General features: G+C 39.2%; 1 protein-coding gene and 2 long non-coding RNA genes across 3 annotated transcripts; 2 read left to right on the forward strand and 1 right to left on the reverse strand.

Moving 5' to 3' along the window:
• The first annotated feature begins 3226 nt into the window (after positions 1–3226).
• LOC120425450 (uncharacterized) lies at positions 3227–4486 on the forward strand. The gene is made up of 2 exons (XR_005606523.2): positions 3227–3792; positions 3868–4486. It is a non-coding gene; the product is annotated as an uncharacterized LOC120425450 (long non-coding RNA).
• A 270-nt stretch (positions 4487–4756) lies between these two features.
• LOC120425449 (zinc finger protein Noc-like) lies at positions 4757–6917 on the reverse strand. Its single transcript, XM_039589981.2, has 2 exons — positions 6462–6917; positions 4757–6360 (listed from the first exon to the last, which is right to left on the reverse strand). Exons 1-2 carry the CDS (start codon positions 6546–6548, stop codon positions 4984–4986), a joined length of 1464 nt encoding a protein of 487 aa, XP_039445915.1. The 5' UTR covers positions 6549–6917; the 3' UTR covers positions 4757–4983.
• A 37517-nt stretch (positions 6918–44434) lies between these two features.
• On the forward strand, positions 44435–45022 carry LOC120425441 (uncharacterized). The gene is made up of 3 exons (XR_005606521.2): positions 44435–44566; positions 44625–44743; positions 44801–45022. It is a non-coding gene; the product is annotated as an uncharacterized LOC120425441 (long non-coding RNA).
• Positions 45023–72089: the final 27067 nt, after the last annotated feature.

The following is a 72089-nucleotide window of genomic DNA, read 5'->3' on the forward strand; positions in this document are numbered from 1 at the left end:
TTAAATTATATCGAAAACTTTTGACGTAAAATATTTCTTTGATAGTTGTTTTATTTGATAGTCAATTTAAAACAAAGTTTGATTTACTTTCATTCTAGCGTTTACTGCTAGCGTTTTAGCAGGAGCGTCCATCAACTTCTAAACAATCGTATGGTGATAAATAACGTAATACAACAATAGTTTAAATAAATTTTCCAAATCCCTCAGTAATTATGTACTTTTCGAGCAATTTTGAAAATATATAATAAAGTTGATTTTTCGAGCTACATTTTTTTCCCAAAACCGTAACTAAAACTTTAGACAGCCAGAATTTGTTCTAGGAAAGAGATATTTAGGCAAAGTTTTCTTAAGATGTCCCCTGCACAACTCTTTGAACAGAATCAAGATTCATTGAGAAGAACCTGAGAATATGAAAAATCACTTTGCCCCAATCTCACCGTCACTGACGGTACGTTAAATAAATTAATAACTTCCTTAACTTCCTTCTTACATTGATAACTTCCTTCCTTAAAAATTAATAAACTTCCTCTAGTTTTGTAGAACCAGAACCATCCCGAGTAACATTTTTAAGTCCTTAAAATTTGTGGGGTTCTACGTACCCTCCAAAAACCTAAAATATGGTTATAGGCCTTCTTCAAAACTTTTAAAACCAGCAATAAATGCTTAGTTTTAGTAAAAGTATCCATAATTTATCATCAAACTGTATCATGAACTCAAAAGGATTGAACACTCATTTAAGACATTTATGCGAACATGGGTTGGAAAGTAGTTTTATCTCGAGAAACGGTAACCAGATCTAGAAATTTTATGACTAATGAGAAAATCTTTTTTAACGTAGGGTACAGTAGTCATCAATGAGACACGGGGAACAATGATAAAATGGCTCTCACAAGACGTAGTTTCAACCAATCAGGCTCATATTTGGGGGAAAGGTGTGTCTACTAGATACGTCGTCTGCCATAACAGTGACTTTGGTTATGGACGCTCCCTTGCAAAGTTATTCATACATGTTTGATTCTGGGGTGTAAAAGTGAATTATGACGAAAAATTACATTTTCGCTCATAGGCTGCCATTAACACAACAACTAATGTTTTCTTCTAAATTTCTTTCGTCATTTTACAGGGCATGAGTTGGGCTACAATGTCCTTTTATTAGGTTTGACCAAAATTTAGAATATACCCAGAATCCAGGGCTGTATCATTGTTCCCCACTCTTTTCAGCCCATGGGTAACAATGAGACACTTTGATTTTTTTTCAGTAAACTTTTCAAAATCTTTCAAAAATCCTTCAAAACATAAATTGGAAGTGATTTTTTGCATTTTTTTTTTTGAGTTTGAACTTCGTTTAACCAGAAATATAAAGTAATTTGGTAAAATATATGGGTAATTCTCCGCCAACTCACACAGCAGTTGCCCCGACCCCTCTTCGATTTGCGTGAAACTTTGTCCTAAGGGGTAACTTTTGTCCCTGATCACGAATCCGAGGTCCGTTTTTTGATATCTCGTGACGGAGGGGCGGTACGACCCCTTCCATTTTTGAACATGTGAAAAAAGAGGTGTTTTTCAATAATTTGCAGCCTGAAACGGTGATGAGATAGAAATTTGGTGTCAAAGGGACTTTTGTGTAAAATTAGACGCCCGATTTGATGGCGTACTCAGAATTCCGAATAAACGTATTTTTTATCGAAAAAAACACTAAAAAAGTTTTAAAAAATACTCGACTGTAAAAAATTTTGGAACATGTCATTTTATGGGAAATTTAATGTACTTTTCGAATCTACATTGTCCCAGAAGGGTCATTTTTTCATTTAGAACAAAATTTTTCATTTTAAAATTTCGTGTTTTTTCTAACTTTGCAGGGTTATTTTTTAGAGTGTAACAATGTTCCACAAAGTTGTAGAGCAGACAATTGCAAAAATTTTGATATATAGACATAAGGGGTTTGCTTATAACCATCACGAGTTATCGCGATTTTACGAAAAAAAGTTTTGAAAAAGTTGGTCGTCATCGATCATGGCCATTCATGGTCACCCGCGACAGACACGGACGACGAAACAAAGAGAAACGCAAAAATTAACTTTTTCAAAACTTTTTTTCGTAAAATCGCGATAACTCGTGATGTTTATAAGCAAACCCCTTATGTCTATACATCAAAATTTTTGTAATTGTCTGCTCTACAACTTTGTAGAACATTGTTACACTCTAAAAAATAACCCTGCAAAGTTAGAAAAAACACGAAATTTTAAAATGAAAAATTTTGTTCTAAATGAAAAAATGACCCTTCTGGGACAATGTAGATTCGAAAAGTACATTAAATTTCCCATAAAATGACATGTTCCAAAAATTTTTACAGTCGAGTAACGGAAAATGGGAGAATTTTTAAAACTTTTTTAGTGTTTTTTTCAATGAAAAATACGTTTTTTCGGAATTCTGAGTACGCCATCAAATCGGGCGTCTAATTTTACATAAAAGTCCCTTTGACACCAAATTTCTATCTCATCACCGTTTCAGGCTGCAAATTGTTGAAAAACACCTCTTTTTTCGCATGTTCAAAAATGGAAGGGGTCGTACCGCCCCTCCGTCACGAGATATCAAAAAACGGACCTCGGATTCGTGATCAGGGACAAAAGTTACCCCTTAGGACAAAGTTTCACGCAAATCGAAGAGGGGTCGGGGCAACTTTTCCCGATTTCGTGTGAGTTGGTAGAGAATTACCCATATGGATTTTACAAAATTTAAATACTTTTTAGTATAACTTTTGTCAATTGAAGTTTTAAGTTGACAAAATTGCTTGAAAATGTTCGACGCAAGTCGCCTGAAATGAAACAAAATATAAAAAAAACATGTTGTTTTACTAGAAAAGAATTGATTTTCGTAGAGTGTCTCATTGTTCCCCAGCTGTCTCATTGTTCCTGCCAAGTACGTCTACAGTGAGACATTTGAATTACTCTGGCTGTAGACGTCAGATCGATCTCATATTTTGGGCAATGTTAGAACACATTAAAAGAAATAAAATGCAACAAAAAACTAATTGAAACATGCTGATGAAAAAATACAAAAATCGTTGAAACTTAAAAACCAAAAGTGTCTCATACCTTACCCTATATACAAGAAAACAATTGTTCGAGACCATCATTCTCTCGGACCATCATTCTCTCGGACTAGCGCTGCCAGTTTTGGGTGAAAGACTAACATTATGAGGATTGAACATAATTTTTTAAAATCTTCATTCTATGCGCATAAGAACAAACTGAATCGTGAAGAACATCGTTGACGGAGGCATAATTTAATTTCAAAGTGGAAGCGAATGCAAACTGACGAGGAATCGCACACTAATTCGATAATCGATGTGCTATTATTCAAATCGCTTAATCAGGAGATTACAGAGCTATCCACTTATAAACTGCATCCTGGCATCGCCGAAGAAAGTGGTGGTCGTCCAAAGTGTCAGCAGTGCGGATTGGTATGGAAGAGCATGGAGTCGGCGGCAGCGGCGTCCGAGGCTCAGGCCGGGTTGGGATAACCGAGCAAAGCAAAACCGACGGAGAAGCGAAAAATAACGACTGTATAATCGAAGATAATTACACATAAATTTCAGTTTCGCCTGACGTTTCCCTCGTCGTGCGGGTGATTAATGTTTTTGAAGAGTAACTTAGCTGGCTGTGTGCGCGCCGCGGGAATCATCCAAGCAGGCGTGCGCGTGTGTGTGTGCGTGTGTGTGTGCGTGTGATTCGGCGCACCAGCAGTGCATGTGGTCGTCGGAGCCAACTTGGTTTGCGTTTGGGAGACAGGGTGAGGGCAGGTGCCGCCAAAGGTTGTGCGCTCTCTGTGGCAAGGAAAATTTATTATTTCTTGTGTCTCATTCAGATATTGCCGGAGCAACCAGGCAGGCAACCTCAATAACGACAAACGGCGACACGTCGCACACCACACTCTGTGGGCTTTGGGCGCGAGATTTATGCGAACAGTGGCGGAAGAAGACAGCACGAGGGAGCAAACCCAACGCGCCCAGGCCTGCTACGAACGACTGAACGGAGGGTGGGTGAGGAGACAAAGTGGAAAACAAATGTGCGAAGCGGAAACGCCAACAGAGAACAGAGAGCGGAATTTACACCGACAACATGACAAACAACGTCGGAAAGCAACGACGCCATTCTCTTGGCACGGGTGCTAATTGAAAGACTCGGTAATTAACTAATAAATAAAGGAAAAACGGGAATAAATTTACACTGCACTTTTTCTTCATCTTTGTTATAAAATCATTTATTTCTGCTTTCTTCATTTCGTACACTTAATGATAATTAATAGTTTCCTTCTGCGGCTTGCTACGTTAATTTATATTCCCATTTTGCTTCTAGAATTTAAACTGCATGGTACAGATTTTTTCTGTAGTTTGAATATTTGAAATTTCCTATCTTTTGAACCTTCACATCTTTTCTGTTGAGAATAATTTGTAATTTTTAACAAGCATAAACAAAAAATATAATTAATTTTAAAATAGATACCATGACGCTTTGTCTAACCAATAAATAGTCATTTAATTCACCAGAAACTCATATCAAAAACTAACTATTTCGTAGCAAAAACACAAGTCTAAGAAGCAGCACAAAATGCCGACGGCTACCGGGCCTCGGCGAACTACACTTCGCCTTAGGTTCAACATCTCTGCTATATGTTACAAATGTTGCTTAGAAATCTGTGCCTAAAACTGGTTCAAAGCTTTACGCTCCCCGTCGCCATTTTTATTTGGTACAACTTCTCTGTCTATTGATTTATGAGTATCTTGTTGAAGGGGGGCAATCAATTCTTGGAACCAGTTTTGAAGGCAAGGATTGGTATACACGCTGTTTTGATAACTTCGTCTAGCGACACTCTTTTTCGTCGATTATTCTTCTTCTGCAGTAAGAATAAATGTAATATCACAGATTTATAGAAAATAACACCGGGCCAAATGCAAAACACCTTGACTGGAGTGAGTCCAATTTACTGATGAACGGCTGCTCCCATTCGTTGGCTGTACAGGGCAGCGGCATACGGTGAGTAGTACTGTCCGAAGGCGGCCGGATTGAAGGCAGCTCCGTACGGTGATCCGGGCATGGCTCCCGGCATCGCACCCGGTTTCGCGTACGGATGGTATCTGGCAGCGGATAGAGGGCTCAGTGGAGGGTTCGGATAGCCTCGGTGAAGTGAAGATGGTGGAAAAATGCCACTCAATGGCATCAGCTGCTGCTGCAGGGCCAGTGCCGCCGGGTCGGACAGGTTGGCGGTGTGGGTACGAAGATGGGACAGCAGCTCGTCGGTGGTGTTGAAACGTTTACCGCAGTAGGAGTCACCGATGACCCAGTTGCACATGTACGGACGACCCGGCTGAGTCGCTGCTGGAGGGTACGGATAACCAGGGGGCATCGAGCCCATGGCCATCGCCAGGCTGTACTTTTGATGATCACACTGAGTACATCCCGCTGGGCACTGGCCCCCCATCATCATCTGGTGGTTGTGAGCGGAAAACTGGCATCCCGTGCAGTACGGATCCTTGCAAATGGGCACCAGCGTTTCTCCTCCGGAAGGTGTCTTAACTCGAGTGTAACTGAGGTAAGGATTAGCACCGACTGCCGCGGCTGCCGCCGCTCCCGGGTACGCCGCAGCAAGCATAGCAGCATGATGATGACTGAAGGCCCCGGCAAAGGGAGGTCGGAAGGCCGGATTTGTGTGGTCGATTCCGGACGGCGATGGCAGTCCAGTCAATGGATTAATCCCGTAAGCACCCGGTTTGTATCCGGATAAATCCTTTCCACCCTGCATCATGTCTATGCCAGAGCGCACAACCGGACTCGCCGAAGTTTTGTCACGATCGTTCGGTGAGCTGGTTCTTCTGCTGCTTCCATCCGGAGTAGATTTTCCGTTCTCACTTGCTTCCCCACTCTTCATGTGAACACTTCCGGCACGGTTCGGGGACTCAGCACTTCCCCGCGACAGCGTACGGGCTTCTTTCTTAACTTCGTTATTATTGACATGATTCACACTATTGTTGTTCATAACATCACTTCCACAGCTCATCTTGGACGACGGGCGCTCTTCATTCTTCACCTTTGTGGTAAGCACATTCATTTCGTAAGGCTTGAACGCCAGCTTGATTTCCGGCGATGCATCCGATTTTTCTGTCTTCACCGACGGCGACCGCGAATTCGGCTGATTTACTCCGTTATCCATCGATACAGACGAGGAAGCCGACGAGGTTGAAGATTTCTTGTTCTTCTCCGACGGCGACACCAACGATTTAACCGTAATATTTCCGGAATCTGCTCCGATTTGGCTGCACGTTTGTGCCAAGAGTGCCAGTGGACTCTTTTTGGCGTCCAACTGTAATTGAGAGAATGAATAGTTTTTTTTTATTAATTTTTGTTCCAAATAATGTCGAAATAATAGCTTAGAGGACAAAAAGAGCAAAGCAAGAAACCTACCGTTGTCGGCAGCGGCGACAGATAGTCCGGCTGAAGGTACTGGTTGTTTCCTACTTGTAACATTGCTGCTCCTTCCAGTATCACCATTTGGCAACGTAATCCAGCTTTAGTTAAATCCACTTCCGAACCGTTTCGATTTGTGTTTCTATCACTGCACTCGTTATCCACGATTATTTTATTATCCTTCAATTGCAAACCACAAACACTCTCCCACACACCAGCAATGTTTTCTCCCACTGTAATCCTCAGCTGACAAACTGCATCTATTCACCAGCGAACTCTCCTCATGCAGTGTGATATTGTTGTTGCTTTCCACAAAACCGACAAAGGAATACAACTGCTGCTACTACTACTGCTTCTCTCAACTCTCCACACTCAACAGTAACAACTTTACGATCCGGGAGCTCCGAACAAGAGCTGTTGACGGCACGAAAGACAAACTCAAACTGAAAACTGGATATCGTGAAACGATTTATGGCCACGGCGAGCGAGTGAGTCTACATTTTCATCATGGTTCCCTTTTGCTCGGAGCTCGCAGCTTTCGACCAATCGGAACGCTAGAAAGCATGCGCCCCTCTTTACGCACACCATCAACGCTCGGGCACTCTCTCTCTCTTGTGCGTCTCGTTCGCTCCTTGGTCGGTCCTCTCGCTCTGCTGCGCTGGTGGTAGTGGTTTCTTTTGATTTCTTACGTCGTTTGCCCATTAAATTCACACTTTATGGTGTTGAGCAAACTCGTTATGTTGACTCACGAAATTGAGCATAAGAGCATTACGAGTGAGCAAATTCGTAAAAGAGCAGTTTTCTCAGGAAATTTAATGCTCATCGGTCGGGAGGATAGCGTGCGAGCAAACAAATACTTGTGCAGTGTTGGGATGAGAGCAAGAGAGGGAAGCACTGTTGCGAGATTTTCGTTTTTATTGCTGGCGTTATATACTTAATGAGTTATTTTGATCTCATAATTTAAAGAACCATTCAAATGAAACAATTGTTCAAAATCTTAAATCTTGAAATGTTTGTATGTTTTAATTTAAACATTTAGCCAATAATTGCACAAAAGTGTTATGTATCATCTCAAAATTTGAAAAGTTTTGTAGTTCATCGGTACAATATAAATTTTGTAGTTTAAAATAAATGGAAATGTTGCATTAATTATTCAAATATCGGGTATGACAATCATACATCAATATTTTTCAAAAGAATGGCCTGTTAAAATTTATTAAAGAAATGAATAAATGAAAAAAAAATATTTTTATGATTAATCAACTTTTTGAACTTGCTGAAGTTTAATCTAATAGACCATAGCTAAGTTTACTAAAGCATAAAGATACGTGGATAAGTTTTCGGTTTGGGTTAAGAAATTCAGCAACATTATATGTTGGTTGAAATCACTGAATCTATAAACATTAAATCTGGCAACCCTGAGCCTGCGGAAAGTAGTTGTCCACATTTCCATCTCACGACGTGTTTGTCTTGTTTTTCTCTCAACGCATCGTTTATTCTCCGCGCGCTCGGTAGAGTGGTGATTATGTTTGTCTTCTCAGTCTACTGTCCCGACCAGGCCTGTTCGCGCCACCCAAGATGATGCGTTGAAGGAGATGCCGCGGCGCGGCTCAACCAACACGTCAACCGATGATGATGTTGATGTTGATGGCAGCGCTCAAATCGTTCTTTTCAGTTTCTTTTGATATGACGCGACCGCTACCATAATATTCCTCTCCCGTGAACAAACACACACACTCACAGACACAGGCCACTTCTGAGGTAAATATTGGGCCAAGACGAACCAGGTCGTTGTCGGCATGGCTCAGCGGTTGACTTAACACACCATTTCAAGTCTCTCCTCTCACTCTATCAAAGACGACTTGGCGTTTGTGTTAGTCGGCAGAGCTGATATTAACGGGTGGTGGCGGAATGTTAGTAAAGATCATAACTCAGACACCTCGTTTTGTCGTTTTCTGTAACTTTACCAACGACGACGACTACTTGTGTTGAGCTTTTTCATCTGCTTGCCCTTCGAACCTTCCTCCGGCCCTCCTCAGGCTCTTTTCAAACGAAGATAAATGAGCGATTGAAGATTCAACAGCAGGGAAGGGAAAAAAATCAAGAAAAATCAACAAATTTCAAATGCCTTGTGCGACTGTTAGTAATGACTGTCGGCGATGGAAGACGAAAGAAAAACATATTTTAAGCCAGGCAAAACATTTCAAATTTTGACACTGCGATAATAAATAAGTGAAATACTCAGGGCAGCAGGGACGAGTCTGAAAGGAAAAAAAAAAGATTTTCTTGGCATGTTTTCGTTTTGCTTGCTTTGTCACAGTTTTCCACACCGTATTTTTGTTTGTCTAAATTATGAGCCATTAATTTAAGGTCTGAAGTAACAAAGCGAATCCTGATGCGTGCGGCTGCAAAAAAGTGCCGAAGCAGAAGTTTTTATATTTTTTTATGACCGGTAGGACAGCAAAAAATAAAGAGCATTTTTTCAACATACCTCACAGGTTTGAAGTTCCTGTCTTTGTGTACACAATGCTGGAATTATTAAAGCATCATTAAACATATGAAGATAAACATAAACTTTGAAAAATGTTATCAAAATATGTTTAAAACGTCCTGTCAAAATGAAGATAAAAATCTCCATATTAATAGTACCTGTTTGCCCTAAAATGATATTGGCTACTTCATAAATTCTCCAAGGGGGATTATCGAAACCGGTTCCGGAATTACTAGGGCCTCCATGATATATCAGAAGACAATTTTTAAATTGTATCGTTATATTTAAGAATTTTGATAGCCACATTGATGGGCTTTGCTCTAGTATGATATTTCTGAATCGCTCGGGCAAAATTGTAAATTGACGATTATTGCCCTGTTATGATATTGGCAACTTCATAGGTTTCTCGGAGATATCCGGCCATTGTTTTCGAAGTGGCGAGTTTCCAAGAATTGACCTTTTGATTGCAATGGTTTAATGACAAAATAAAAAAGGTACGTTGTTTATCAACCACCCAGTTTTTATGGATGACCCCCAAAAATGTTCAGATTTTCACGAAACATGTGAAAACATCTTCAAAATGTGTATAACAATTAATTAAATGGAATTAAAGATTTTTTCAAACCAAAAATTATAAAAAATTGAAAAGTGAAAAATCCACGAACGTAGCAAAGTTTTGTGCACAACATGGTTATGAAAATGGATTAAAAAAATAAATGATCTATAATTTCCTATGTTTATAAACTTAAATATACTTGAACCAAAAAACGCAAAACGTTACCCTACCACCTGAGCAGGGGTAAATAACACGGGAATACCAAATTTTTGTATTACTTTGCCAAATAACAGCGACCAAAATGTGCCATTGGTTGCCCAGTAATAGATGGTAAAATACCATGGAATCATACCAAAATTTTGCATGTGGAAGGGCACAACCGTACCAAACCACGTTTTTCCAATGTTTAAATAATACCATAAAATAAAATAACCATTTCAATACCATGTTGAGGTCTTTTTAATTTTTGAACATTGCTTGAATACCAAAAGTTGGTTTTGCCATGGTTTTATTTTAAGGTATTCCCGCTCCCTTGAAAAATCAGATTTTGGTATTCCTGTGGTCTTCCATACACATGATTCTGATATGATTTCATGGTATTCACCATCTATTACTGGGGAACCAAGGGCACATTTTGGTCGCTGGTATGTGTACAAGTAATGCCAAAATTTGGTATTTTCATGCTATTTTTAGTGCAGCAGTTGCAATTCGTGAAAAATCGGAAATGATATCACAATGCTCCATATGCAACAGCAAAATCTACTCACCTGATGATTCCATGCTGTTCTCAGTGATATTCTTCGCCACATCGAAAACATTTGTCATTGATGAACGGCTTATCCTTGAAGTTCTTGAAGCTTCTTAAAAATAACAAGATTAAAAATAATAGTAATTAAAATGAAACTGAATTAAAATTTACCAAAATTTAATAATCTTTCGATTGACTCGTGAATCAAAGTATTTGGTTATACCGTCTCTGAGAAATATCAACGATTTGTAAAATCAAGTTTTAAATCTTCGGTTTTCAATGAAAACATTCGCTTTGAGACATCATTTTAGCGCAAAAGTAATAACCTTTGCAAAATTGGTCCAAATTTGCCCATAGTTTCGAAGACATTTGATAAAACACTATAATACCAAAATAATACGAAAATGTGGTGTTCGACCATTGACAAATTCTGCAATTTTGAAATATCAAAACAATAGGGGAGAGTGGGGAGACTTGATCCCCGGGGACACTTGATCCCAAGCCTGTATCTCGTCAGCATGTGGGTAAAACAATTAGCTTTGATCTAGAAAGTTGTGCGAAATTGACTAAAACTCATTGTAGAAAACAAAGAAAAAAATTAAAAAATGTTTGGATTGAGTTACACACATTTTTCTAAGAAGTGCTGCTAAAAACTTCCAACAGATCTTTTTTCTTTGTTTTGATATGTATAGAAAACACTCAAAAAATATTCAAAAAAATATTTTTTATACATGAATTGTTTGATAAACATATCAACTCCAAAACCCTTACGCATTTGACGTTAAATTTATCGTCATACTATTTTTACAATCAATTGTTTAAAAAAGTGCGTTAAGGGAGACTTGATCCCTGCATTTTTACAGTCACTGGAATCAGCCTCAAGATTAAATAATTTGGCTGGGTTTTCGTACATAGTTTCCTTTAGTATAGTTGTACATAACTAACTGCAGTTTGAACCATTTTTCAAAAGTTTTGTAAACAAAAATTACCAGCTTTTGTAAACATGCTCAATTTTGGTCTAAAAAAGAAAATTTTAAGTTTTTAAATATATTACATGCTAAACTTGTTATATTTTGAACACAAACGTACAGGTTTAATGTGAAATTGCTGTATCTTATAGAAAATTAAAAGTTTGGATGAATTAGAAACATTTTGCTTAAGATTTTTTCAAAATGTTGAAAGGGGGATCAAATTACCCCCAACATTTTGAAAATGCCGGTTTAAAATATTTTTTTAAAAGGCTTGGCATTATTCGAAGAGTTTATCTGATGAAATACCCTTATCAGCTAAACATAGTTGAATGTTTAAGCTTTCAATTCATGCAAAAAGATCATAGTTTTGTGAGAAATTGACAGAGTTATGTGTGATACAAAAAAAGGGGATCAAGTCTCCCCACTCTCCCCTACCTTAAATTGGTATGATACCACATTTTGCTCTTGCATAATCCTTAAGACAAATTTTAAAGGGTTCAGAAATACCAAAATTAAGATTGATACCAGAGAAAGGTATTATTACGCATTTCCCTTGTCATTTACTTATGCTCGGGCTGCGTAATAAACTGAATTTTATAATCCGCATGATATAAACAAGTCTCAAGCCATTATTCTTAGTTTGGGATTTCGATGCTGTCGTTCTAACGCGTTCTTACCAGAAACCCCTTTGCCCTTTGTCGCACCTTTTTCAATTTTCAGGCTGTGTCAAGATAGCATGACAAAACTGAAATTTCTATCATATGAAAAGTGACAAAAATGCACGTCAGTTTTTATTAACATTCCAATGCTCAAGGCTCCAAAAAAGTTGGAACGGTAACTTCAACTTGCTGGTTTTCGGGCAAAACTCAACTTATCAAAACGATTCTGTTTTCCAGTGATTTGTTAGGATGTCTGGATGATCCTAGAACTTTGCAGAACTCACTTTGATCAAATCTGTATTTTTTGCGATCAAAACCATCGTTCCAACTTTTTTTTATCGCGTGTAAAAAAAATCGCCGTAATTGATGGAATGATGTTTTCGGTCGCAGAAATTACAGATCTGTTCAAAACAAGTTCTGCGAAATTTTAGGATGATCTAGACATTCTTACAAATCACTGGAAACAAGAATCGTCCCGATTGGTTGAGTAATGCCCGAGAACCAGCGAGTTAAAGTTACCGTTCCACCTTTTTTGGGAGGCTTGAGCGTCCGTGTAAATTGGACATGCGTTGGGCGTTTCATTGTTAAATATCTCAGGATTGAAATCGAATTTTGAGGATCTTTGAAGGTCAAAAGGGTGGGCATTGTGAGCTGAACAAAATGGCGTTCTTAACTCAATTTGGACAAAAATACACGTGCGACAAGTTAACACAACCGCAACGATTCGATCCTTTTTGGAATACCGCCATTTGAACGAATTAGCAAAGATTCGCTGCAAACTGTAGTATCTTTATTTCGTTTTCTTAGGAACATATCTTGGAAACCTTGGGAGCGAGTTGTGGCGCTATAACCACGGCAAATAGTGTCCAGGGCATTCGTTGAAATACAATGTCCCATCCCAGAGGGTCCCGGAGTACCAAACCTTCTTAGCATGGTGCTCCCAACGAATACAACCAAATCTCGGTGCGTATGGTGGTGTGTCCCCACGCTTCTCCCTCCCCTGTCGATTCAGAATTGTGTTGTTGTTCGAACACTCAGTGCTCAAACTCAACCCAATTACGAGTCATCTCTGCGATACGGCTTTACGCAGTAGGCCTAGCCGCTTTAACGCTTGTGATGTTTCAATGCATTTCAATGCAATGGCGCACTACAAATGTTAATAAATGACAAGAAGAGTGCTAGGCGTCATCTAACCTAAGGCACTCTCCAGGATCCCTTCGAAAGATTGGCTGCGCTAGGGTCTGATTAGATTAGATTAGATTAGAACATTTCTTGGAAACCTTGGATATTTTGAAGAAAAAAAATCATATTTCAAACCAATTCTCAACAGAGCTGCAAATTTTTAAATTCCGGATGTTTTTTTTTTCTTAAACATTTTCATTTATATTCATGCAATGGGATTAAACACAAATTCAAATTGATGATCGACCTACAACAGACTGCCGAGAGTAAAAAGGCCTTAGATTTGTAAGCCCTGAGTCCATTTCCACTGACCCATGATACAATATATTGGATTATGATTTTTGTATTCTTAATGAGACGTTATACCGGCAACTATAAAGGCTGTGCATTTTAGAGTCAAGGTCTCAGAATCAATTAACTTGATTGCATTTTTTAGCGTGATTTTCAAAAATAAGCCTAGAAATCCACATCCCTGAGTCAATTATTAATTTTGAGCAAAGCTATGTACCCTTTTCATCCAGCGATCACTCAAACTGCGCAACCACCATTTGAAGCCAAAACGATTTCGGCTCGACGAGAAATCTTATCGCCACGTTTGATTTATTGAGGGCATGTTCTAGCTTAATTTGTACGCGCGAACCACTCTCGTTCGCTCGTTCATTCGAGTCTCCAGAAATCTACCACTTGGCCATGGTCCGTTGATTTCGAGTGCCGATAACAGGCCGCTGCCGTCGCCGCCGAGACGAACGGTTGAGGAGCTCGTTATTTTTTCCTGCCTCCGCCTCATGACAAGTTGCCTATTCGTTTATATCAATGATCATCACTGTATGTTTGCCCGAGACTCGTCTCTTGTTCATCGCTTGTACAAACAACGACTCAACAACTCCTCCTGACAGACAGGCCGCAGCTACTGCAGACGACGATGACGGTGGCCGGCGGCAAGAGTGGCAAGTGGCAAGTGTGGCCCGGGCCCGGCCCGCCAACGACGGACGGTAACACAGAAGCCTCTTCTCTTCGGTTCTCTGCTACTAGAAGTAATTCTACAAGACAATCATCACATTATCAACTCCTCATCTGACGACTCTGTAGACAGACACTTTGCTGGATGGCTGTTAGAGGTACTCCTCGCGCGTATATTCTAGCGATTTAAAAGGAGAACTACGCCCACCTTGACTCGATGACCTGGCCGCCGTGTGTCCTTTGATTTGGTATGCCGGAGTCACCGACGGCGGAAGGGGCCTGCCTGCCACAGCCACCAATTTAGTCTGACATGCCAAGCAGCCAACACCACCACCCCCCATCATCATCAGGTCAAAAGAGGTGGGAAATGAAAAAGGCGCTCAAAGGGAAAATCAAGTGAGAGCTTGAAGAGCACTGCGTGCGGGAGGAGGGAAAACAACGATTCTGACAGCTGAATGATGGGTTGGGCCAAGTCTCGTGTCTATCAAATCGAAGGGCATCCGGCGCCGTTGGCATAGCGAGTGCGAAGCGGTCATTATTTTCGTTTTATTTTCGATAAACATTCACAAGTTCGTGTGTTCTTAACTTTATAATTTCGAGGTTGCTCGTATTTATTCATTTAATCAATTTTCATAAGTTGATTTAAATTTGTGGAATGGAATCGAATAATTTAAACCTAATGTAAGAGAAAAGCATGTATTTTCATTGGACACTTATCAGCACTTCTAAAAGCGTTTTCAACTAAACTCAAAGGGAGCAAGCAAGTTTAAACAAGCTCAGAAAAAAAAACAATTATGTATGCAAAAAATGAGATCGTCTTTATAACCGATATACCGATGTATAGAGTGTTTTTTTTTATTGGTAACACATACTTCTACGAACATTCGGTTGGTATCTTGACATCTAGAGTTTTTTTTAAAAAAAAGGCCCTATAAACTATTGTCTTTCATATAGTTAAAGTACCTATTCAAAAAACTCTAGACATTAAAAATATTTGTTTCTTTGGAAAAAAAAACAATCTGTATCCAAAAATTAATCCAACTCCACACTTCTGACCACAAACGAAAACATCAACCACCCACTGTGCGCTCGTTATCGTTTTGCCTCAATCATCATTTTTAATATGATTTTTCGAGGATAACAACGTAATTAAATCAGACAAGGGGATAATTATTTCTCGCTTGATCAAAAATGTATTTCCCACTTTCAGTCTCGACGTGCTGCGTGCTGTGGATGGTAAGCAGGGGAAATGCCGTCGACGGTGGCGTTGAGAAGAAGAACCAGAAGACGACGACGACGGCGGCGGCGGGCAGAGTTCAGACAAAGTCCGTCGGGACACCGGGATTTGGCTGTTGGCTGTCTGGGCCGGATAAGAGGCACTCTCAGAGCCGTTTTCTTTTAATTACATGCTCTTCCACTTGAGAAACACCACCCACCAAAAGAGCGCTGGAAAGGGATTTGGCGTTGAAGAGGCTCCACTCAACAGTGGTGGGTTGCTTCGACTAAATTGATCTACCGCCATGATTTCACGGCGTGTCTATCACAACATTATTATGTTTTAATCACGAGAACGCCTAGTTTTGTGCAGTTTGGTGGTGTCATCAATCAGTAAGTGATGAATCAATAAGAAAATTGTTGGATTAGATAAAACATTCAATCGCTTCAAGATTTTCAATTGGTGTTCATCAAAACTTCTATGGTTAATTCTCCGCCAACTCACAAGAAATCGAAAAAAGTTGCCCCGATGCCTCTTCGATTTTCGTGAAACTTTGCTCCAAGGGGTGATAATGATAACGAATCCGAGTTCCAGATATCTCATGACGGTGGCGAGGTACATTTTTTTCGATTTCTACAATGATTTCTAGCTTTAAAGAAATAGAAATTTGGTGTCAAAGGGACATTTTTTTTTTCATTTTAATATTACTTGTTTTTTTTTTGTAACATTGTAGGTTTAGTTTTTAGAAAAAATTAGAAAAATTAAAGGGGGTCTAACCGCCCACCATCAAGAAACTTCGAAAGAGATGTCTCGGATTCGTAATCAGGGATCAACATTACCCCTTAGAGCAAAGTTTCACCCTTATTTAATATATATTTACACAAAGATCCATGTTGGTAGAATTTCAAAAAATACCTAAGCTGGGAAGTTGGACTTGGAGTCGGATCACAAAAAAAGTGAAATAAAGCCATTGCAAATAGAACTGTCTAGACTCAAAGGTTAATTCTAAGTTCAAGTTCGAAAGTCAGCAAAGAAATCTGTGATGATTGGTTCACAGAAATCTTATTTTCATTTTCCCATTTTTACATCAAATAAAATTGAATTCAGTGACCATCAGTGGTTTCAAGTGATTCCCTATTCCATTACCGACTGAATATTCTCAAATTTAAAATTCATCTTGGATTACTTATTACCAGAATTATTGGTCGCTTTGGAGCATCATTGACGTCGTGAAAATTAATGCATAATGCCCAACATTCAAAAAAATGTTTCTTTTGTAAAATCGTCTGGGGAACACGATGGTGAAGTTTAATTCAAAATCTAATCGCATGTATATTGAGAAAATTGCGTGTAAAGTTTTCAGTTGCGCAAAGTGCATCAAAGTTTGATTGCAATCGAAAACCTGATGACACCATTCAAAACAGCGTCCAATTTCCTTTAAAAATAACTGTTAAGTTTTGCTCTATCAGTGCCAAAAAAGAAGGGATGCTCCACCAAATTTGAGCTTGATCAAAGAAAGTGCATTTCGAGTGGTGTGCATTCATTTTAAATGATTTTTCTTGGTTCTATTTATGATTTTAGTAACATAATCATATGGTCTAATAAATTAATTAGTATAAAATAATTTTCATAGTGTAAAAGTGGTTGAAAATAAACGATATTTTATTCATATTTAATCCTCCTATGCCCTCAGCAGCTCACGTGCTTCATAAATTTGTAGCTTCAAACAGAAATTTCTCGAATACTTTTAAACAAATTCTTCTCGAACAACCCTTTTTGAAAAAAAATCTTATATCAATTCAATTTTCTTCCGATTTGGTCAAGGTTCAAGGTAAACAAAAATATTAAACAAATCTCAATTTTTATCTTGGCCGGAAGAGGATATAACATAAAAATACGTTGAAAGAAGGTTGTCGAAAATAAAATAGTTAATATTCATTCCATAATAGCGTAATTTTTGTTGCCCAACATGTAAGCAAACGATATTCCTAGTTGTGAATGCTTCCAAAATTGTGTATAATTTCAAAACATTGCAGTTCCAAAAAGGTAGGAAAATGTATACCTTCGCTTGTTTTTCGGGAATTCCCGGGAAATTTACAAATTTCCCGGGAAACGGGAAATATTTTTTTCCGGGAAATTTTTTCCCGGGACGGGAAATTGGACGCTCTAAACCATACTCATGCTCATGCTCAAACTGCAAATTCAGAAAACATTTTTGGCGATGAAAAGAAGGCCGTTACATCATTCGAGAATGACAGAAAATTAAGTAATAAATTAACGGATTTGCATAGAATTAAATTGTGATTCGTATCCGAAATGGGTAATTCTCTACCAACTCACACGAAATCGGGAAAAGTTGCCCCGACCCTCTTCGATTTGCGTGAAACTTTGTCCTAAGGGGTAACTTTTGTCCCTGATCACGAATCCGAGGTCCATTTTTTGATATCTTGTGTCGGAGGAGCGGTACGACCCCTTCCATTTTTGAACATGCGAAAAAAGAGGTGTTTTTCAATAATTTGCAGCCTGAAACGGAAATGAGATAGAAATTTGGTGTCAAAGGGACTTTTATGTAAAATTAGACGCCCAATTTGATGGCGTACTCAGAATTCCGAAAAAACGTATTTTTCATCGAAAAAAACACTAAAAAAGTTTTAAAAATTCTCCCATTTCCCGTTACTTGACTGTAAAATTTTTTGGAACATGTCATTTTATGGGAAATTTAAAGTGCTTTTCGAATCTACATTGACGCAGAAGAGTCATTTTTTCATTTAAAACAAAATTCTTCATTTTAAAATTTTGTGTTTTTTCTAACTTTGCAGGGTTATTTTTTAGAGTGTAACAATGTTTTGAAAAAGTTACTTTTTGCGTTTCTCTTTGTTTCGTCGTCCGTGTCTGTCGCGGGTGGCTATGAACGGCCATGATCAACGACGACCAACTTTTTCAAAACTTTTTTTCGTAAAATCGCGATAACTCTTGATGTTTATATGCAAACTCCTTATGTCTATATATCAAAATTTTTGTAATTGTTTGCTCTACAACTTTGTAGAACATTGTTACACTCTAAGAAATAACCCTGCAAAGTTAGAAAAAACACGAAATTTTAAAATGAAGAATTTTGTTTTAAATGAAAAAATGACTCTTCTGGGTCAATGTAAATTCAAAAAGTATATTAAATTTCCCATAAAATGACATATTCCAAAAAACTTTACAGTCGAGTAACGGAAAATGGGAGAATTTTTGAAACTTTTTTGGTGTTTTTTTCGATGAAAAATACGTTTTTTTCGGAATTCTGAGTAAGACATCAAATCGGGCGTCTAATTTTACATAAAAGTCCCTTTGACACCAAATTTCTATCTCATCACCGTTTCAGGCTGCAAAATATTGAAAAACACCTCTTTTTCGCATGTTCAAAAATGGAAGGGATCGTACCGCCCCTCCGTCACGAGATATCAAAAACGGACCTCGGATTCGTGATCAGGGACAAAAGTTACCCCTTAGGACAAAGTTTCACGCAAATCGAAGAGGGGTCGGGGCAACTGCTGTGTGAGTTGGCGGAGAATTACCCAAATATTTTTCAGGACTGTAGATCATTACCCTGTAGTAGTGCTCATAGCTATTTTCAAATAAAATTCTTTGAGATTCTCAGAAATTCAATAAAATTTTGGTAAATTACTTAAAATTACTCATATAATTAGGATTTCATTTTAAATAAAAGCTTCAAAAATAGTCAAAGTCCCACAAAGTGAATGGCATCGCAGATTCATCCCCAGACAACATTCAACAATTCATTCCCAGCACTATCACGAAAAACGCTTAGGGAGCGTTCTTTTATTACGTAACGCAGTAGGGGGGGAGGGGGGGTCAGAGGCCGTGTTACGCTCCATACAAATTTTTTAAAATTTGTATGGAAATTTTGTTACGAGGGGGGGGGAGGGGGTCTATAAGTCCGATTTTTCGCGTTACGTAATAAAAGAACGCTCCCTTAACAACATGCAAGCAAACCAAGCGAGAAACCACTTAACATAATATTTTATTTTACTGTCGCTTCTGGGGTAATTATTTTCTAAATTAATGTCCGCCAGAGTGTCTTACCATCAGCGGGAGAGATAGATAGGATAGAAATAAATTCACGCACGAGAACCAGAGCTAGAACCAGTACCAGAACCAAGAGGATCGTTTGCGACAACACGTTAGCGGGCACAAATAGCCGAGGGAACGAGAGTGCAATTGAAATTGTCTTTTCGGCAGAAAAACATTATCATTTAGGAAAATTAAACCCAGGGAGGCCATCGCGAGCAGCGCCAGACCGGGCCAGGACACTCGACGCAGAGCCAAGGAACGACGACCCTGGCCACAGAAAAGGAGATGATGACGACACACACACAATGGCGTCGGGAAGCACGCTGCTTTATGGCTTTTCGCGCGCTCACTCTTTCTCTCTCTCTCTCTGCTGTTTCCTGCCACAGTTTTCCAGTAGGGGAAAGAAAGAGAGAGTCAGAGTAAGTGAATTTAAATTTATGACACTGGAGGAAAAAGGACATTGCGCAATAAATAAAGTGGTTATAAAGTGGCAATAAACAACGGCGAATGAAAATGGATTGCTCGCCAGTCTCAGGCCCGTTTTATGAAAGATTTATTTTTATTTTCATTCTAACTTTTGCGGGAAGAATTATGAATCACGTGTGAGCGGCTTTTGGCGTCGTTCTAATGACTGGTGATTGATTGCTTCCTACTGCAAGGCCGAGGCTAGGTTGGAGTTGGTGTAATGAGCTGTTTTAATCTTGGTTAATTGATTAAAAGCTTTCAGGCCAAAACCACCTTAAAATTGACCGAAAAACAACGCTCGAATCAGTTGTATCTTTAAAATGATAAGACATATGGCCTATCTACAATCAGCCTCTTATGACCCTTCTAACATAGTCAATATGATGTTCCCAAAACATCGTAGCAAACTGGTCCCATGATTGATTGACATACTACAACCTGGACGATTGCTTCTGAAGAAACCAAAGTAAAGTTGATTGTAGATACGCCATTAGAACAGTGGTCACTGTGGAAACTTCATGTAAATTGTAAAAAATGTAAAATTTCGTGACCAGTTTTTGAAAATTTTGACGTTTAGATTACTACAAAAAAAGTTTTCATAAATGATTTTTTAATTTATCAGTTTAACCAAAGAGTAGTGGTTTAACCAGGTCTGGAAAAATATGGCAAGCCACTTTTTCCAAAGTAATTAGCAAAATTATGTCCAAAAATGGTGTATTTTCACTTTTTATAGATTTTAACTTCACAAATTTTAAAATTTAGATTTATTAAACTTAGTCTGGGAGAAAAACAATACTTTTTTTCAAATCGTTACTAAAAAAACTAATTCAATCCACCTATGTGGTTGGTGCCTTCCTCATTTTTCACCAACTATTGGTGATTTGATGGGGTTTGATACAAATTTCATCCAGTTTTTCTTGAAATTCACCATAAAAAAGTACACAATATCACTTAAGTGGTCATATCTCGAGACAGGGTGGCCAGATCTTCAATGTTTTGGACTCGTTGGAAAGGTCTTTGGATTATCTAGATGGGTTGAATGATGGATCCGGATATATTTTTAATACATTTAAGTGAGATCCAGCCTAAAAAAAAGGTGCAGTGGTAATGCTACAGGCATAACCATCATGACGAAGAACTTCGGACACAAAAGTGAATGATTTTTTTTTATAGTTTTATTATTTGCGTTTCTTGGCCACAAAATCAATCACGAAACGGTTATTTCTTAAGATCTATTTATTTCTGCTCTAAGATCTTATGGTATTTTGACGTTGGATAACGTCTAAAGTTTTGAAACGCTTCACAGCTAATCGTAATGTCAAGATTTTCGTGCCAGTTGATTTGAAATCATTTCATCAATTAAACTTTTGGCATTGAACAATTTTTTAGAAATATTTTGAAATAATAAAAAGCCATAATCAGGACTCCAATTCATTACAGAGAGCCAGTCTGAACCATGTGTTAAAGATTTTCTTTGCGTCACAACAAATTTGAATCACATTAAACGATTTATTCCCACACATTACAAGACTTTTTTCTCGTTTTGACGTTTCTACGGCGTTCTCTCTGCCTTCCTACGGCATTCGCCACCTAGATTTCTTCGTTCCACGAAATCCCAAAAAAAAATCTATTTCATTTGCGTACTCAAATCACTCTCGACAGTCTACGAGGAAGGGACGACACAGCGGCAACAAAGATAGCTGAAGGCGGAGAAGCATCGCGGCGAAGGGGCAGACCGAACCTGGAAGGGTTCAATGTTGTTCGCGATGGGGAAATGTTTTGGCAAGGCTCTTGCCAGCCATCGGCGACAGCCAAGTAAATTTCAACAGCAAGCATTAAAAAGCCCTTTTTAGGGCTCAAATTGATTACGAAAGAGTTATTCTCAATTTCAATAATTTCGCAATTATCGATTTATTACCCCCAGCGATTTATTACTCATATTGCCAAAAAGTTCAAGATGGTATGTCAGAGACATAACCGAAAGACATAGGACCAAACATTTTGAATGAGTTTTTGGATTGCTAGTGAAATCTGGGATAAGATTATTGTATTTTGTTTCATAGATTTGTCGGCAAAATTGTCCTAAATGTTCCCCCAAGGTGAACTTTTCATGAGGGCACCGGCAACTCCAGGTTGAGGCCACTACTGTCGAAATGGCCATTTGCAGGTTCAATATCAAAACAATGAATTTTGATACCCATATTGCAACAGCCCGTATGTTTCGGTTAATGTTACCCTGGGCCCAAGAGGAGGTTCAATATCAAAACAGTGAATTTTGATACCCATATTGCAACAACCCGTATGTTTCGGTTAATGTTACCCTGGGCCCAAGAGGAACCTGCTTTGAGGGCACCGGCCACTCCAGGTTGTGGCCACTACTGTCGAAATGTCAATTTTAGTTCAGTATCAAAAACCATGAATTTTGATACCCATATTGCCACAACTCGTATGGTTCTGTAAATGTCCCCCGGGCCCCGGGAGAACCTGCTTCGAGGGCACCAGCCAGTACAGGTTGTGGCCACTACTGCCGAAATGGCCATTTTCATGTTCAGTATCAAAACCCATGAATTTTGATACCCATATTGCCAAAACTCGTATGGTTCTGTAAAAGGCCCTCCGGGCCCCGGGGGAACCTTCTTTGAGGGCACCGGCCACTCCAGGTTTTAGCCACTACTGCCGAAATGGCCATTATCATGTTCAGTATCAAAAACCATGAATTTTGATACCCATATTGCCACAACTCATATGGTTCTGTAAATGTCCCCCCAGGCCCCGGGGGAACCTGCTTTGAGATCACCGGCCACTCCAGGTTTTGGCCACCACTGTCGAAATGGCCATTTTCATGTTCAGTATCAAAAACCATAAATTTTGATACCCATATTGCCAAAACTCGTATGGTTCTGTAAAAGGCCCTCCGGGCCCCGGGGGAACCTTTTTTGAGGGCACCGGCCACTCCAGGTTTTGGCCACCACTGTCGAAATTGCCATTTTCATGTTCAGTATCAAAAACCATAAATGTTGATACCCATATTGCCAAAACTCGTATGGTTCTGTAAATGTCCCCCCAGGCCCCGGGGGAACCTTCTTTGAAGGCACCGGCCACTCCAGGTTTTGGCCACCACTGGCGTAAACAAAATCTTTGAACGAATTGGGGGAAGCTTCCTGACTGACCCGGCTGTGCATCCCGGGGCCGTGACCAATTACATGAGCTCGTAGTAGATTCGTTGTACTAACCCATACAACAGGGCTACTACCATTTTAACACAGTCTACTAGGTTAAACGATTTTACTCCACTGCCTAAAAGTTGCCTCCGCTGGCGGTTTTGCTCGTCCCCGGGTGTATCTGTAGTTGGTCGCAGTCTTTGATGGCCTTTTCAGGTGACGAATTTAGATACATCAATCGAACATCCGTGGAAGGGAAACTCGACGCATCGAACCCAATCAGCGTGTACCATGAAACGGGAGTGTGTATGTATGGTGTGTCATTCTACGGCATTCGCACACAATTTGCCCTCTTCGGTGCTGCTCTCCGATTCTCTCTCTCTCTCTCTCTCTCTAGAAAATAAAGGTAATTTTTCAGAAGAAATCCTTCTCCGGAAGAGAGAATTTGGGGCTCTCTCTCTCCCTGCTGCTGCTGCTTCACCCGTCTGCGGCTCAGATATTATGAGCCGACCCGACTTGTTCAGCATCTCGGTGGCAACTAGGGGAAATCTACCCATTTTAATCCTAATAAGCGGTCGTGTTTGAATGATGCTGGATAATCTAGAGTCTCCCTTGAATTTTACTAAAACCAAGTACACCAACGAGTAGAACAAGTTTTTGTGAACATTTCTGTTTATTTTCACTTTCACTAAAAGTTATTCTATTTCTTTACCAAGCATTTAACAAAAAAAAAATCCCAAGGGTATTCTAATCGAGGCGAATGCATTGGGCCACGCCCATTTTTCTAATATCGGCTTAGTTCTTTTTTCTTCCAACACTCTGTCGAGTGTTGCCATTTGCGCTGACAGTTCAAACGAACACTCACGAAAAGTGGCATTTATAGCGAAAGTTTCCTGGCATCGCTGGCTGTGCTGCTGGTGGTGTTGACGGCCAGCCTTTGTTCTTTTTTGCCTTCGTCTCTCGCTCGGTTTTCTTCAGGCTTCGAGTGGAATGCAAAGTGAAAATTGAAACGTCAAACGACTTTTCGCGTTTGTTTTTTTGATGGCGCTTGCTAATTTATTACATTTTTCGGGATTATTCTTCAAGTGAGTGCCTTACTAATGATCAAAAGAACATGTTGCCGGTAGTTGGAAGCAATTTCATATCTTAAGCGCCGTGAAAAAGTAAGCGAAAGTGAAAAGTTAATTTTGGCGATATTCATTAAGCGTTTGAGGGATTCTCGTGTGTGTCACTGTGTGTGCCAACAAAATGATGAGAAGTGGTCTCGCAAAATACAAATTATGATCAAAAGTGCATTAAATGTGATCTTTTTGGCCAGTAAGTGGCATACATTTGCGTGCTTACTCGAGGCGGTGCTGTTGCTGGTAAGTTTATAGCCCAAATAGTATTTTTGGAGCTTTAATCGAGCATCAAACTCTTCATATGACGAAGATAGGTGTTTGATTGGAAAGGGTAGATTTCCCCTAAGTGGAGTGGAAAGGGTAGAACGCATTTTTATACTTCTACTTCGCTATTACTTCCCCTCTTTTCACAAGCACGCAAGATTTTTTCCTCATTTTGCCGTTCCTACTGCATTCTCTCTGCCTTCCTACTGCATTCGCCACCAAGATTTGATCGTTCCGCGATATGCCAAAACAAAAATCTATAAATATAGGTCGATTTGTCATTTTCGCAATCATTTCACTCTCGACTTTCAACGAGGAAGGGACGACGCGTCAGCAAATGAGGAAAGGTGAAGGTGAGAAACAGACACGGTAGTCTCGAGCTGGGCCGCAGTTCCCGGTCGGACGAGTCAACCAAACCGGGAATACCTGACGGCGGAGATGCTTGAGCTGAGGATAAAGTTGAAGCGTTCAACGTCGTTTCGATGGGGCTTTTTCTGAGCCAGTGTTTTTTGAAGGCTGTTGCCAGCAATCGGCGACGGCTCCAAATTTTCGAAAAAGTTATTCTGACTTGTGCATTTTTGAAGCAGGCGATTTTTCCCTCTCCGTGCTCACACAAACACACACACACACACACACACACACACACACACACACACACACAAGCGCGTATGACATTCTACCACACAGAAACAGTGGTTTCATGCTAACTCTGTGGTGAAATGATTTTTATTCGATCTTTTTTTAAATTTTTAGGGAACATTCTTAGAGGGAAATTTTGAAGGAACAACTCTTTCGTGAGATATTTGGTGGCCCTGAAAAGGGCCGTTTGTTTATCAAATCTTCCGCGAGGTGTAGTGCTTCATTCGGGCCGCTTCTCCGGTCAACGTTGAGGAAGATGTCCATGGCTTTGGTCTGGGTCAGCACCACGTTCCTAAGTGCTACTTGCGGCGGGGCTTTTGCTTCTTGTCCGTTACACTTGCGATGGTGGAGGAGCTGCTCTTCTTCTTTCCCGATGGTCTGCAGTGGCGATTCGTTCCGAAGTTCCGATCCTTCGGGGTGATGGCGGCCAGATTCGTTTCGTCAACCAGCGGACGGGCCGCGGGCTTGGCCGGTTTCCTCTCTCCTTCGGAACCTTGGCCTGTGGTTTGCTTCTCCTGCGGTGCAGCGGTTGTTCTTCGTTGTTTGTCCGTTGGGCTGCCTAGGGAAATTTTCGCCTTCTGCGCCCTCTTCTGCTGCAGCTGATGTGGCCTCGACGACGATCCAAAAATTATGAGCTGAAGTGGGGCGCAGCAGGCTGAGATTTTTGGACTGCACGCGCTTACACTCACATACACACATATGTAATCGCTCGTAAATTTCGAGGTGATTCTGATAGAGTTATCTAAGCCCGCTCTCACGCACACTAGCACGCCATTTGTTTTGCTGGACTGTACAAAATTTAACCTCAATCTTTTTCGTGTACGTACACGCAATACATACGCACGTAGATAACTCTATTCCGAGGCTGGATTTAATTTCATTTCCGTTTTGCGTAACCGTGCAGCAACATCACAGAGGAGCAGCTACATTTTGATACCTTTATTGCCCCAACTCTTATGGTTCCGCCAATTTCAAATTTCATGTCCAGTATCAAAAACCCTGAAGTTTGATACTTATATTGCCGCAACTCGTATGGTTCCGCAAATGTCCCCCCATCGGAACACGCCCGAGGGATCCAGTCATTCCGGATTGTGGCCACTACTGCCGAAATGACAAACTTCATGTCCAGTATCAAAAACCCTGAAGTTTGATACCCATATTGCCCCAACTCTTATGGTTCCGCAAATGTCCCCTCATCGGAACACCCCCGAGGGCTCCGGTCACTCCGGATTGCGGCCACTACAAATTTCATGTCCAGTAGCCCGGGTCAAAAAAAATAAAGTTGCTCAAATCAAAAATTATATGAGATTGCCCGAAAAAGTAATCAAAATGGAGGCTCAGGCCAAAATTTCAGCCCATTTGGTTGAAAACTTGCCTTGAGCAGGAACAAGTTTAAATGGGAATCAACCCGTAAAACTGGAGCATTTAGGTAAATTGCTATGTACAAGTAAGCCATTAACAAATGACCACTATTGCATACCATGGGGTCCTAGGGGATGGTCTGGGGAACAATTCCTCCGAAGGGTGCAAGACGATTCGAGGCCCCTGGACTTGCCTTGAACCGGATTCATTCCGGCGTCGCAGAAATTCTCATGGTCCCAGCTAAATGTATAGGGAAAAATCAAAGCACACTAAGAAGGCTGCCTCGGTCAGAGGACGCCACATGGCAATCAGCCACCACGTGGCAGGAAAATAACTCCAAAATCGACTTCAAAATTACATTTAGCGTTGTTAAGGTGTTTTTGATAAAATATCTGGTTGAATAAAGTGTCCTAGAAATAACAAAACCACTTTAAAAGCAAAAAATGATGATACCCTCCTGCCACGTGGTGGCTGATTGCCATGTGGCGTCCTCTGATCGAGGCAGCCTTCTTAGTGTGCTTTGATTTTTCCCTATACATTTAGCTGGGACCATGAGAATTTCTGCGACGCCGGAATGAATCCGGTTCAAGGCAAGTCCAGGGGCCTCGAATCGTCTTGCACCCTTCGGAGGAATTGTTCCCCAGACCATCCCCTAGGACCCCATGGTATGCAATAGTGGTCATTTGTTAACGGCTGACTTGTACAGAGCAATTTACCTAAATGCCCCAGTTTTACGGGTAAATTCCCATTTAAACTTGTTCCTGCTCAAGGCAAGCCAGTTTTCAACCAAATGGGCTGAAATTTTGGCCTGAGCCTCCATTTTGAGTACTCTTTCGGGCAATCTCATATAATTTTTGATTTGAGCAACTTTAATTTTTTTGACCCAGGCTAATGTCCAGTATCAAAAACCCTGAAGTTTGATACTTATATTGCCCCAACTCTTATGGTTCCGCAAATGTCCCCTTATCGGAACATCCCCGGGGCCTACGGCCACTCCAGGTGGTGGCCACTACTGCCAAAATGTCAAATTTCATGTCCAGTATCAAACACCCTGAAGTTTGATACTTATATTGCCCCAACTCTTATGGTTCCGCAAATGTCCCCTTATCGGAACATCCCCGGGGCCTACGGCCACTCCAGGTGGTGGCCACTACTGCCAAAATGTCAAATTTCATGTCCAGTATCAAAATCCCTTAAGTTTGATACTTATATTGCCCCAACTCTTATGGTTCCGCAAATGTCCCCTTATCGGAACATCCCAGGGGCCTCCGGCCACTCCAGGTTATGGCCACTGCTGCCAAAATGTCAAATTTCATGTCACGTATCAAAATCCCTAAAGTTTGATACCCATATTCCCCCAACTTTTATGGTTCTGCAAATTTCCCCCTATCGGAACACCCCCGGGGCCTCCGGCCACTCCAGGTGGTGGCCACTACTGCCGAAATGTCAAATTTCATGTCCAGTATCAAAAACCCTAAAGTTTGATACCCATATTGCCCCAACTCTTATGGTTCCCCAAATGTCCCCTTATCGGAACATTCCCGGGGCCTCCGGCCACTCCAGGTGGTGGCCACTACTGCCAAAATGTCATATTTCATGTCCAGTATCAAAATCCCTTAAGTTTGATACCCATATTGCCCCAACTCTTATGGTTCGGCAAATGTCCCCTTATCGGAACATCCCAGGGGCCTCCGGCCACTCCAGGTGGTGGCCACTACTGCCGAAATGTCAAATTTCATGTCCAGTATCAAAATCCCTTAAGTTTGATACCCATATTGCCCCAACTCTTATGGTTCCGCAAATGTCCCCTTATCGGAACATCCCCGGGGCCTCCGGCCACTCCAGGTGGTGGCCACTACTACCAAAATGTCAAATTTCATGTCCAGTATCAAAAACCCTAAAGTTTGATACTTATATTGCCCCAACTTTTATGGTTCCGCAAATGTCCCCTTATCGGAACATCCCCGGGGCCTCCGGCCACTCTAGGTTGCGGCCATTACTGCCAAAATGTCAAATTTCATGTCCCTTAAGTTTGATACCCATATTGCCCCAACTTTTATGGTTCCGCAAATGTCCCCTTATCGGAACATCTCCGGGGCCTCCGGCCACTCTAGGTTGCGGCCATTACTGCCAAAATGTCAAATTTCATGTCCCTTAAGTTTGATACCCATATTGCCCCCACTCTTATGGTTCCACAAATGTCCCCTTATCGGAACATCCCCGAGGCCTCCAGGTGGTGGCCACTACTGCCAAGCGCTTGCGACTGAAGCCAGCCTTCAAATTTCCCGTGGTTTTGTAGGGAAGAGAGAAGGCTGGCGCTCGCGAGAAGAGCTGAGCTCCTCTCGCTTCGGTGGTAGACCACCGACTAAACTAATGCTGTGGAGGGGGTGGCGTTTATATTTATATCAAAACCGTCGGCCGCGCTGCTTCTGTGATTTTCCCCTCTGCTTGGGGAAGGTGTTTCATTTTTCGGTTTCATTTCGCTTCGCGAAATTTTGGATTGCTACCCTGTATAGAGCCCTAAGACGAAGTTCTTCGTCAAAAGTACATAAATATTACTTAAGTGGGCATAACTCGAGACAGGGTTGCCAGGTCTTGCCTAACCAACGATGTATAACATGATGATATTTGAATCGATTTTCGGTCACTTATCCAACATCTGGGTATATACAAAAACACATGTTTAAACATAACTTTTGAATTGCATATCGAAACTTTATAAAAATCAATAAGTACGGACCTTAAACCAGATCGAATGCAACTGGTTTGACCAAAATCGGTTCAGCCAGTGCTGAGAAAACTCAATGAGTATTTTGGTCACATACACACACACAGACATTTGTTCAGTTTTCGATTCAGAGTCGATAGGTATACATGAAGATGGGTCTACGAGCTTTCTGTGAAAAGTTCAGTGAGGAAGGCAAAAATCTGGCAACCTGGGAGAGACAGCATACTGACGCCCTTCTCAAATGGCATTCTCTAAAGAAACTGGTTCCATTCACAAAATAGCATATAAATCCTAATATATCAAGTCTACAAAGTTCATGGTAAAATGGAACGCTAGTTCTCAGGCGACTTCTATTCAACTTAAATCAATTTCTGAACTCGACTGATTGCGTTTCATCCAATTTACCGTCTGCAGCCCGCAGAATCTTCGTAACTTACCTTATTTATTTCTCTTAACTTGTTTTAAAAATTCGAGTTGTGGTTTCAATAAAGCGATGCTTTCCTGTTTCACCTGCGAACAGTTGCAAAATGAGCTTTACAGCATAAGTTGTGATTTCTGCCTAGTTAAATAAATACGACGAGTGCTGAAAAAATCGTGTTTTGCAACGAGTTGCATACAACGTATTTTTCCAAAACTTTTGAAAATGATTTATTGTTTTTTTTTTCTTATCAGTTTGGCGTCTTAGTGGTTAGACTATTCAGCACTCAAAAACACATTACAATAGTTTACGTTTTAGAGTAGTAGTTTATGCAACAAGTTGCAAAAAGAGGATTTTTCAGCACGAGTCGTACATTTATCCAACGAGGTTCACCGAGTTGGATAAATACGACGAATGCTGAAAAAAAAACAAGTTTTGCAACGAGTTCCACACAACATTTGTTGCAATTCCATATTTTAATTTTAATTTTAAGTCACATGTTCACGTCGTATACATCAAAAAAATGTTGATAAGTGTTACTTTTTCAAACAAGTGCTAAAAGTTCAACTTTTCAGCACCCATTTCAGTGCAGAAAACTAGATTTTTTCAGCAATTTATTTTGAAATGTGTTGCTATTCGATTCTGTTATTTTTGGTACAGAAAAGAAGGCTATTTTGTCGTTCAAGAATGACAGGAAAAGTAAATAGTTTCACGACGGAATTGCAAAAACGACATTCTGTACACTAAAATGTTAATCGATTTTCAAGGTTATTGGTGACGATTTGTTGAGCTATTGTTAGTTGAAACATTAGCAAAGCACCTAAACCTTTCACTCGAGAACAAAACTTTCCTTATTCATGGCAGCATCAATAGAACACAGTTGGCAATGGATGCACTGCACACACACAATTCAACCTTTTTCCTGATTTATGTAATGGGAAAAGCTCGTCGGACCTCCTTGCTTGCAGGCCGAGCAGCATCCGCTCTACAGGTGACGTGTATTTGCACAGCACCACAGGAAGGTAAATCTTTCATAATTCATCGCACCCCACCTTTTCAGCTGTGTGTGTCAATAATAAATTTTTCCTTTTGACTCGTTTTGCTCCTCTTTTAGTTGGAATTACCTACTCTTGTGTTTCCATCTCTTTATTCTCTTCTCCGCTGGCTTAGCATGGTGTGGCGGCACTGGTGACTGGTGTTTATAGCAATACTTTATAGCCGCGGTAAAAGAAGCTGAAAAATAGCATGATTTATGGCCGTTTTTCCTTTCATCTTCATCTTTCGTTGCTTTTTTTCCTCGAGCTGCTCGGCTTTTATCACCAAGTTTCTTGTAGTATTTATTGTCCGTGCGCGCCGGCAGTCCCCATATTCAGCTTCCAGAGGATAATATATTGCCATGAGAGATCGCGTATAATTGCAAACCTATTCGACTTTTCATCTAAGCGATAAAAAGTTGACTTCTATATACTTCTACTTCTCAGACTTTAGTTGTAACAACCAACCACACAGCTGGCTTTCCGGCACTTTGGATGGAGCGCGGCCTTTTGTGGAAAAGAGCTGTGAAAAAATATTGACATCATCAATAAACTGGATTTGCCACGCTTGACACCCAGCACAGGGGTTGATCGGAAGGTGTCCCATTAAGACAAAAAGAAGAGAGAAACACATCCAGTTTGATTTATGTGCTGCCATTAGCTGGTTTAAATGGCTCTCCTGAGATTAATCGTACGGAAGGTTGATCTCTGCTGAGGGTAGCCAGGAAAATCGCTGGGACGGCCCATGCGTGCGAGGCACGATAATCTTGTTTCACGGGGACAATATATTCTCGGCTGTCAATTTTGGTGATAAGAAAATTGACTTTCCGGAGCTTTATCAACTTCAAACTTCTACATGGTGAGGTATTGATGAAGTAGTCGTCTAATTCCCACAAACTTTTTTGTTTTGCTATTCCGTTGTGAAACTAATAAGTTTTTTTTGTCATTATCGCATGACGGAAAGGCCTACTTTTCTCAACTAAAAATAAAAGTAATACTTTTCGAAACAAGTGCTGAAGAGTTCTTCTTGTCAGCACTGAAATAAGTGCTGAATAGTTGAATATTTCAGCACTTGTGTCGAAAAGTTTAGATTTTACGGTGAATTGACTAAGGGTGTATTTCTGAATTGTTAAAAATGTTGTATGGAACTTGTTGCAAAACATGTTTTTTTTCAGCACTCGTCGTATTTATCCAACTCGGTAAACCTCGTTGCGTACAAATCGTGCTGAAAAAATCCATCTTCTACCAAAATCTTATCTCCTAATTTTTTTATGTGAATATTGTTTCATTTAAAAATTAACACATTTTGACTATTTTTTATATATTTGCAGTCAGTCTTTTAATTTTAAGATTTGTTGAAATTTGTTTTTTTTTTTGCGAATTTAAAGATAGAGGCCCGTGTAAAGGTGAAGTAGCGTTTAAGAGGGTATATGTTTTTCGCACATGGAGATGGCGATCTTAGCGAATTGCAGACTGGATTTTGTCATGTATTTGTGATGATTGTCCGGAGCAGGTTGCTTAGAAATTGATTTAAGGGAATTCAAAACCAATTCTACCCGAAAAGGACAGGCTTCAAGAGAAATAAATGTTTTAACCTTATACACATTTTTTTCAAAAGAATAACCATTAATTTAATTTTTTATGGCAATTTGTGTTCTTTTAAGTTTCTTTATGCTCTATGTTAAACCTACGTGCTTTTATTGCCTTCAAAAACATGTTAGGTACATTTCTTCAAGACCATGTATCGGAAGTATTTACACTAATGCAAACTTCGGGTAGAAAACCTTTTTTCATAAATTGATCCCCAACATTCCATTTCTGTCGGCTTGCTGCATGTCAGAGGATTTTGAATAAACCTCTTTGTGGTACAGTAAAAATTAGCTCGACGATTTGTTTATTTTACTTAGCACAAACGTAAACAAACAGCTGCCCAGCTTAGTACGGATTAAAGTTTCTTTCCCTTGGCAAGGGGATTTTCTATTCTTTACCGATCTGCCGTGCCCGCTGGTATACCGGGAGACAACTTCTCGAGATCAAAACTTGAAGATTAGCAAAGGGAATCCGATTCTACACCGGAATGACGGACTGGGTCTTAATAGAGAAAAAGGGCAGTCTATTTTCTTGCGGGTAGCCGATTATCTTGACAAAGACGACGACGGCAGCGGTGGCTGTGACGGTGACACACACACACAGGCAGATTGTTTTGCATTAATGAGTATTGCTTTAGCTCCCGGGATCAGCCGGGATTGCTGACGCCTTCAGTGCAAACAGTTCATTGTTTTGGCGGGATTTGTTGCTACACCAGCTCCACAAATCCGATCATTAAACGGGAAAAGCCAGTAAAGCGTTGGAGTAAACAAAATTCAAATTAGCTTCGAATCGGTTTCATAAAACCCAAAGAATCGTCATGTTGGTAAGCTCGCTGTAAGCTTTTTCCCGAAAAGAAGAGTGTTTATTTTTCATCACCACACCCGCATACAAACTCTGGAAATGCATTTCATGCTGGGAACACCCAGATCGCATCTTGAGATGTCAGCTCGTACATATGTTTTTCTTCAAACTTCATAAACACCTCGTCAGAGCCGATCCCTCTTTGCGGCTTTTCCTTTGAACCACATCTTTGCAGCGTTGGTGTTGTGGGTCATATTCTTTTCTAAATGGGAAATCCCAAATGGATGGCTTCAACGATTTCAGTGATGCTTTGAACATGGTAATTGAATATTTGATTGATGGATTGGATGAAACCGCAAGTTTAGAGTTTGATTTTTTTTAAGTTTTAGATTGTCTTTTTAACTCATGTTTAATCATTTTGGTCAAAATAATAATTCTTGAAACTGTGTAGCCTGTGTATATAAAAAAAGTATGTACACTAGCCTGTCCCATTTTTAAGTCATGTCATTTGCAGCTATTTTAACATGCAAATAACATTCTAAAAGGACGTAGCTCCATAACATCACTATTTACACGAAATTAGATTCCAGATACGAATTCAGCGGCCAAAATTACCGTAAGAAAACATATCCTGACCGTAAGACGTATGCTTGCAACGTCTTGTAATTAGTAGGCCTTGCTTCTAAATTGGCGCTTTTTTCTCTCACTAAAACTCAAATATTTCGGCTCTGGAGTGTCAACATTGCATTTTCTCAGTCGAGAAATTTCCTACAAGCTGCATTTATTGGTTTAGCTAGGAAAAATGGGAAAATGCGATATTTTGACATAAATCCGCCTTGGAAAGGTCAAAAACTTCAATTTAGGTCAAATATTGAAAGTGCATCTTAATCTATGGACAAAAACCTATCGTTTAAAGAAGATACACACCTCATTGAAACAGTGTTTTGTTCTGATTTAAAACGATTTTAGAAAATTTGTTCAAAAAAGTGACTTTTATCAACAAATCGAAGAGAAGGTTCGAGAAAGTATTTTTTTATATATTCTTGTCAAAGAAAACATTGTTTCTAATCTAATCTAATCTAATCTAATCTAATCGAACACAAGCGCAGCCAGTCCGAAGAAAGCATCGGAACGGATTCCACATTTCATAGAACCTTCAGGGGAAGAAGAAGAAGCCAGGGACATACCGTACCAAGTGGTTCGAGTTATTTATAGATTATAATGGTGTGTGGTGTGTAGGGGAATCGTTGGGGGAGGGATTGTTGTATTATATAGTAAATGACCTTGTGACATTATTTCACCAGTGCGTATTAATTCACTCAAGAAGTATTAATCCCTTGGTGGCCGAATGTCTAGAGCATCCGACTTCCAATCCAAAGGTGTGATTTCGAATCCCACCTGATTCTATGCGTTTTTTGTTCATATTCAAAGTTCAATTACAGTCGAAAAATTTCAAGGAGACCGGTCGGGAATCGAATCCTGAACCTTCCGCTTATGAGACGAAAGCCGTAGCCATTAAGCCACGGGCCGGTCCTAAAAGCAATTATTGTTCCTAACATCATAATCTATCATTTAAAAAGTGAGCACCTGAAATTTCTCGACATGTGTGTGTGTGTGTGCAACCATCCAAACGGGACCACGCGGCCACTTCTTACAAATTGAGTTGTTTCCATGTATTTAGATCTACACTCTATACATGCAAATAACTCGCATAGGCATTTGGAAATTGTTAGCTCTGTCGAGCTTCGGTGACCCATTTCTACGCTGGCTAGCCGAGCGCGAGGTACTTCAGCTTTATCGACAAGCCCCGCCCTGAAGAACGTTTGGACCAATCGGATTCAAACGTTATTTAGAACTTCCGAACCCTTGTCAAATGGACAAGGACCCAGCGCGTATATAGTTGGTAGTAACAGTATTCCTAATTACAGTCATAGCTAACCAAGTCGCGATGGCCTAGTGATTAGCATTTTTGCTTACCAATCCAAAGAACGGGGGATCGAACCCCGACTCGAGCGACTTTGATTTTTCGTTCATGTTCAGAGTTTCAAGATTTATATTTCCTATACTTTCTCGTTGGGAGCAGATGGGAATCGAACCCAGGACCATTCGCTTGCAAAGCGAACACCGTGACCAGTCAGCCACGGCCGCTCCTAGCACCTGAAATTTCTCAACATGACCTCAAAATGGAACAGGCTAATGCCTATGATGAAACTTGATGAGAAATTAAAAAAAAAAATGATGAGAGTTCGACTGTTGTTATTATTTTGAGTTTTGATCGGCTACTCAGTCTGGGCAAAGTGAAACGCTGTTTATGCTGTTTCCGACGTTTCGGCGCTGAGTAGCTCGAACCGCCACAAAATTTGTGACCATAGCGACAGTTCAGTGTACCACCAGATTTTGATGGATTTTATGACGTTAGCCTTAGAAAAGGCAGCTATCGAGAAACGTCAAGCTATTTCCCCATGAAGAAGGCGCCAATCAGCGCCAAAACGTTGGACACAGCATAAACAGCATTTCACTTTGCCCATACTGAGTAGCCGATCAAAACTCAAAAAAAAAATAAAGTTTGACAGAAACCTAGCACTATGTTTTGTTCAGAAACTCGTGCAGAACATTTTGCTAAAAAAAAGATGATTTTTACAAAAAAGTTATATAACAAATGTTATTACAACAAAGGTCCAAAAAAAGTTTAAAACGTTTCTCAAAATTAACATAATAACAGTTTTTATAGAAATCATCTTTTAATTCTCTGGTGAGTTTTCAAAAAGCCGTAAGAGCCACCGTGGCCTCCGATACTAATTTTCGTTTTTCTTCAAATTGCAACAATATTTCATTTGTTTTTAGTCCAGGGCACTTGAAGGACGTGTAGATGAACAATCTCAAGCATTTTTGAAATTGGTTTATAGTAAGTAGGTCGAATACCGATGCAAACAGGGCTTTGTTTACCAATGGCTTTTACGGCTTTTTGAAAACCCACTCGAGTAATTAGCCTTTTGTAGCAAAATGTTCGGCATTAGTTTCTGAACAAACACAAAGTGGTCAGAAATCTAACTCCCAGAACATTTAATTTCCCTATGTAGGTCCCTAGTGCAAAATGCCCAATGGGTGTACATACTTTTTTTACATTCAGTCATCCCACATACTCGGAACGGTTTCCAGATCGGCCAATGTTCATAAAATCATAGCAAATCGATAATTGAACTTAATGATTCGTAAAACCTTCATTTGAAAGTTTTTCTTGCGATCTTTCGAATGCTGTATCGAACATCTGTAAAACCCTTGAAATCCACAAATTCGGAACACTTTTTTCTTACGAATGTAAACAAACTTTGGATCTCTCCAGGAGTACATATTTATTACCAAATAATGACTTCACACACTGAATCCAATGAAACTCATGCTTAGTGATGTTTTATGCATAGTTTGATAACTTTTTTTGTGAAAATATCAGTTAAATTCAGGTGTTCCACAATTGTGGGAGGCATAATAACATCCCACAATTATGAAACAGGCCATTAGGAGGCAGTGTTTTGCTGCTCTGGACAAAATAGTCTTGGATTGAAGTTTTTTGTTCAAAAAGTACTACTTTTAATAATGAAATAGCAAGAGAATGTCCAAATGAAGGTTCTTAAAATAGTAAGGTCGACAGAAGAGCTACTTTTGGCATGCTATTGACAAATTATCATAAAAGTGTTCCGAATTTGTGAGTGTTCCGAATATGTGGGATGACTTTACTATATATATGGCATAGTTTTATGTGAAAACTATATTGTTGAAAACCCTTTTTTTCGATCCACCAAAAGCATTGACGAAATGCATAGAAGCGTAGAAACATAGAACGTGGTATGCGACCTGTTGCAATGTTATGATATTTTCAGCACGAGGCTTACACTACGACAAGTGCTGAACAACTCATTTCTACGCTGGCTAGCCAAGCGCGAGGTTTCTCAGCTTGTTATCGGCAAGCCCCACCCTAAAGAACGTTTGCACCAATCGGATTTAGGGGAGAGTGGGGAGACTTGATCCCCGGGGACACTTGATCCCAAGCCTGTATCTCGTCAGCATGTGGGTAAAACAATTAGCTTTGTTCTAGAAAGTTGTGCGAAATTGACTAAAACTCATTGTAGAAAACAAAGAAAAAAAAATAAAAAATGTTTAGATTGACTTACACACATTTTTCTTAAAAGTGCTGCAAAAAACTTCCAAGATATCTTTTTCCTTTGTTTTGATCAGTATTGAAAACACTCAAAAATTATTCAAAAAAATATTTTTTATACATGAATTGTTTGTTAAACATATCAACTCCAAAACCCTTACGCATTTGACGTTAATTTTATCGTCATACTATTTTTACAATCAATTGTTTAAAAAAGTGCGTTTAGGGAGACTTGATCCCTGCATTTTTACAGTCACTCGAATCAGCCTCAAGATTAAATAAGTGGGCTGGGTTTTCGTACAAAGTTTCCTTTAGTATTGTTGTACATAACTTATTGCAGTTTGAACCATTTTTCAAAAGTTTTGTAAACAAAAATTACCAGCTTTTGTAAACATGCTCAATTTTGGTCTAAAAAATAAAATTTTAAGTTTTTAAATATTTTGCATGCTAAACTTGTTATATTTTGAACACAAACGACAGGTTTAATGTGAAATTGCTGTAACTTATAGAAAATTAAAAGTTTGGATGAATAAGAAACATTTTGCTTAAGATTTCTTCAAAATGTTGAAAGGGGGATCAAATTACCCCCAACATTTTGAAAATGCCGGTTTAAAATATTTTTTTAAAACGCTTGGCATAATTCGAAGAGTTTATCTGATGAAATACCCTTATCAGCCAAACATAGTTGAATGTCTAAGCTTTCAATTCATGCAAAAAGTTCATATTTTTATGAGAAATTGACAGAATTATGTGCGATACAAAAAAGGGGATCAAGTCTCCCCACTCTCCCCTAAACGTTATTTAGAACTTCCGAACTCTTGTCAAATGGACAAGGACCCAGTGCGTATATAGTTTATAGTAACAGTATTCCTAATTCCAGTTATAGTAAATCAAGTCGCGACGATGGCACAGTGGTTTGCATTTTTGCTTACCAATCCATTGAACGGGGGATCGAACCCCGCCTCGAGCGACTTTGATTTTTCGTTTCATGTTCAGAGTTTCAAGATTTATATTTCCTATACTTTCTCTTTGGAAGTAGATGGGAATCGAACCCAGGATCATTCGTTTACAAAGCGAACATCGGCCGCTCCTTTTATGCGTCCAAGGAAGGTTCTTTCGCCAAATAATGACAACTGGCACTCTGGAACCGATTCCGGAAAATCTGCAGATTGTATGGGAAAAGTTTATTAAAATCAAATTTTGATCATAGGAGGCTAAATTAGCAAATCAAGTTTAAAACGTCAAGAAACAAAAAAGACATAACGAGGTTTGTCGGGTTCAGCTTGTGATAAATACATAATTATAACAAAAGTTACATGAAGTAAGACAATGCTTAGATAGTAACAGATTCGCATCAAAGGGTTTATTGTCACTTATCAACTTGAATTTGGCCAAATTAACAATCAATTCTCCAGAAGTCCCGAGTAATGAATTACCAAAGCATTTTTATAGTCCCATTGATAGATGAATACAACACCCGGTAATCCAGCTGACTCTTCATTCTCGAAGGCAAACACTATAAATTGTTTGCCAAACGAAGCCAACCCGGGCGTCGTTGACTTAATTACCGAGAGACTGTCCACCGAAAGCAGTCGACATTCTTTGTCGTATTCGGCTTGGTTGGTGCCGCTCCCAAAATCCAGACCGGAATGAAATACAGTTAAACCTCGTATAAGAGCGCCTCGCATATGCAACTTTGCATATACGAGTCATTCCACCTGATTCGGTTTTGTCGCAAGAGTTGCATATGCGAGGTACAGGGCTTATGGGATTTTGGCTATATGGGAGACATGGGCTATACTTTTATAAAAAATCAACTAAACTATACAAATTTATAGTGTTTTGGAATCGTTATGAAGTCAGCTATACAGCTACACCAAATTTACATGGTTTACGATGTTCTAGATCATCCAAAACTTCGTCAAGTTAAGGCCTATGTGTTCAACGCCGTACAAGTATGAGTTAGGCGATTTGACTGTGGTTTTTGACCACAGATCATATCCGGATAGCCTCACGGAGGTCCAGGGACTAGTCTACCGATATGTGGTGATGTTCTGGGTCTTCTGTAGAGTCCCGGGAGGTACGACCGATGGGTCTACCGCCGTAACACGGCAGAGGTCGGTGTTTTTTGACCTCAGATCATATCCAGATAGCCTCAGGGAGGTTCAGGGACTAGTCTACCGATATGTGGAAATGTTCTGGGTCTTCTGTGGAGTCCCGAGAGCTACGCCTTAAGGGTCTACCGCCGTAACAAGGCAGAGGTCGATGGTTTTTGGCCTTAGATTATATCCAGATAGACTCAGGGAGGTTCAGGGACTAGTCTACCGATATGTGGTGATGTTCTGGGTCTTCTGTAGAGTCCCGGGAGGTACGTCCGATGGGTCTACCGCCGTAACACGGCAGAGGTCGGTAGTTTTAGACCTCAGATCATATCCGGATAGCCTCAGGGAGGTTCAGGGACTAGTCTACCGGTATGTGGTGATGTTCTGGGTCCTCTGTAGAGTCCCGGGAGGTACGACCGATGGGTCTACCGCCGTAACACGGCAGAGGTCGGTAGTTTTAGACCTCAGATCATATTCGGATAGCCTCAGGGAGGTTCAGGGACTAGTCTTCCGATATGTGGTGATGTTTTGGGTCTCCTGTAGAGTCCCGGGAGTTACGGCCGATGGGTCTACCACCGTAACAAGATAGAGGTCGGAGGTTTTCGACCTCAGATCATATTCAGATAGCCTCAGGGAGGTTCAGGGACTAGTCTACCGATGTATGGTAATATTCTGGGTCTTCTGTAGAGTCCCGGGAGTAACGGTCAATGGGTCTACAGCCGTAACTAGTCTACCGATATGTGGTGATATTCTGGGTGTTTTGTAAGATTTCGGGAGCTACGGCCGTTGGGTCTACCACCGTAACAAGATAGAGGTCGGAGGTTTTTGACCTCAGATCATATCCGGATAGCCTCAGGGAGGTTCTGGGGCTAGTCTACGATGTGTTATGATCTTTTGGGTCTTCTGTAGAGTCCCGGACGTAACGGCCCTGAGGCTATTCGGATATGATCTGAGATCAAAAACCACAGACCTATATCTTGTTACGGCGGTAGACCCATCGGCCGTAACTCCCGGGACTCTACACGAGACCCAAAACATCACCACATATCGGTAGACTAGTCCCTGAGGCTATCTGAATATGATCTGAGGCTATCTGAATATGATCTGAGGTCAAAATCCACCGACCTCTGCCTTGTTACGGCGGTAGACCCATTGACCGTAGCTCCCGGGACTTTACAGAAGACCCAGAACATCACCACATATCGGTAGACTAGTCCCTGAACCTCCCTGAGTCTACCTGGATATAATCTAAGGCCAAAAACCATCGACCTCTGCCTTGTTACGGCGATAGACCCATCGTTCGTAGCTCCCGGGGCTCTATAGAAGACCCAGAACATCTCCACATATCGGTAGACTAGTCCCTGAACCTCCCTGAGGCTATCCGGATATGATCTGAGGTCTAAAACTACCGACCTCTGCCGTGTTACGGCGGTAGACCCATCGGTCGTACCTCCCGGGACTCTACAGAAGACCCAGAACATGACCACATATCGGTAGACTAGTCCCTGAACCTCCCTGAGGCTATCTGGATATGATCTGAGGTCTAAAACTACCGACCTCTGCCGTGTTACGGCGGTAGACCCATCGGACGTACCTCCCGGGACTCTACAGAAGACCCAGAACATCACCACATATCGGTAGACTAGTCCCTGAACCTCCCTGAGGCTATCCGGATATGATCTGTGGTCTAAAACTACCGACCTCTGCCGTGTTACGGCGGTAGACCCATCGGTCGTACTCCCGGGACTCTACAGAAGACCCAGAACATCAACACATACCGGTAGACTAGTCCCTGAACCTCCCTGAGGCTATCTGGATATGATCTGAGGTCTAAAACTACCGACCTCTGCCGTGTTACGGCGGTAGACCCATCGGACGTACCTCCCGGGACTCTACAGAAGACCCAGAACATCACCACATATCGGTAGACTAGTCCCTGAACCTCCCTGAGGCTATCCGGATATGATCTGTGGTCAAAAACCACAGTCAAATCGCCTAACTCATACTTGTACGGCGTTGAACACATAGGCCTTAACTTGCCGAAGTTTCGGATGGCCTAGAACATCGTAAACCATGTAAATTTGGTGTAGCTGTATAGCTGACTTCATAACGATTCCAAAACACTATAAATTTGTATAGTTTAGTTGATTTTTTATAAAAATATAGCCCATGTCTCCCATATAGCCAAAATCCCATAAGCCCTGTACCTCGCATATGCGTGCTTCGCATAAGAAACCCCCATATGAGGTGCATATGCGAGGTTTAACTGTATTGCCAGCCGCACGCGGTAAATCCAAGCCCCTGATGGTCTCGTCCCCTTCAAGCAAATGGTTTCCCGAGGGAAGGCCTGGGCCTTTTGTGTGATTGTCGCTTGCTACCAACAAATCTTCTGGCTGGTGTGGAACGGCAAATTTATTATTTTTCGTTTTTTGAATTATTGCTCACTTCCTGCAGTTAACACTGTCGAATTAAATTAGAAGCTAATGAATCTGATACCTCGTCGCAAAAAGGCCAAAGGGATTTCAGGCCAGGAAATTCAGGATGCGTTTGTCGCACGTACAAGCTAGACTACCGTAAACATTTGTAATTATAACTCGGGACTCCAGCAACCAACTTCAACCAAACTTTGGGACAATGCACAGAATGGTGAGCCAAACAAAACGTGTTTGTTATTGTTTACATTGCGTGCTCTCGTTTTTGAATATTCAAGATCAAACATTAAAACGCGTTTTTCTCGGAACGTCAAAATGGCGGGTGCGACAAGATAGCACGACGACGTCGACCTGCTGACGCTGCTGCTGGGTTCGAGCCCCGAGACCACTTTTGTGTACATCGAACCCACCGAGGAGTGCAAGAGGGGAACCCCTCCCCAGGAAGCTAAAGTACTACTGGATTTGTTGCTCACCATTGTGCTGTGAATGGAAATGAAATTCGGAAAGAATGGGAAGGAAAATGGAAACACTTTCCGCTATCATAATTCATTTCTGATGGTGTACCTTTGTGTGTACCAGATTTCAGCTTGTGTTGGTCTTTGGGACAAAGATTTATGACCACCGAGAAATTGGTGTCGGCGCACTCGGCCAACAACGGCAGCGGCGGCGGCAGAGTGGATACACCTGGGGCAGATCAAACGGGGTTTGAGGAAACGGTGAAATGGCTTCAATTAAGAAATTTAAAGAAACAATATGCTATCTGAATCAGGACAGGAGAATAGGAAGTTGGTAAAAATGTATGAAATAAAAACAACTCGTCAACTGATACAAATCGAGAATGAAGTTTTCGAAAAGATAGCAGTGTTAAAGCATTTGTTTTTGAAAAGTCAAGAAGTTTGGTTCAATTTGGTTGCCGGAGTCCCGAAACATAATTAAAAATGTTCAATGGTTAAATTGTGTGCGACAAGACATCACAACAACGACAAATTGTCACAGATACCTAAAATAACCCAAATCGCAGTTTGTGGAACAGGGTGTTTTTTTTCGGGCACACTTCGATACGTGATAAATCTGTGCTGTACACAAGTTCCAAGAATGTACCTTTTTAAACTATAATTCTCAAAAAATATTTTCAATTCATATAGTGACTTAAAATACTCAAAACCCCCACGGGACTAACAACAGCGCCTGTACACGGAGAAAAAACCGTTCCGGAATTCGTAAACAAATGTTCATGTTTTCGCGTACATTAAATGTTCATGAAATCATGAACTTGGTCACGAAATCATGTTGAAAAGTTTACGATATCATGAACAGTGTTCACAAAATCAGGAACAAATTTTATGTTTAGAAGTTTACACATTGTTTTCGTTAGATGGCGTTGTGTACCAGGGTTTGTGTCTAGAAATCAGCGCTATCTGTGGGTGAAATTTCGTCGGCTGCATGTGAAGGAGCAAACGAAATCACGCACAGACATGTTTCGTTGCGCCCGACTGCGGGCCTTTGGATGACGTCAAAGAAGTGAATCCAAATAGGGTCCTTAAGCAAATAGGGTCATTAAGATAAGTTCAAATCAATCAAACATAAATGAATTTAATTATTTGTTTATAATTTAAACATTCAAGCAAATCAATTTGAATTGTTAAATTGTAAAATTGTAAAATTGTAAAATTATAAAATTGTAAAATCGTAAAATTGTAAAATTGTAAAATTGTAAAATTGTAAAATTGTAAAATTGTAAAATTGTAAAATTGTAAAATTGTAAAATTGTAAATTGTAAAATTGTAAAATTGTAAAATTTTATAATTGTAAAATTGTAAAATTTCAAAATTGTTTCAACATTTAAACAATTAAACATTTAAACATTTAAACATTTAAACATTTAAACATTTAAACATTTAAACATTTAAACATTTAAAACTTTAAACATTTAAACATTTAAACATTTAAACATTTAAACATTTAAACATTTAAACATTTAAACATTTAAACATTTAAACATTTAAACATTTAAACATTTAAACATTTAAACATTTAAACATTTAAACATTTAAACATTTAAACATTTAAACATTTAAACATTTAAACATTTAAACATTTAAACATTTAAACATTTAAAGAATTAAACATTTAAACATTTAAACATTTAAAGAATTAAACATTTAAACATTTAAACATTTAAACATTTAAACATTTAAACATTTAAACATTTAAACATTTAAACATTTAAACATTTAAACATTTAAACATTTAAACATTTAAACATTTAAACATTTAAACATTTAAACATTTAAACATTTAAACATTTAAACATTTAAACATTTAAACATTTAAACATTTAAACATTTAAACATTTAAACATTTAAACATTTAAACATTTAAACATTTAAACATTTAAACATTTAAACATTTAAACATTTAAACATTTAAACATTTAAACATTTAAACATTTAAACATTTAAACATTTAAACATTTAAACATTTAAACATTTAAACATTTAAACATTTAAACATTTAAACATTTAAACATTTAAACATTTAAACATTTAAACATTTAAACATTTAAACATTTAAACATTTAAACATTTAAACATTTAAACATTTAAACATTTAAACATTTAAACATTTAAACATTTGTAATAATTAAAAACATAAACTTTACACTTCTAGAGTTTTTTTTTAAAGGAAACTATTGTCTTTCATATGTTTAAAGGACCTTATAAAAAAAAAACTCTGGACTTACCAGATATTTATTAATATTTTTGAAAAACGTAATATCTGAACTACCCACATTTCATTTGACACAGCGCCATTTGTGAATGGGCCCACGGCTCGTTCCATTTCAAACGTCAAGTGCGCGTCTGAAAAAAAACCGGCAGCAGCGGAAGGAACCAGCTCGCTACCGGAATCCCGGAAAAAACGAACTAGGTGTTTGAGCTGGCAAGCAGATGCGGCAAATTATTGGGGTAAGTTATTTAAGAATGTTTTCTTTTATATAAGTTAATTAGTTTCCTAATTTTACAGCTTCGATAACACCATCCGAGTCTACAAATTTTTACCGCGGTTTTGGGCCATCGGCGAAAATGTCACGACAGGGCAGGACAGGATTTTCTGTCCGGATTGCCTTCTTATTAAATATTTCGGTAAGTTTTTCTATGTTTGACGCAGAAAGTTTTGTTCAAAAAAAACATACTTTTCAGATGTTTCCGCTCCAGATTCCTTCAGGCGGCCCGCGGCATCTTCTAACCTGTCCGCCTTCATCGGAGCAACAAAAAGCAGGATGGCCACCAGACTGAACCGCTGTAGGTCCAGCCATTTATGAATTTTCTCTGCAGGAAGCGAAAAAAAGTGTGTTGATTTGTGCAGTGATGAGTTTTTGACAATAAAAATAAAAAAAAAATTCAATTTCTACACCATGCTGATTTTTGTAGTTTGATTACTGGCCACCAGATGGCAACACATTTTCTTGAGCCAAAAAATCACCACCAGATGGCAGAGTCATCAAAAGAATACAACGCCAGAGACACCAACCCAAAACGTAATACCATTTTTATCCGCCAGAGTTCTTCAATTTTTAAACCGCGTGAACAAACGTTCACGATTTGCGTTTTGTTCATAGAAAGTGTTCATGGTACGTTTGCGTACCGTGAAATATCACGTTGTTCCCGATTTCGTGGTACATTGTTCACGATTTTCGGAACGGTTTTTTCTCCGTGTAGTGGTGCATCTCTTCCTGGTTATTTACAACGTTCCGTCGAACGAGACAGCGGTGGCGCGGCACGATGACCGCCACCGAAACATTCCAACCAGAAAGCGTCATAAATCAATCCCAAAGCGGGTCGGCCTGAAAACCGTCGTCGTCGTCGTCGTCCCATTTTCAGCTCTACAAGACGTAATTGATTACCACGTCGTTCTCCAATGACACCAACCAACAGCTCAACAACGCAACGGCAGCTCCGTCGCCATGCCAACAGAGCTACGCGGGTAGAGGGGAAGGCCGTTGATGCACCGCTGCCATTACCATTATGAACTCATTAACTAACATGTCATTTCACTTCGTTAATGTACCTTATCTCTCTCCCAGTTTTCTCAGCCAGTGTCGTGGATGTTCCTGGGAGCTGAGCCGGGCTATGTAGAAGCTGTCGGCAATTTCACAGCAGACCCATAAATTTATGAATTGAACATCCGGTTTCACTCACTCGTTTAGCCACTTGGCGGCTGTTTTACGGTTTACTGTCTTTCTTCACCCCGGCCCGGCTCGGCCAACCAAAGTCAACGCAGCTTGAGTGGTGGTTGGACGGGTGATGACTCCGACTCCGACTCTGGCTCCCTCGTCCGTCCGCTTAGTCATAGGCTCAGCTTGCAGAGGCAGGCTGGCTGACTGTCGGGTTGGACTTGTCACCATGACAGCCCAAGCGCAGCAGTCTTCTGACATGAAAGCCGTGCCCGGATAGCGAAGGCTTCAAGAAAGATAAAGTGCGTTGAAGGCCATTCTGGAAACACTTGAAAGCCTCCTCCAAATCATCAGAAAAGGGTCGCCACCGCCACCGTTCTCACACCCGGTTGCCGGCAACGACAGAGGAAGCATTTTCGGTTGGCGTGTTTATATAATGTTTAAATTAGAATTAGGTCTAAAATAATAAATATTATGATCACAACCGCCGACAGAGGACCGGAGAAGCAGACAAGTAACATGTTACGCTCCGGCATAAATATATAATTTATCACCCGCTCTCTCGTTCGTTTGAAGTAAGCGAGAACAGCGCGGGGCCATAACGATGATTAGTGTCCGGTCCGGGTGCGGTCCCGGATTGGTTGGTCAACGGAGACGCAGACGACACAACGGGGAGAAAATCCAAAGAACAGAAATGCATAATAAATAAAGTAATCAAGCAGTAAAATAATATATTACTTAAGTGATACAAGGCGGCATGTTGACTCGCTTAACTGGGATAATCGTCGCCGTCAAAGAAAGCCCCACTACTGACTGGGTTGAGTTTGGTTCTCTCAAGCTAAGCTCGAACAGCCATAAATGAAAAATTGACTTTGGCGTTGCGCGTAAGATAAGGAGATGGATGGAGGCAGCTGTGAACCAATAGTCACTCTTCTGTCGGTATATTAGGAAAAGTGGTGGCCATCCGTTTTATCGACAAAACATTTTTTATTGAATTCCCATAAATATCCCTGACATGATCATACTTTGTAAACAATGCACAGTGGTCCAGATCGCAAAATTAGGTGGAAAATAAATTTTCCGTAAAATTATGAAGTTTTGGAGCTTTGGTGTCTTGAGAAGAGTTGTTGCATATAAAAAGGAGCAACTTTTGGTTTGGTTGGAAATTAGGGTGGTTCACTATTAGGGTGATTTTGAAAATCTAACTTTTCAGGAATATTTTTGGGATTTTTTTTGTCTTGTAGAAAGTTGCTGGGCATGGCAATCTAAGCAACTTTGTCCAAGACACCAAAATTTTATCTCGTAATCTACGCCTTCTACGACCAAATTTATAAAAAGCATCTGGCAAACCTTCAAAAATCAGTTTTTTGAACATGACAATTCAGGGTTAGGTTTTAGAGAAAAGTGGTATTCGAGGCACTTTTAGAACTCTAAAAAACAAAAACTTTTATTTCTTGACAATTCAATTTGGACTTAAGGGTCAAAAGTTACAACGATTTTAAGGTAAAAAAGATGCAAATTTAAAGCTAAAATATCTCGAAAAGGCGCTAGCCAAATTTTAAGCGCTAAGTTGCATTTGAAAGAGAAGATCCAGCACTACAAACTCTGAAAAAATCTCAGGGGTGTTTTTCTTTAAACTCGATATATCGTTATTTGAAAAAGTCTAATTTTCAAGGGAAAACCTTTTGGGATCACTCTAACGAATTTCGAAAATTGGCCAAATATAAGTTTTTCCATGTATTTTCGGCCCCTGAATCTAAATCTGTCCTCAGAATTGACCCAAAGTGTAAAAAAACGAGTTTTGGTCATATTTTGGGTTGTCATGTAAAATTATCATTTAAACCCAAAATATGACCAAAAACCAATTTTCGACAATTTGGGTCAAACCGAAATTACATGGAAAAACATATATTTGGACAATTTTTGAAATTCGTTAGGGTGGTCCTATTGCCACGTTAAAAAAACTGCCACGTTCAAAAAACTGTTTTTTGAAGGTTTGCTGAGATGCTTTCTATAAATTTGGTCGTAGAAGGCGTAGATTACGAGATAAAATTACGGTGTCTTCGACAAAGTTGCTTGGATTGGCATGCCCAACAACTTTTTACAAGACAAAAAAAATCCCAAAAATATTCCTGAAAAGTTAGATTTTCAAAATCACCCTAATAGTGAACCACCCTAATTTCCAACAAAATCAAAAGTTGCCCCTTTTTATATGCAACAACTCTTCTGAAGACACCAAAGCTCCAAAACTTCATCATTTTACGGAAAATCAATTTTTCACCTAATTTTGCGATCTGGACCACTTTGCATTGGTTTACAGTCTTACATAAATACATAATTTTCGTGTCTCTAGACCACGAAATGTGATCTCAGTAAATTTTTCTCGCTAAATCTAAATCTAAAATTATGTAAAACATCATCACGTTAGAGTAAAATTTGAAAATTTTCGAAAATATCAAGTTCGTGTACGAAATAAACAACACACCATGGCTTTTTCTTTGCAATTTTTTGACACAATCTTCAAAAAAATTGTCTATTTTGGATAGGTTATATATGAATATGATTTTTCCGAAAATTTTACTAAAACATTAGGGGATTACAAAAGTTACTCAATACCACAGAGATTATTTGTAAATTAAATGTTGTACAATTTACTTCAGCAACGTTGCTGCATTTTTGAGGGTCCTATTTTTGTAATTAGAGATTGAAATAGAATAACAACATTAGCATTTTGACCTATTTTGACTCATCATTGGATAGGTCCGATCAAAAAATGGCTCACATGATGGATAAAGAGTACAGCTGTGTTACCCTCATTACCCAAGTAATCACAAGCACTTAATTGAAGCATTAATTCAGTACTAAATCAGCACTGGAATGTTTTGAAGTAGTAAATAAGCTTTGCGAATGCCTCAAAGTACCAAGACTTTGCAGTATTACAACTTAAATCACCATTTAGGGGAAATATACCCATTTTAATCACACTAAGCCGTTCGACCCATTCTCATCACTTTTGCCATTTCCGCTATTAAATCAACATTTTCAGATGTATCAACAATGGAGAGTTGCTTGCTCACTTTTATTTGAGCTATTTATTACTTCAGAATTGTCAAAAACACTTTATAAAAGCTGTAATTCATGATCAAAGTGCTGATAGGCCGATAATAGAAATAGGCTGAGAAAGGGCATAGTTCCCCTACGACATTGAAAATGTGCTTCAAAGCATTTGATGTTTATCAACAAAGTAACCCATCGATACGGGAAACATTTCAGCCTGGCAAGTCAATAAAACCGACTTTTATCCTTCTCCCGTCATACCGTTCCAGTAAGCGTGCGGGCTAAGGCGCAATTCCCCCAGTGTGCATCAGTTTTATTTTTGCGTGAACTGGGTTCAATTCCCGCTGATTGAAGAGTTTTTTTTGTGGAAAACTGCAGCCTGTAATTAGGTCATATTTTTTCAAAACATATTTCCATAGCACAAAGGATTATCAAAAGTTCTCTGGTAAATTGAATGACTTTTCTCGCAAGTAAAAAGCGGCTTTCCTGAATTCTGATACACTTTGCGAAATTTTGCCAACCGTGGACCAAGCACTCCTCGGAAAAACAGTTCCCGTTAGCCGTTAGTCAGTACTTATCCCTAATAACCTCAAGCTTTCCGTAATTGATTGCAATGCACTTACTGGCTGGCCGCAATTTGCTGAGGGACTCGTAAATAATTTCCGTTCAACGAAATGACAACGGGTTTTAAAACCAGAACCATGAACCAGAATCCCTAAACAGCAGAAAGAAAGGCTTCATTAATGTTCGATGCATCTACCACATCGATTAAAAGTTTCAAAACAAATTATTCATTTCAGAATACATCAGTTGGCTGGCGCGCATCCTGGAGATATCGACGAGAAAAATGCAAGAATAACATCAAAGTGTCACACTCACACATGAAACGCAACAGGAGAAAGAAGAAAAAAAACAAAGGAGGCCACCAAGAAGTGTGTGGAGCTGCTGTTCTTTTTTTCCCCCAGCCTTGACGTCGATAATGCAGTTTATTTTTGTTCGAGCTTTCGTTGAAGTACTAAATCAGCATCACTGTGCACCACTTGAAATATTTCTCAAGGGAAAAGTGCTGATTAAATGTTTTGAAGCTTTATTTGCTGGTATTAAATGCCAATATAATGCTGATTTTATGCCGCTATTTAGTGCCTCGCGGTTACTTGGGTAACGCGGCCAGGGCTACTGTGTTGCATTAACCACAGAGAGGATTCTGTGAGGCGATCACATTGCACAGAATAAACAGGGAAGAAAGAATGCGTGGACATACCGTCAGAACGCTCTGGATCAGTCATGACATCGTCTGTTGTGTGCTATCATGTGACAACGACCATTTTAGTCGAAAATGAGTTAATGATGACGTTTTGCTATACTTAACAAACACTACAAGATGCTTTAATCCAATTTTGGTATCGCTTCCGTTTCCCGGATATCGCAATACACACTTGTGACATAGACCATTTTATCATTAAAATGATCGTGCACACTTGACACGACATACAAGTTGTTAAAAAATGCGGAATTTATTTTTCAAAAATTTGTGTTGACACTTATTATTTTTAAAGCATTTCCATCTTTTGTTGGATTTTTAAGACCGGTAGAGGTATCTTTTGTGAGTTTTGCTTAAATCTTGTGTAAGTATAGACTAATTTTCCGCCAACTCATCGCCAACTTACCCTGCAAAGTTAGAAAAAATACGAAATTTTGAAATGAAAATTTTTGTTCTTAATGAAAAAATGACCCTTTGATTTCCCTTAAAATGGCAGACTTTTTAAAACTTTTTTGATGTTCTTTTTTTCGATGAAAAATACGTTTTTTCCAAATTTGGAGTACGCCATCAAATTGGGCGTCCAATGTCACATAAAGGCTCCTTTGACACCAAATTTCTATCTCATCACCGTTTCTGGCTGCAAATTATTGAAAAATACCTCTTTTGTTCAAAAATGAAAGGGGTCGTACCGCCCCGCCGTCACGAGATATCAAAAAACCACGGATTCGTGATCAGGGACAAAAGTTACCCCTAAGAACAAAGTTTCACGCATATTGAAGAAGGCTCAAGGCATTTTTTTCCCGATTTCGTGTGAGTTTGTAGAGAATTACTTTATAAGGATGTAACTAAATGGTTCTTTTTTGCGGGCGTTTCAGGCCTTGATCCGCTAGGTGTACTGAGCTTGAATCCCAAATATGAACATGATTGGTTGCGACAGGACCTGATGCTTTGACTTTGAAGCTTAAATGGGATTTGATATATTAAATCGGTGCGTTTTCGTGTTTGCCAGTTTTGAGTCCCTTAATGATTTTTGCATTTTTCCGTGTTCCAGAAAACAACTTTGCCGAAGAGTGCGAAATGATTCGTTAAATATTAAGAATGTTACGGAATTTATGACACCACCGCTGAAAACTTCAACTTTTTCTTCACTCCTTCTGGCAGAACTTGCTGCTATGGCAGAACTTGCTGCTATTGGCATTCATAAGCTAAACGACATGCGACATCTAGTTTTGAGTAACAGAACAAAGCGAAGGATGTCGATTGAATTTTTTGCCCTTTGAGGTTATGTATGCGAATTCTGTTTTGTTAAATTCCAGCGTTCAAAACAACTTTTGAGCAAAAATTCGAGCTGATACTTTGTTAACTTTTAATGCTCTATCATTTTGAAGAATATTTTTTTTCGAAATTATTTTTTTTTCAAAATGTTTTTTATTGCGTTAATTTATAGAGGACATAAAGTTTACACTCGTACTACTTGAATTTTTTCTCAAAAGTTGTTCTAAGAGCTGTAAATTCAATTTTAAGTTTGCATTCCTATGTAATCGAACAGCGAAGATTTGAATCGTCATTCTTCGATGCTTTGCGCCATCTGTCGGAATTTTTGAGCTTTTAATCGCGAATGGCAGAAAAGATTCAGGGTAGGCGTAACGACGCTCATGCAACCAAGCAAGCTGATGGTGCTGTCAGAAGAGCTTGAAAAAAAGTTGAACTTTTATAAATTCCGTAACATTCTTAATATTTGACGAATCTGTTCGCACTCTTCAGCAATATTTTTACCTGGAACACGGACTATAAGCTTATGAGGTTTTTGAAAAAGCAAAAATCGTCAAGGCGCCAGTCCTTACTGTTGGTACTAGGTTTGAATCCCGTCGGTTGCAACTTTTTTTTGTGTTTGAGAAAATTGTACATGCAGTGTGTAATATTAAGTGTTTATTTTGACGAAGGTGATGTGCATGCTTTTGCATGCGATTTTACCATCGGTTTTTTTGCTGTGTAGGACATCATGCCCTAAAATGCCCGCAAAATTGGCTTATTTTGTGACGTCCTAGTAAGTATACCAACAAGTTATCCATACAGCGAGATTGAAGTTTACTTTGGAAGAAATCAAAACGATACCTTTTTTTTCTTTTTTTTTAATATGGGCTTGTTGCTGAGAAATTCACTCTAACTTCGAAATGGGTCAAACATGATTTCGTTTATATCGGAAAACGTGATTGGCGTCATCCATAAAGTATGTCACGCTAAAATCGGCCAAAATTAACCACCCCTCCCCCCTATGTCACACTTTGTCACGCTGGTTCCGACCCCCCTTGAAAAGCACGTCACGCATTGTCGGACCCCTCGCCCCCATTTTGATTGTTTGTACAATCTAGATTAAATTTTCAAAAGGTCCTATCTGGATAGAAAACCCATGAACCCATGTTGTGTTTGGATTTTTTTATTAATTTTTTTCAATATGATTTAATCATATTAAATCAATTATCAAAAAGTTTGTTTCTAAAAACCTTGTATCGTGTTTCATTAACGAGTAAAGTTTATGAAACATCTAACTTTTTTAAATATATTTTAAGACTGAATTTTCAGTATTCAAGAAATAGTCTAACGTGACGTCACAGTCTCACGGAACCCCCTCTCCCCTTGTCACACTTTGTCACGCTTACGAAAACCACCCCTCCCCCCCCCCCCCCCTAGAGCGTGACGTACTTAATGGATGACGCCATTCTGTTGGCAAGGATTTTTATTCCTGCTTCAAGAATTAAGTTTCGATGGACATTAACATTGGACAACATCAACGATAAAACGTTTCTTGTGAGCAAACAAGTACCTACCATACAATCTACAGTGTATGTTCCACAGCATAATTGACAAGGTCACTGTGCAAACAATTACGAAACGGACGTGGAAAACGTCACATGTGTCATCTGGAGAAGGCCATACGGCACATGTGGTACCGATCATGGTCACATCACTCATAACCACCACAGCACACAGTTCTGTCAATCTGTTCGCCAGCCCACCGATGATCGTAATCACCGTCACCAGTCCCGGAAAGCCATGAAAACATACACAAAACATCCTATTTGGACAAACTGTAGACAAACGGACAGCACATAAATCACGCCGCAAGGAACCTTTGTGGAGGGTAAACCTCCCTGTGTGAAATGCACCAAATGAGCTCGTTTCGGGGAAGGGTCACACATACACGACGTACGCACACAAATACAGAGAGAGAGAGAGCGAAGGAGCCAGTCCAGAAGGACACAATGCGTAAATAATAGAATTATTATCATTTCATTTTGTCCAGCGTGACAGGGGCTGACTGGTCGAACGAGCAGCCAAACATAAAAAGAACATTATTGCTGACAAAGGCAAAGGGAGCAAATAAGTGAGAAAAAAGAGGGAAAAGGACGATTTGTAGCGTTATAAATTTCAACAGAGTGCCACCACTCGTTGGTTAACAGGACACGGCAGGGATTTCAGGGGATGCCATCACACAGTGATGTAAATATATGTGGTGTGAAGATGGGATTTAAAGTAAAATATAGTTGATTTTTATTAGTTGCCATAATTCACTCTAGTTTATGGCTTTAATTCGAACGATTTTAAAACTTTTCAAAAACAATGAAAACACTATTGAATCAAGTTTTGACAGTTTTATGACGTTCAAGTTTGTTTCAACTTATCTCAAAATCATCTGTACTCCACAACTTACAAGATTTCAGATCTGTCCTGATGGATACAGGCACCGTTGTACCAAAAATAATCCATTTATCATTCCGAACGGCTGCTCCTCCCTCCATTCGAGAGGTTACGCACAAGGACAATTCCAGGATCACAGATGGTGCTTGTAAATTATTATACACATTATGATTTCACAGTGTGCACATTTTTTTGTGTGTGCTCACTTTTCCTAGGAAGTGAAAAATGGCCTTGCCGAGCCAACTCCAGCGTCAGAGCCAAGTCACCAGAAAAGAGACACCTACCATAAATTATCACCATCGGTCTAACCTTGAACCTTAATTATGCTTTACGGCTCTTTGCCTCCGATGTCCTCGATTTTTACAAGCGTTTTTCGAAAGTGCATTGAGGCAATAATTTATTGACCTTAAACTGTCGCTCGGACTGCTCGGTCTTCGGGAGAAGTGAAGGCATCGTTGGACAGCAGGGCTGAACGCATTGACATCGTTGGGCCTTTTTTCAGGAAATGTGTCTCACCCTGTCGACTCCATGGCAAAAAGGCTGCTGAATGGCACGGCTGATGAACGACGAATTGTATAGTGTGTGCATGATACCTGATGATGTTTTATTGTTACCGCTTGATGGTTATATTCCGGGTCATAAATAATGGTTGACAAATAATTAATTATTTTGACATTGTATTTCTTGGGACCATTTTATGATTTGTTTACGATCCCTCAAAAGAGAGAGAGAGTTTGTCAAAAATTCCATGCTGAATAAAACAGCTTTTGTTCTCAGTATAGTTCTTTTCTTCACTTAAAGATCAATCACCTAAATTAATCGTTTAAAGTTGCAATTGTTTCATACTCAATGTAGAAATGAGTGGAATTGATATCTTCAAATTTTTAAATTTTTTTCCCTGTATGTAACCTGTTCTGTTCCATTTCAATGAAAAAAACTGTTGCTAAACGCTTTGTAAATCAGAAGAGTTGTTTCATAACCTTTTGTTTTCCAAAAACCTGTCTACGAAAAAAATTAAAAATAAAAATTCAATATATTGTTCAACTGTTAATCGTACTAAAAATTATGATCAACGCAGGAAAATGCTTGTTAAACTGTTTCCAGTTGATTGCACGTCTAATTTCATAGAAATTTTAAAGATGTTTGAAAAAATATTTCTGGGATCCATGATTGATCGACCCAATATTGAGTCTGAGCTTCATAAACCTTAAAAAACTAACTTAATCCACCTATGTGGTTGGAGCCTTCCTCACAAGAATGCCTGTACACAAGTTTCATCTATTTTTTAGATCCAGCTTCAAAAAAGTACATCAATATCACTTAAGGGGCCATATCTTGAGACAGGGTTGCCAGATCTTCAATGTTTTGGACTCGTTGGAAAGGTCTTTTGATAACCTAACCAACAATAGGTGGGATGGTGGATCCGGACATAGTTTACATACATTTAAGTGAGATCCGGCTTCAAAAAAGTACATCAATATCACTTAAGAGGCCATATCTCGAGACAGGGTTGCCAGATCTTCAATGTTTTGGACTCGTTGGAAAGGTCTTTTGATAACCTAACCAACAATGGGTCGGATGGTGGATCCGGACATAGTTTACATACATTTAAGTGAGATCCGGCTTCAAAAAAGTATATCAATATCACTTAAGTGGCCATATCTCGAGACAGGGTTGCCAGATCTTCAATGTTTTGGACTCGTTTAAAAGGTCTTTTGATAACCTAACCAACGATGGGTCGGATGATGGACCCGGACATAGTTTACATACAGTTAAGTGAGATCCAAATATATGTGAAAACACATTTTTATACATAACTTTTGAACTACTTATCGAAACTTCAATCTGTATAAAACTCGATCTATGGGACCCTAAACCAAGTCGAATGCAACAAGTTCGGGTCAAATCGGTTCAGCCAGTGCTGAGAAACATGAGCTAGTTTGTGGGTCACATACATACATACACACACACATACACACACACATACACACACACATACACACAGACATTTGTTCAGTTTTCGATTCTGAGTCGATATGTATACATGAAGGTGGGTCTACGACGTTTTTATACGAAGTTCATTTTTAGAGCAGGATTATAGCCTTACCTCAGTGAGGAAGGCAAAAAGATTTTAGATAGTTTTCATATGAATTTTTCATGGACATTTCTAAAGTATGATTCAAAAATGGAGAGTTTTCAACACGCAAATTCTAAAAAAGAACGAAAAATTTACCACACAAGAAAACCTTGCTCCAAATTTAAGCTTGAACCGAGCACTTTTGTTTTGGTTTGTGTTATTTTCATTAGGACCTGCTCTATAAGAAAACATTGAGGGGTATAACATGAATTTTAAAACAATTTTTTCATCCAAATGTTTAAATCATGGCTCGCTATTAATTTTTTATAATGTTTTATAAAGTAAATAACATTATTTTTAAATAATAGAATTAAACAAATTTCAAATAATTTTTTAACAAATTTCTTTTTTTGGAACAAGAAATCAGAAAAGAACCACAAACCATAGAATTTTTATTGTTGTCAGTTGCATGACAGTAACGATAAATAATTACAATTTTTAATTTCGCATGTTTTTATTTTTTAATGCGATGCTAAATGAGACCTGAATAGTTCAAGGGAAGAACTCTAGGTACATTACGATTTGTGTTTTTTTTTGCAGTTGACTTAATTTAGAAAAAATACATATATTTATATATGACACATTCCGCCGTGACGTTGCAACGCTTTGACTTTTCTTTTTTCAGTATTTCGGCTGTAACTCAAAAAATACATTGAAAAGGTACAGATGTTATTACAGATTCGGAAAGTACATTAAATTTCCTATAAGAAACAATATTGAAACATTATTTTAAGCGAATATTCTATTTTTGAGAGGGGAATATGTAGCGTGACGTTGCAACGCGTGACTTTTTCTCAATCCGGACCCAATTCATGTTTCGCCACTAACTCTGCTTTGTTAAACGGCAAATTTGGAGTTCTTCTTCCATTTTTAGTGTAAAATTGGCCAACAAATCGAATGCAATCATTAGTTTTTCGAAAAAATTAAACCTCGATTTTTAAAGACCACTTACATTTCGTGACGTTGCAACGCTCTGTTTTTGAAAACAGGGTTTTTCGTTGCGTTGCAACGTCACGAAATTTTAGTTTCAAAATAAATCATAGTTTTTGTTACTTTGAACAACTGGAGGTTAAGATTTTATTATAAGACATTAATAGACAGTACAAGGACATGTGAATTGCTTGGCCCGCCCATGTTAGACCCCCCCCCCTCCCCCTATACCGCTTTCACAGTAGCAGTACGATTTACGAAGTTTTCCAAAGCGTTTTCATTTTTTTTTGTATTATTCCATTATCACGAAGGACACACCACAAGGGTTCGTCCAACAACAAAGTGACAAAAGTTTGTAAAAAAAAAAAAAAACAATCGAATCACGTGATTTTCATTGTTAAGTGAATTTCACTGTAATTTGGCCTACTTAAGGGTGTGGGAGAAAAAAAATCGTTGCGTTGTATTAGAATGAACCCTCACGTAAATCAGTTAATCATAAAGGGGCCATTCAGTAACCACTTGATTACTTTTTTGAAATTTTTAGATTTTTCCCCCTTGTGAACATCGGTATATTTTGATTTGTTCAACAAGTTTCATAAAATACTACTTTTTTCGAGTTGCATACAAACTTAATTGACGGAATTTGTGAATGACCCATGTACAATTCTTTTGTAAATATGCTCGGAAACATTATATAAAAAATATATAATATTTAGTATCCTTTTATCTTCAACAACCAACTACGCATTCACCTTTTTTACCATGTGGCCAATATGATTTAAAATTTCGTGACGTTGCAACGCAAACTTAAACCTGTTGTAACTTTGGATCTAGACAACCAATTTAGTCGCTCTAGGTTGCATTTGAAAGCTCTTTCCAAGTACAAAGAGCATCCGAAATATCAAAATGATTGAATGTTTAGTTTTCTGTTGGCATAAACAACTGTCCATTTTTCGTGACGTTGCAACGCAATATAATTGTAAACTTACACTATTTTGAAAAAATACTTTACTTAAGATAAACTGCAAATCCATGACATTTCCGTTTAGTACATTTAAAAACCTACAAAATGCAATCAAAAGAATAATTTTTGGATTTTATTTCGCTGAAAACCATTAGTTTTTAGAAAAATGTTTTAAAACGGTGATTTTATCACGAATTGATGCATAACTTAACCAACCTGTACATAATGATGTTCAAATGATAAATTAATGAAAACCATGATTTTTGAAGCTTCAAGTAGTCTAGAATCGAGGAAAAATATCCAAATAGCTCATACACGCTCTTCAAAATTTCATCCTAAGGTGTACATTGCCGGAGAATGTGTCATATTATATTTATATATTTAAATTCATGTTGTTGACTGGTTCATTCTTTTCTTTACAAAACCTTCTAAAATGTTTGATCTCGTCCAGAGCAAATCCTAATGTTCCCATTTTTCCCCAACATGATGATGAAAGTGGGTCTGCAGCACAATGCACAGTGGGCGAAATGGAACCCAAAATCGGACTTAATTGAACGCGGCTGGTTCCCTGGTATGTTAAATAGTGTTTCTTATGTAAAAATTCCGGGTAATCGATTGGTGATGGTTTCATCCACCGCACGAATTGGCAAAGGGTCCATTTTGCCCAAATTCCCAATTTTTTCACATTTTTTCTTGAAAATCGGTCTGTATTTAGAGCGGAGGCTTTATGCGGCCTTCCAAAATGCACTTAACTTATGTGAAAATGTCCCAGGAATCCAGTTCAAATATCCACTTGCACCGCAAAAATCATCTAGGGTCCAATTAACCCCATTTCCGCTATAAAAGCATTTTTGGCCATTTTCAAATGATAGGTCAGATTTTAAAAATCTGAAAATATTTTTATCGTAAAGATCAGACAATTTTACATAAGAATGACGATTTGCACATGATAGTTTGACACATTTATGTTGATAATAATAAAAATTATGTAAAAGGCAGTTTATTCTGCATTTGGGCAAATTGGCCCAAAACTGATTCTTCAGTCTTTTTATTTAGTTTAATTTCTATATCAACATAAATGTGTCAAACTATCAAGTGCAAATCGTCATTCTTATGCAAAATTGTCTGATCTTTACGATAAAAATATTTTCAGATTTTTAAAATCTGACCTGATATTTGAAAATGGCCAAAAATGCTTTCATAGCGGAATTGTTGTTAACTGGACCCTAGATGATTTTTCGGTGCAAGTGGATATTTTTACTGGATTCCTGGGACATTTTCACATAAGTAAAGCGCATTTTGGATGGCCGCATAAAGCCTCCGCTCTAAATACAGACCGATTTTCAAGAAAAAGGCAAAAATGTAAAAAATGGGGAATTAGGGCAAAATGGACCCTTTGCCGTTTTGTGCGGTAGATGAAACCATCACCAATCGATTACCAGGAATTTTTTACATAAGAAACACTATTTTTCATACCAGGGAACCAGCCGCGTTCAATTAAGTCCGATTTTGGGTTCCATTTCGCCCACTGTGCAATGGCTGTCACAACAATTTTTAATTTCATGATTGACTTAACATCTTTTGGAAAGTTTTTTTTTTAGATTTTTCTAACATCTTTTACCAAAGAGGATTTCAGCAAACTAATTCGCAACAAATAATTTATACTCATCTGTAAAAGGTTATATGACAAGGGACCTCATAAGCCAGTACTATGAATCGGATGAATGCTTTTCCAAACATCCAGATATCCTGTGTGTGTTTCTTGTTTTGTCTTTCCGGCTCGCACCACCGGAATGAATTTCTCAACCACTTAGCACCACTTTTTTTACTCTCTTCCCCTTCAGATTTCTCCCTTTTAGAGCTACTGTTTTGCCGCAGCGGCCCACACGGAGAAAAAAAAGTTCACAAAATCGTGAACAAGCATTCATGAAAATGGGAACCTTGAACAAAGTGTTCAAATCCCATGGTACGATTTTGAAAAACGTACCATGAAATTTGAACACTTTGTTCGTGGTTCTCATTTTCATGAACGCTTGTTCACGATTTTGGGAACTCTTTTTTCTCCGTGCAGGTCCTTGCGGCTGGCAAGCTTGTGCAAGTTTTTTTTTTCATCTTAAATCCTCCTCTTGGCCGCGCCGTCAACGTGGTCGTCACCGTCACCGTCGTCATTGTCGTCGTCGATTCCTTCTTGAACCCGTCACGCAGAGTCGGTTCAGTTGTCAGCAAAAAAGAATCGCTTGTTAATCGGCTTATTGTGCTGCACTCGCCGGTGAAGAATATAAGCAAGTGGAGAAGAATTCTTTCAAATCATTCTTGAAATTGTCAGTCATTCATCTTGTTTGACATGTGACGGATGGAAGAAAGACGGACGAACGGAGGCACATTCTTTCGGTGCACAAATTCAAGTCATGTTTCATTCAATTTTTCGGTCGCGGCCTCTGTTTGTGTCAGCTCGTCACCAGCATCCGATAGTCTTAACTTTTTTTCAGAAGATTGAAGAGAGCAGGAAGCTGAAGCAAGCGGTGTGGGTCTTTGATTTGTTTCTCAAGCTGGGATTATGTTCGAAACCGGTGTGCAAACTTGAAACAGATAAATATTTTGACATTTTCCATCAGATTTTAAACGATATAAAAGCTGCTTATAAAATATAATCAATAGTTTTCTATATAGCAGGGATGATTTTATTTATTTAAATTATCGCGAGAGTAACAGAAGAAATAAATTTAAAAAAATCCCAGGCTTCCAAAAGAACATAAATAAGTTAACAAATATACATAAATTTCATTGATAACTCCACTTAAAATTAATGTATATCGTTTTTTTACAAACATTGTTCATATACGAGAAGAAACACCTGCAAATTTTGTAGTGAAATTGAACCCCATGAAACTGAAATTGGTTTTTTGAGTTTCTAATTCACAATAGAAGAGAAGAAAGAGAAGAGAGGCATGTTCTCTTGAAAATTCCTCTCGCAGCTATACTTTCTACATATCTGAAGTTTTTTTTTTTAAGATCCAATAAACAAAATTTCCTTTTTTTGGTTTTTAGGTGTTTTTGAAACCGCCTTGAGTCAGGGGTATTAAAAAACACCCAAAAAGCAAAAACTGAAAATTTGGTTTATTGGACCTTTTCAAAAAAACTCCAGATATATAAAATTTAAACTCTCAACTATCTGAACATTTCATATAGATTCACCAATACTTGGATTTTTCTGAATAACATACAACTTTGCATAATATAAAAAATCGATTGGATATTTCCTTCTCAAGACACATATTATCGATATATCTATTTTTATAATTTTGGTAGTTGTGCTCTCCGCTGTTACTCTACAAATGTTGTTTTGAGTTTTTCATTCCATATTACCATGGTCCCCTAAGAATGTCCACGCAAGATACTTTCTGTCGAGAAAGCCTTTCTTAGTTGATTTTTCAATTTGCAATTGTAGCCAATTTTTAGAATCCAATTCATTTACGAAAACGTGGAAAAATTCTCTTAATTTTATTTTATTTTTATTTTTTTTCCAAAAGAGGAAGTGGAGTCCATTGGAACCGATGAAACCTCCAACTAAACTATTCCATTTCAACTATCGGTACTGGCAGCGGCCAAAATCACGATGATGAAGCATTCTTCATTGATTGAAGTGCGGCGGCGGCGGCGCGCTCACGATCAACGCCTGTCTGATCTTCCAACAGGCGCGCGTTGTGCGGCGTGTCGACGATCAAAGAAAAGCGGTAATCTTCAATTAGTTTTAGCAATCTGCAGCGTGGTAATGGAGTTAGATGCATGATTTTCTTGAAAAGTTGCTTCAGTTAGTGTTGTTTTGTTAGGTTTTGTAAATAGCTTAGAAAAAGCTCTGAATTTTTGTTTTGTTGAGAACTTTTCCTTTTCAAAATTATTGCGAAACACAACATTGATGATGCGAATATGGCAAACATTATTTTGGTAATTTATCACTGGTGTGTGTCATGCCGGTGCTCACCAAAAGGATCAATAAATAACGGTTTCCCAACTTTTGATCCCTTGTGTGCTACCTACAACAAACATTGCCGGAGGACATATATCTTATGACAAATGATTTCAACCATTTCGTTTCACTTTTCAACTCTAGAAGTTCAGAACTGCATAAAACGCTGAACCGAGGCGACCCGAAAGCCGGAGGAAAGAAATTGTAAATTGTCACATAAATCAATGTAAATTATTCCGATGTCTGTCTTCTCTCAACAGATTCATAAATAATTTCACTAAATTCGTTTCATTTCTCGCTCCTCCTGTTTCCAAGCGTGGAGCTCTGTCTGTCAGCGCGCCGGATAGTCCGTCTTGTCTTGCGTGTGAGGATGAGCTGCTCTTCCCTTGGCCTCTGCCAGCAACGCCAACGACGACGATGGTGACGCTAACGAATGGCAAGCATACTGAAACTGAAACTGATGATGGCTGGTGTAACTGATGAGTGTCAGTTTGTTCTACATCCTGATACGGTCGGGGCCTGTCATCGGGGTATCCTCGCCCGGTCGTATATTCAATTTATAGGTTTTCAAGAACCTCCCGCTCCGACATCCGACAGGAGAGCTGCCGTTCTGCTGTTCCGCCGGCGAGGAGGCATGGCAGGTGGGATGCCTAGTTCATCTTCCTTAGGGGCGGTTGAGTGAGAGGAGCCACCACCAGCTTCAAAGGAGTACCAACCGGAATTTATGCAAGCGAGAGTCTGCATATATGTACAAACAGCCTGGTTGGCTAGTTTATCCTCTAAATTTACGATGATTTATTAAAGAATCTTGGTCGGCAGAAACCTCTTCGTGCTGCTGCATGCAAACGTTAGAACAAATGATTTAATGAAGGGAAACTGTCTTTGGTACACCTCGAGTGTAGAACATTGGGGACGGAGGGTCTGATGCAAGGTTTATGTGAAAAACTCAGAATAGTATTTTATCATTTCCTTTTATCCTCTTTAATATACAGTGGCCTCTCCCGTTGTCGATATTGAAGGGGCCGTCGAGAGCGGGAGATAGCAAATCATAGAACAAAAAATCAAAGCAAGCTTCTGGAAGGGACTAAAAAATACAATAACGGCTGGAGCAATATTGATATCTAGAAGATCGACAACCAGATAGTCGACTATTAATGAAACATGGAAATGGTTTCAAAAGTTTAAATACGTCCACCTTCTAATAAATACATTTAAAACATATTCCAAATCCATCGTAACCCCACAGTTCAGAGACGAGAGAATCGTTGTGTGTGTGTGTGTGTCCAATCCAATACCCGCTAACCGGTAGCGATATTATGGGAAAGTATAGTTTGTATCAGACTTTTTTATATGCCGAATGCTGATACAATATATCTCAGTCCCGGGTATTAGGTGGTGATAGCCCTCGCGCTGCTTCCAACGACCCGTTTCAGAATGACAGAGCTCCTTGCGGTCCAATTCCGAGGTCGCTGGGCATTGTTCGGCCCCGCCTAAGCATAGAAGCAAGCATCTGAAGGAAACTCGATTTATATTTAGACTTCCAATCCCCTCAGGCAAATCAGGGATCAGCGCGTATTTAATATGAGAAGATAACATGTTTCAACATTACGGATCAATTCACTGCTGGAGTGTAAACCTTCTGATGGCCAACTGCTTAGCGTCCCAGACCACCAATCCTAAGGTGTGAGTTCGAATCCCACCTGGATTCATTTTCGTTTTTGTTCATATTCAAAGTCCAAATTCCTGATTCCAAATTTCAAAGGTACCGACCAGGATTTGATCCCTGAACCTTCAGCTTGTGAGGCAGAAGCCGTAACCATTAAGCCACGGAACCGGTTCAGAGTCGAGAGAATCGTTCCTTCAAAATTGATTGAAGGCTCAGAACCAAAATCGAAAGATGGTACCACTATTCTCTTGGCTCGAGGCCATAATTCTCTCGGACGAGCACTGCCCAATTTTGGGTGTAGGAATCATCGTCACTTGTGTGCTATATTGTAACATATCTGTTGTAAAAGAATAGAACATGTCACAAGATCTATCCCCCCTTCTATCGGATAGGGAAGTAAAAAACTTGTCCTGGCTTTATTTGTTTTCAATAATTTGGATATAAATTCGCATTATGAATGTCAAAACTGTGTTATTTGATGAATTCGAACATCAACATTCATTTCAAGTTTGTTTGAACGCTGTAGTTAATGTCAAAACAATAAAATAAAATAAAATTATAAGATTACCAAAAATGCGAAACAATTCACGAGAAATATTTCATAGGCGTCCGAAGCACCGGGAAGGCAAAGCAGAAATTTATGGTTTTGGTTTCCTTAAATTCAAGCAAATTTCTTTATAAAATATCGATTGTTTTGAAGTTAGCAGCTAATTTGAGACCTATAGAATGCCATTCACTAACATTTCAGTCCAAATTTGTGCGATTCATTAGCAAAAACGAGTGTCCAGAATTCGAAGCAAAAGTGTCCGGATTTCGAATCAGCTTTTATCAGTGTCCGGGATTTGAAGCACCACAAGTCATTTAATTTTCAAATTCGGATGAAAAATTGTTAGAAAAGACAAATTTTGCATGCATTCTCTTGAAACTGACTGTTAATACTACATCCTGATGATATTTCTCCATTTCCAACTTATTACATGATTTTTTGTCAGCTATAACAAAAATGATATGCTACTAAGTGTCCGGATTTCGAATCATGACGTTAGTAGGACGTTAGTACAACTGACTGTCTGACTGAGAGTGGCTCAACAATCGGTGTAAAACTGTTGTAGCGTCATCTGGTGCGAATTTGGACAGCGATTTAAGAAATGATGCATATTTTGATATTTTTAAGTGAAATTCAGAGCAAAAATATGCGTAAACTCGTTTCCTAATTTGGAGCTTTCAAGTGCTCTAAAACGTGCTGTCCCTATCCAGACTGGAGTCCCGATTCACCTCAGATTTAAATGGTCCTGACAGCCATCTAGGTCCTGACATGGACCTGATGGACTGATGGACTCAGTGGGTGGGGTAGGTCTGGCGGGTGAGATTGGATCATACAAATTTGCAGATGTTTTCAAAAGTCATCAGTTCAAATTCCGGAGTGGAAGAGATCTAGGTGTAAAGGGTGATTTGGGCGATCTAGATTCGAGTGACCATGCAATAGATACCGCCAAGACTTTGGAGTTGTAGTTTGAATGTTTTGGTTTAGCATTTTTAAGAACCATCGAGACTACAGTTTGAAAAGAGACAGCAGTTATTCAAGTATTTAAAGCATCAAATTGATCATTTTTTTCGGTTTGTGTAATTTTTAACCGATACAAAAAAAAAATAAAGCCGGGACCCGTGGTGTAGGGGTAAGCGTAGTTGCCTCTCACCCAGTCGGTCTGGGTTTGATCCCAGAAAGTCCCGGTGGCATTTTTCGAGACGAGATTTGTCTGATCACGCCTTCCGTCGGACGGGAAGTAAATGTTGGCCCCGGACTAACCTAAAAAGGTTAGGTCGTTAGCTCAGTCCAGGTGCAGGAGTCGTCTCCCTGGGTCCTGTCTTGGTGGAGTCGCTGGTAGGCAGTTGGACTAACAATCCAAAGGTCCTCAGTTCGAATCCCGGGGTGGATGGAAGCTAATGTGTAAAAAGCCTTCGGACACCTAGTTTCGAGTAGGAATCTCGCAATCGAGAACGCCAAGGCAATGCTGTAGAGTGATTAATTGTAATTTTTCTTTTGATTTGAAAAAAAAAAGAGTAGTCGATAACATGGAAAAAATAGCTATCCCTCTTCATGTGTCCTGATTTGCCCCAGACGACGGTATCTTCCAGGGTTCTTATTATCTCCCTATAATCTGGAGTTGATCGGTTTATTCCTCATTTTACGCAAAGCGATTGAATTTTCTTTGGGATTTTGCATGTAGAAATGTTTGTTTTAAATCACGTTTCAAGCTATTAACACTCAAACGCTCGGGTTGTCATTTGACCCCTATTTTTATTTCTTAAAAATCTCATAACTTTTGGTAGAATTGACCAATTTGGATGCTTTCGGTTGCAGACCTCCGGGCACTGGAACAGGTTCCAACCGGAAGCGATTCACTGAGCTGATGTCGATTGGTGCCAAAATAGAACCGGCTCCGGTGCCCCGTAGGACTTAACTTTGTAAATTATTTTGTATGGATGATGTATAAGAATGATGCCTTGAAGTTTTGCATCTTTTCCGGCATTACTGTGTGAAATGGTTTTTGTTCTATTGACCAAAACCCTAAATAGGAGGGCCGAGGTACCCCAATGGAATCCGGAATATCTCCGGTAAAAGTAGACCATATTTGTCCCCCATCTGACAGTTAAAAATATTGACCAATCTGGATCTTTTGCAACTAGAAGCATCCAAATTGGTCAATTAGCATAGCAAAGCATAGCATTGGTGTCTACCCGTAGCTGCTACTTCGTTATTGACCAGGACCCCCAAACATTGCTCCGTGGACCACAGATGAAAAGTAGGAACCAATCATCACCCCTTCACAATTTTCAAAGGTCCCTATCATGCTGATCAATACCGACGCCGGCCACGACCAGTGGTAAGACACGGGGAAGTGGATGGGAATGTTAGTCCGATACTTGAGTGATGGGACCGCTAAATCAGCTGCGTCTCCGACAAAGTATCACATGAGTTTTGAGGGGTTAGTAAGATGGGTATGGGTCATTCCTTCCCAAGTGACCACGCGTCCAACATCGACCTTCACCAAATCTGCTCATATTTGGCATGGGGGTTGTTTTTGCCCCAAAAACAAAGAATCCCAAGTTTGGTGACATTTGGTCCACCCCCGCGCCCGTGGTACCCCCCTCTTTTTCTGAGATTTTTGAAAAACCTCATTTTAAAAATGCATTTTGCTAAGAGAAAAGTTTACAAAAAGTGAACTTTTGGGTATGCATATTTGAAGATTTTTTGACGTAGAATCGAATGGCGTACTCAAAATTTACGTACAGTGTTGCCAGATATGGAAATTTTGCGCTTTAAGTTTTAAAATGCGTTTTTAACCCTTTGGACGAGCACTTACGGAAAAACTGACAATTGCATTCGATTGCTGAGAGTTTTTCACATTAAATTCAATCAAAACCTCAGGGTAAATTGGATATTTCTTGAGATATCACATTTTTAAGTTGGGAAGCTCTGTATTGCATAGCAAATGTTTTACTTAACCATCAATTTTGAACAGTACATTGCGTGAGAGCTTAGTAGGCCTTGAAATTTGAATATTTTTTTTGCAATTTCTTATCGGAAGCAAGTGAATGTCCCAAAATTGAATTTATGTATGCATGTATTGTATGTATGTATGTATTTATGTATGTATGTATTGTATAAATGCATTTGAACCCCCGTCTTGGCAGGACTTGGCGTGGTTCACGGATATAAGAAAATGACAAAATGTTTAATTTCGAGCGCTTCAACCGGAATTTTCTAGTTTTATGGCCCCAGAAGCTAGCCTGATATGTGCCCATTTGGTTAACCCTCTCCCGCCCATGGTTACTCCAGAGCACCAAAACTTTGAACTCAAATATCTCGGAACTGACACAACTTTTCATGGTGCTTTAAGTTGCAGGTGTTCATGTAGAATGTATACTAACATCTCCCGAAAATTCATCAAATTTGGCACAAGTAAAGTTACAGTGTGAAATGAGAGGTCTGGCAACACTTGCTGGATGCAGTCGAGTCTAAAATCGCGGTCGTTTGTTTCTAGATTTTGTGCTGCTAAAAAGCGAGTTTTGGTTCGAAAGTGGTGTCAATCGACGCGGAATCTGTTCGTGAATACGGAAATAATGAAGTTTTTGAGCAAATTGTGGATTTCAAGTGTTTTGTGGTCAAAATATTTTTGGCTCCTGGAATGGCGTCGACGAAATGATTTGGCGTTTTCAGAGCATTGCAGTTGTCTTGGTGTCTGCCTTCAGTGCTCGTGTGTGCGTGTTGCACATGAGGGCCTGACAGAGAGAAGCTCGAGGTTTAGGGTGGTCCTTGGACCTAAGTTTTAAAATAGAATCTGCAAGAAATTCTAGTGCTGTGAGTTATAAAAAATAAAATAAGGAAAATAATAGTGCGCGTTGTGTTTGGTGTATCAGAATAAGTAGCGGGCGATAAAGCAAACCGAAATATGGAAAAGAGCAAAAAGCAGAGAGCAATCACAAGAATGCCGTGTGTGAAGACGGCGAACACATGGTTGTATTGGTTCATGTTACCTTTTCCTGTGTGCTTTGTAGTGCACGGTCGAATGTGTGCGTTCGGTTGCGGACGTGCGAGTGTGCGCTTGACAGGCGATGCCAAGTCCACTCCAGTGGCGTCAAAACAAACAAACACAGGCCAGATGAAGGAAATGGAAAAGAGAGTGCGAGAGAGCGCTGAGAGCGCACGATGAAGGGAAAATCTGCTACGGTTATTTTTTCGGCAGTGTGGAAGAAAACCGATGATACTCAGTGCCGTTCAGTTGTGGTCGTGCGATGGTGGTTACAAGGGGGAGAGAACGAGAAACCGTTGCTACCACGACACATCAGCAGTGCAGTGCATCCAGTTAATTTCATTTTCAAAGAGTTTTAATTGCCCAAACATTTTTGTTTTTGTTGTTGCTATTATTCCAATATGATGAGCGGGTGTACGACATGCTCTGCCCACGTAGTGCGTTGGGGGTGCTTACAAAATCATTCAATTGGCCATCTCGATGCGAAACAGATTTGTGCTAAATTATGTTAAGCAGTGAGATCTATTTTTCGAAACGGTTGTAGAGATGGAATGGAAACAGAAAAGAAATGGTAGTGATTCTACATAAAAAGTGTGTGACACATCAAATAGTCTGAGTGAAAACATAAGTGTTTTTTGAGAATGAGTGATGTTTAAAAAAGAAGAGCATGTTGATCTTTAGTTGGAGTTTTGACTAAGTCAAAAATGTGGTCTGAGGGTAGGGTTTACTTGCCACAATGTTGTGAATGATGGCGAAACAAGCACTTGTGAAAAGATCTTCGGGTGAGTTCGTTTCATGTCGTGTGCGTGTGTGTGTGTGTGCGCGTGGGAGAGAGAGAGAGAGAGAGAGAGAGAGAGAGAGAGAGAGAGAGAGAGAGAGAGAGAGAGAGTGTGTGTATCCGCGTTTATAATGTTTTTTTAAATATAAATATGTATCGCCGTAGGGTCAGTCGGTTCGCGTCGTATCCGTCGCGTTTGATTTTCGTCGCTGTCGGTTCGTTTGTTTACCTCGTTGTATTTAATGGAGTCTTCTGATTTGACACCCGGTTCTGTGCTCTCTGCCGATTTGCGTCGCGGCCGTCGCGTTTGATTTTTTTTGTTATTGTTCTTGATACGATGCGCGGGCGATTTTACAGGAAAGCGGTACATTTGAAATGAATAGTTAATTTCGGGCGAGCACGTTTCATGACGGTTTTTTGTAAAATTTAGGGTATTTTGCAGTTAAAATTCGCTCATTTTTAGAAATTGCGTCAAAGACGCGTTTTTGATTCAAGACCGGTCATTGATTTTGTTAATTTTGTTTCCACGATGTCGCGATATCAATAGATTTTGTTTCGTTTTGTAGTGTGAATTTTTAGTACACGTGACTAGACTTTTCCTTAGCATCGCAGCTCGTAAGGCAAGGTGATAAGTATTATCTCAACGTGATTATTCACGCTATTTCTATAGCGTCGCAGACTATCCCGATCGTACGTCATACGTTTAATTTAATAATCAAGTATGTAAACCGCTCCAAATTAACATACTGAGGTTAATATTTTACCCTTTAATTACATATCGTTTTGGTTTTATCTTTCCACAGCCGGCTGTCTAAGATAAAACAACTTCATTCAAAATTTAACAACAGATAAACGGGAAATGTCTCATCCGCAGCATCCGATTGCTTGCCTTGAGAATAATACCTTATACCTTTCAAAAACACTTTGATTTTGGGTCGCATCATCATCTTCTATGATGAATCCTGACCAAATACCCTATCCTACTAACAACTTTTCAGGTTCCTGGCGCTCGTGGGGTGTAAGCACAGAGTAAATCAGCTGCCCTAGTAGCAACCTGCGCTAACTAACATTCCCGTCCCTTAAAATCGAGGTCTACAAACTGACATGGCGGGCGCCGTTGGTGGCCAATGACTGTTACCTATTCGCAATTGATCTAGCTTTAGCAATCATGGTGTTTTATCTTTTCGGCGCATTCATACATGCTGTTGATAAGGGAAACACCATTTGATCGTCGAAGCCTATGATCAGTAGGGCTGAAAGGATATTACGGTTCTGTTCAGCAACGGAGGGGCAACCATGGGTGATCTCTCATGCTCATGCTCATGCTCAGTAAAGTTACAGTGTGAAATGTAAACAAAAATGAGCTAATTTTAGGGAAATAAATAAGACCTGTGTTCGAAAGCCCGTAAAAATTACCAAACACAAAATTTTATGAAACAAAAAATGTTTTGCTATCATTTGAACCTTGGACAAGAACCCCTGTGAATAACATTGTGAGTTTGGACCGGTTTTAAGTGTTTTTCAAACTTTTTCATTTGGTGCACCAAAGCACCACCTAGGCATATGAGCAACTAAATATTCAGGAGCACTTTTTTTCTAAATTAAAGAAAAAGCTTATTTTTATCAAAACAAAAGTTTATAAACATTTTGACTATTCATAAACAAGACAAAACATTGTTATTAGACCGATAGTTTTATTATTTTCCTCATTTTTCATGAAAATGGTTGTTTGTGGGTTTTGAATGAGCCAATCAAAGAAACCTGAAAATGCAGAGATTTTAGAATTTGTAGTTAATACTTCAGAAATATGGTCTTACAGCAAAGAATAAGTAGTTTTAAACACATTTCGAAGCGTTTTCAAACAAATGACCCAATAGATTTGAAGAAAACGAGATTTTGTGGTTTAAAAAAAAGTTGCTCATCTTCCTGATGGTGCTCTGGTGCACCACTTCAAATTCTACTTTTTTGCCCCAATTCGATGTTTGTGGGTCAAAGTAAAGTATTTCCTGCATTATTGTAGGAAAATTAAGCCATTTACTATTTTTACGATAAGCAAACAGCTCTGGGCGCTAGAGGGTTAATGTTTAGTGGGTCCAGTTTTGACCTGGAGGATTTTTGGAGTTTTTTTTTTTTGCAAAATTTTAAAACATGCTCAAAAAATTAACCTAAATATTTTCGGGATCAATTCCTAGCGCTTTGCGATGTTCTACAAAGTTGTTCCCCGGATCAAAATCTTTGAGAATTGACAATAAGAAAATTTGATAGCGTTTTGGGAAACTCTGACGAAGAAGATGTTAAAAATGAAAATTCCCCATAGTAATTTAATCAAAATTTCATTCTAACTTCTAATCTAATCTAATCGAACACAAGCGCAGCCAGTCCGAAGAAAGCATCCTGGAAGAACTTGCAGTTAGATTACGCCGCAAGTCCTTTCTTGTCAATATTAATAATTGCAGTACATCCGAGTTAAAATGTATGGCAAAAATTAAAACGGCCAGGCCTACTGCGTTGCATTAATCGCAGAGACAGATTCAGTGAACGGATCACATTTCACAGAATCATCAGGGGAGGAAGGATCAGGTCGTAATCAAAATTTCATTCTAACTTCAGGTCAAAACTGGACCCACTAAACATTAACCAAATGGGCTTCTGGGGCCATAAAACTAGAAAATTCCGGTTGAAGCGCTCAAAATTAAACATTTTGTCATTTTCTTATATCCGTGAACCACGCCAAGTCCTACCAAGACGGGGGTTCAAATGCATTTATACAATACATACATACATAAATACATACATACATACAATACATACATACATAAATTCAATTTTGGGACATTCACTTGCTTCCGATAAGAAATTGCAAAAAAAATATTCAAATTTCAAGGCCTACTAAGCTCTCACGCAATGTACTGTTCAAAATTGATGGTTAAGTAAAACATTTGCTATGCAATACAGAGCTTCCCAACTTAAAAATGTGATATCTCAAGAAATATCTAATTTACCCTGAGGTTTTGATTGAATTTAATGTGAAAAACTCTCAGCAATCGAATGCAATTGTCAGTTTTTCCGTAAGTGCTCGTCCAAAGGGTTAAAAACGCATTTTAAAACTTAAAGCGCAAAATTTCCATATCTGGCAACACTGTACGTAAATTTTGAGTACGCCATTCGATTCTACGTCAAAAAATCTTCAAATATGCATACCCAAAAGTTCACTTTTTGTAAACTTTTCTCTTAGCAAAATGCATTTTTAAAATGAGGTTTTTCAAAAATCTCAGAAAAAGAGGGGGGTACCACGGGCGCGGGGGTGGACCAAATGTCACC

This window comes from Culex pipiens, chromosome 2 (assembly GCF_016801865.2).
Source record: "Culex pipiens pallens isolate TS chromosome 2, TS_CPP_V2, whole genome shotgun sequence".
Classification (NCBI taxonomy): Eukaryota; Metazoa; Arthropoda; class Insecta; order Diptera; family Culicidae; genus Culex; species Culex pipiens.

What these genes read in the sequence shown, in the direction of transcription:
- LOC120425449 (XM_039589981.2), bottom strand. Translation starts at nt 6,548, where the DNA reads ATGGTGATACTGGAAGGAGCAGCAATGTTACAAGTAGGAAACAACCAG. An exon ending in TGTCGCCGCTGCCGACAACG is followed by an intron (nt 6,361 to 6,461) that starts GTAGGTTTCTTG and finishes TCTCAATTACAG; the next exon opens with TTGGACGCCAAAAAGAGTCC.